This window comes from Genypterus blacodes, unplaced genomic scaffold, assembly GCF_046128005.1.
Source record: "Genypterus blacodes isolate CSIRO-AG114 ecotype Tasmania unplaced genomic scaffold, CSIRO-AGI_Gbla_v1 ptg000030l_1, whole genome shotgun sequence".
NCBI lineage: Eukaryota > Metazoa > Chordata > Actinopteri > Ophidiiformes > Ophidiidae > Genypterus > Genypterus blacodes.
In genome coordinates, this window is record NW_027466843.1 from 1434173 (window position 1) to 1495120 (window position 60948).

The 60948-nt window shown below is 44.5% G+C and overlaps 1 protein-coding gene across 1 annotated transcript; it reads right to left on the reverse strand.

The window, feature by feature from the left end:
• Positions 1-25171: 25171 nt before the first annotated feature.
• LOC142994870 (BCL11 transcription factor A-like) lies at positions 25172-59884 on the reverse strand. Its single transcript, XM_076145747.1, has 3 exons — positions 59554-59884; positions 56441-56836; positions 25172-30469 (listed from the first exon to the last, which is right to left on the reverse strand). Exons 1-3 carry the CDS (start codon positions 59606-59608, stop codon positions 28491-28493), a joined length of 2430 nt encoding a protein of 809 aa, XP_076001862.1. The 5' UTR covers positions 59609-59884; the 3' UTR covers positions 25172-28490.
• Positions 59885-60948: the final 1064 nt, after the last annotated feature.

A 60948-nucleotide genomic window follows, 5' to 3' on the forward strand; every position in this document is an offset into this window, starting at 1 on the left:
GTATTGCAGATGCGAGCAAACAGCAGATACGGATGCTGCAAGTGGATGTGCTCTCAGAGATAGAGTGTGTGTAACTGTTGGTAATGATCAGGGTGTAAATGTAAATATAAAGTGACTAATAATGAATCACCCACACCAACCTGGAGTCAATTGTTATTTCAATGATTTGCTATGAAGACAAAATTTTAAAAGAAGCTTAAGCACAATCCTCTTCAGATTTACACGTGTGAACAATACACCTCCGATAATGACAAATAATTAGTAGCCTAAGTCTAATTCACTGTTTTTCCTCTCCCACTCAGAACTGAGTTTAAGCTGGAATTAAAAGATACAGCATTAACTACATAGGTACCCTTTCCTTCTCCATCTCTAGAGGTTTACGCTTAGTCCCTAGTGTGAAAGGTAGTAATTTGTCACTTTGCGCCGGCACCAATTAGATTAATTGCATTAGACAGGCTCGTTTAGTGAAACCCCCTCCTCTGGAGCTGAGAGACATGGGTTCTCTGTCTTCTCGTTCTCTCTCTGTCCTTTACAAGCTCTTTAAATTCCCGTAGGACTCAGTCGTGATCTTGAAAGATTTTGTGATCCATTGTAGATTTATTGTTTTACAGTATAAAGGCAGCAAAGATAGTTATTTTTAGGATTTCAAAAAAAATCCTAGTTTCGCAAAATATCCTGGAAACTGATTACATACTTATTTAAAATTACTTCTCCAAATAGCAATCAAAATGCCCCAGATACTAACTCAGTGAAGCGTCTGCACCTTCATCCTAAGTCTTAATCAAGTCTGTTGGCCAAAACACATGTTGGGCAGCCAAAGTGTTGAGTTAGCACTGTTGGCCCCGGTGACTAGAGCAAGAAGATTAGGGGTCATGTCAGCTCCAGATTATTGGAGGAGTTTACATTTATAAACCTGTGCTGGCTCTAATTTAACTGCACCTCCAGGGACCTTAAAGCTCAGCTGGAACGAGAGAAACAGATGTGGGGGCATGTTAATGGGGGAATAGCAGCGCTGGGACGGCCCCACAGCCACTTGAAAAGAGCAAAAAGGTTTGGACGCAAAGGCAAGGCCAGACAGGCTCGCTCACCATCTCTCCCCCCCTCGCTCGCCCTCCCCTCTTTCTCTACCCATCATCCCATTTCTCACAAATTCTTCCTCTCTTGACACTTCTGCTCCGTCTCTCCTCCCTCTCAGGTGCAGATTGGGTTTCGTGCCATACTGTTCAGTGGGTATCATGCCAAAGGCTCTGTGTCCAGGGATGCCTGGCACACTGGCACGCTGGCAGAGGTCCAGGCATCTGTAGCTTGTGAGCTGGTCAGCTGGCACAGCAGCTGAGAGTTTAACACCGTGGACTGTGCAGTCAAAGGCACTGCGATGATTTGTTCCATCTTGACACAATATTATGCCACAGAGTTGGGGTGATATTGTGAAATGTGAGGGATCATCTGCTGCAGACAAAAGGAGAGAAGAAGAATTGCAAATCTGTCACTAAAATGCATGTAGTAAAACTGCTATGGAAAAATTCTTAATTGCAAAAAAACTGAACTGCAAAAGAAAATAAATTCTATTTAAGTAAACATACAGATGAGTTAGAAGGTAAATATTGTGCAGCATTGAAAGTACAGGGTTCACGGTGCGAGGGTTCATTTATGTATCTCATATTGTAGAAATTGATTGGAATGAAAATAAATGATTACACGGATCCACAAAAATGAACGTGTGTGGTTTCGCCACAAAATGTCCATGAGGTTGTTGTTTCTTTCTCATGATTAGAAAGATTTACATGATACAAGGTTTACATCGGTAGTTTTCCCTCTGAAAACCAGTGGCACTAATTTGCACCAAAGTTCCTCAAAACCTCACAATTTACTTAACTACATTTCTTGAGCATAACAGTACTATCCACCCCACATGAAGAGACAGTACTAGGAGGTGTGATTGTGTGTGTCGATAGGAGAGAGTTGATACCTTTGCGCTGCCTCCTAACTAATCCAAACGATATGTTAGTCTGCTAAAAGGCACAATTAATGTAATTTCAGCCCTGATGAGGACAATCAGCCTGAGCAAGCAATCCATGTGTTAAAAAACGGCTACAATGTATAAGTATAAGTGCTTTGTCTAGCTCTGGTCCGTCACACACACACACACACACACACACACACACACACACACACACACACACACACACACACACACACACACACACAGTGTACACACATATCCCATGTTTGTCACACGGTGGCAAAGTGAAGCTTTATCAGCGGCCAATCAATGGTGCTGTTCCATATGGCACAGATCGGGGGGCATCACATTCTCACCGGCCTCCCAGTCTCACTGCCAGACAGCTCTGTTAATTGGGCGACAAGATCAGAGGCAATATTACAAGCCAATTAAAACGATCGGGACAGATTGCCAAGTGATGAGCTCCACTGCGTAATTGAGAGTGTGAAGTGCTTGTCGCCTCTCTCACTTTCTCCCTCTCTCTCTCTCTCTTTCTCTCTTTCAATAAGTGATGAGCCTGCGGAGGACTGAAACTAGTTAGCGCATTAGTGATGTCACTTGGGGCCCCTCCATCATTACTCTTAGAGCAGCACGCAGTGGATTTGGGTTAGTGGATTTGCTGCACCGCCTCACTTTAGCTGTTGCTGTAGTGAGTCGGCCCGTGGCACCGATGTACCAGCGTGCGGCACACAATGAAACTAAAGCACATACATTAAAGTCGCAGAGATTTGTCGTTTCACAAATCTCTGCTTGTTTGATTTCTGCCACTCTTGATGATTTTTTGGCTTTTGGCTGTGTCATTATTTTGATTTTGTTGTTTTTGTAGTGCAGCGTGTGGATTTGGATTTGTGTGTGTGCGTGTGTGCGTGTGTGTGTGTGTGCGTGTGTGTGCGTGTGCGTGCGTGTGTGTGTGTGTGTGTGTGTGTGTGTGTGAGTGACTGTGACGAGAGAGAAAGAGGGAGAGGCGGGCAGGCAGAGAGAGAGGGAGGGAGGGAGGTGGAGAGAGAGAAAGAGACTGATCCATACGACAGCCACTTTAATTTGTTCTGGGAATATTGTTGTACTGGTGCGGTCCGCTGGGTAGCACCTGCATGCCAAGTTTGCTTAATCATGCAAAAAGAACAGAAAAATGCATTACAGATGTCAGACTGTGTCCCGATAGAGACAGAGATTTGACAAACACCTTGAACCCTGCGAGAACAGCGGTGCAAAATTCATTTTCGTAGCGTTTGGGTAGAAGATCCTTTTGTCACTAAAAAGAGAGTTTGAATACACAGCCTGGTAGTAATTAATCACACCTTTTCTATTTCACTGTTTCTTTATGCACTGCTTTAAATAGGGGAGGATATGGTTTCCTTGTATGTATTGTATAGGATCTTTGTCATTTGTTTTGTCTGCATTGCACCTTGTGTCCAATTCTCTGCATCCGTTTTCTGTATCTAGATTCGTTGGATAAAGGCAAAGCTGCTGTAGGGCACTGACATCATTTCACGACACACACCTTTAATGAGCAAACTCAGGGTATGGATGTGTAAAATGAGTGTGTAAATGCTGAGCAATTGGGATTAATTCTATGTTTCCATTTCAAGCTATTTTCATTTATGTGTGAGGCAGAGATCATCTTAGCTGGGGAGATGAGTCAATGCCCCCCCACAAAAAAGACCTAATTACCATCCCGGTCCCTGTTTTCCCACAGAATATATTTGTTTATTTGTTGCTAATGTGCAATTATCTGGAACAGACTTTTGAGCAGACAGTGGTTTGCGGCTGAGTTTGGCAGCTCTGGTGTGCGACCCTTCATTCTTCACATCTGCGGGGACACTGGAGGTTTGGTGACAAATAGACAAGGATAAGATTCGTCCCGTAACGAGCGCTCGTGCATCCTGAAGAGATTCCCGCTGAGCCCTGTACAAATTACAAACCCTCGGTCTGGATCGAAACCAAGGAGTAATGTCATAACATGAGAGCGATGGATGGAGGACGGTTGGACGGATCTCCAGGGGACGGCTCTCGTTTGAAAACAGCTGATGAAACACAGTATTTGCTGAGGCGTGTTTCCATGAAGACCCGTGTGCTCCTTGTGATGATGTTATGACAATTATGACACTGAAGACTTAGCATTGGCGATAGCTCCAGCTCACATGTGGTTTGGAGGTAGTTGGTGTTTAGCGTGGCTCCAAACCAAAAGCTCTCTCTCTCTTTCTTTCTCTCTCTCTCTCTCTCTCTCCCTCTCTCTCTCTCTTCCGCCCCATCTCTGTGTCTCTCTCTCCCTCCCCTAGTCTTTCCCTCGTCCCTCTATAATGCTATGGTTGCTCTGTATTATCTAACAGTTGTGATTATCCAGTCAAGTCAAAGTTTTTCACTGATATTTTCCATCTGATTTTTTAAAAACCTTAATGGTTGCTGCTTTGTGAATGATACACTTTTTTTCACAGTATTGCAGGAGCTCCTTCTGAGGGCTCGGAGCCATTTCAAACAGCGGCTAATGCTAGACTCAACTGGCCGTGTTTGTTTTAAAGAGGGCAGAGTGACATTTAGCGGCTAACCGAGGGGCGAGGGAGAGAACATGAAAGTGAAAGTTTCATTTTTGAAAGGAAAATGCCAGCCTAAGGTTTCTCTTACAGGCAGGTTGTCATATTCCACACCTTCCCACGTCGCCACACACACACACACACACACACACACACACACACACACACACACACACACACGCACAGGGGCACACACACACACAGGGGCCAAACAAACAGGGCTGTGAGCAGAGCTGCAAGGTGCATCCTCATCACATTTAAGCACACTTCTCTCCCCTTTAAATGGGCCATAACTTTAAAAGGAGTTGACACCAACTTCCTATTACAAAAAAGTAACAACTTTCACAACCTTTTTTATGGGCTTTATTGACAACTCTCCATACGCTGAGCAACAGCGGTTCAATAGTTGAATTGTCCCCCGTTCCCCTTTTCCCTCTGCTTGCACTGCTGATGTTGTTCTAGTGCTACTCAGGGAATAAGAGACCTCACACTGTGGGGACTAGTAAAACCACTGTCATGTTGATGGGGGGAGACTGAGGAGTGAGCGCGCCAGTGTGTTTGTGTGCATGTTTCCGTGAGCGTACGCTGAGATAGTGTGCGTGTGTGTGTGTGAGCGTACTGCAGAGACCAGTAAAATGCTGTCTGAATGAAGTCCCAGTGCAACAGTGGTAAGTAGTGTTTGATGGCCATGTGATTTGTTTGTTCAGCCCCAATGGCCTTTTCTCCTGGCAGAGAGAGGGAGAGAGAGGGAGAGAGAGAGAGAGAGAGAGAGAGAGAGAGAGAAAGAGAGAGAGAGAGAGAGAGAGAGAGAGAGAGAGAGGGTTGATCACTTCACACCTTCTCCCCTTCTAGTCCCACCAATGAGCCATTTAATCCTCCTTCCTACAGCTAAATCAACACTTTTCACACACTCCAAGCTGATTCCGACCACCACTGCTGACTCCCTGCCTGTCTCACTGCCTGTCTGTCCGCCTGTCTCGCCTTGTGGGGTTTAATGTCTCGGTGTGTTTAAATGTGCGACCATGTGTTCATACGATGCCTGTGCTGGTACTGATAGAAGTATCTGAGTAAAATACAGAGTACAAAATGTTACAAGACATTATGCAGTGCAATGCTTAGTTTTGAGGGTTAGGAACATTCATTTGCAGCACATAAGGAATTTGCGATAGTATATTCATTAAAATGATGTGACTTGTTACAGAAGAAATTAAAATGTTATCAAGCATCAAATGAAGCATATTGTTAGATTCTGTAGAAGTAAATAGATTTAACCAAAGTAAAAAACGTGAGTGGTTAAATAAAATGTCAAAGAAGTCATTCTTTCTTAAAATAAGTCCCAAAATCTTAATAAAGGAATCAATACAAGTAACTAATATTGATTCACTAAAATCAAGACACTAAAACCTCACAACCACACATTTACAGCCGGACTACCTGGAGCAGGAATGTCCGGCTTGGAGTTGCACAATAGCTGTGACGACCGCATTCTTACTTAATACTCTGAATTCCAAGTCGGAACAGTCAACATGCAGAGAATGAAGTAGAAGAAAAACAAGAAAGGATGTGATTTCTTCAAACAACGCGTAGTTCCTTGTGGAAAACCGCCAACACGATGTTGTTAAGAGCGAATGTCAGGACAGATATGTCATCGGCGCCTTTTATCTCACATGAGTCTATCTGGGAGTCCGTGTGTGAAAAGGGGCTTTTATTCTAGATAATTCTGTAACAAATTTTTTTTATGTGATCTCTTTTATGAGGTCAAACAAGCTCGAGTTGGCTTCTTTACTACTTTTAAGGTCAGCTAATACTTTGTGTGCTTTTTTAATAGTTTCTCAGAAGTCTCCTCAAGCCATTTTCCTGCGAGCTACGACAAAAACATAAATCTTGTTCATTTGTTTCATCGTTTGTATCATTTGAAGCAACAGAAACATAATGAATGAATGAACCAGAACAAGCTGTGAGAGAGAGAGCGAGAGAGATGTACAGATACTGGAGAAAGAAAGATTGAAAACTTCAGAGGAAAACAGACTTGGGGAGAGTGTGGAAGGCCTTTGATGGTTTCTGTAGCTGGTGGGCGGCACATTTAGCCCGATGTGGTAATTGTGTCTCTGGAGTGAGATCCTTGGACCGCCAAGATCAGAGAGCAGAGCAGCAGAGAGAGAGACAGAGAGAGAAAGAGAGAGAGACAGAGAGAGAAGGATGGGTACAGCTTGATATAGTCTCTCCTCGGTTGATCCCATTGTCCGAGCGAATCAATACACGCGCAACTCTTGCTTCTGTCATGATTCTGTTTTCTTCTATTCATGCTCGAGCAGTATTGAGCGGTCACATAGAGTTTGTGACTATGGATTATTTGAAGGCCAATCGGATCACAATCACTATGTTATCAATACACAGGTACAATCAGAGATGCTTATTGTGTGAGGATTTACATCTTGTGTTACATTCTTCTTCTCTGTTACAGATGAAAATATTGTACTTGACATAAATAAATTCACACAGTACATTCAAAACGAGATACACTCATAAAAAATCTTACTTTATCTGATTTGGTCTTAATAGTACAAAGGTTTATAGAGTAGAACTTAAATACAGGATTTGAAATGTATTTTTTCCCATTGAAGTATACATGAGAGCCTGACATGATTCAAAAGCACAGCATGATTAACTTATGACCTGAACATCTTTAATAAACAACATTAAATGCACTTTATTGAGCATTCACACATTTAGTTCTTCAAGCGGCTCTGTGCTAATGTGTGAAAAGCTGTTCTTGGCCATTCAGTTGTGAGCCGGTGTACAGAGGGGCCGCGACGCTGCTCCCTGCTGAAACACCAACATACACTCATGTGAAACACCTTCTTATCTCACACTCCCAGAATGACCAGGTTTGTTTCCCTGCAGGCCCACCGTCACACGCACTCACACACACACACACACACACACACACACTCACACACACCACCCACCTAGAGAGATACCAAGACTGATCATGGACTGTGTGTGCAGTCTGACACAATTCAGACACATGCAAACACACGCACCCTGTATTTCTTTCACCCTTTCATCTTTCTCTCTTCCTCTCTCTCTTCCTCTCTCCCTCAATCTCTCCATTCTGGGCACTTCGGTGATGCAAAGAGAGCGAGGGGAGGGGGGACGTGAGCGTTGGCGGTCCAAGTGCCTCGGTGTCGACTGACAGATATAATTACAGGAGCGGTCTTTAACCCCCCTCCCTCCCTCGCCCCTCATCTCTCGCTCTTTCCTTCACCCCACCACAAGCCCCCATTTCCCTCTTGCTAGCCCCCCAACGCCACTCTCTTACCCCCTCGGCCCTAACCATTATTTATTTTAGCAGCTCCAGCCTGCTTCAGAGGGCTCAGCAGCACTCACAGGGCCCCTGCCAAAAAGTGGCTTTCTGACTGAAAGCTTTCCAAACAAGCTCCACTGGTCCATTTGGCTGAGGTCCAGCACTGTGCGGTCTCCCTACTACCGCTCTCCCCTCTACGCTCTCTCTGCGAGGGAAAGAGAGAGAGAGAGAGAGAGAGAGAGAGTCTGGTTTGTATTAGGATGAATGTGTGTATGTTGCGAGGGGGGAGTGGATGTGTGTGGTGTGCAGCCACATGTGTACCCACACTTCAAGTTTGTGTCCGTGCGTGTGTGCGTGTGTGCGTGTGTGTGCGTGTGTGCGTGTGTGTGTGTGTGTGTGTGTGTTTCTGGCGATCTGACCCAGACCCAGACTGATGGTCCCTGGAACCTGAAGCCACACCGTATTATATAAACAATGAGCGCTGTATTTACACAGAGCTAAGAGAGCAGGAGACTGCTGCTCCTCCAGTGCATCACAGCAAAGCCACATTTTTGATACTACACAGACAACCTGTTTATGGCCCGGTGTGTGTGTGTGTGTGTGTGTGTGTGTGTGTGTGAACGTGTGTCTGTGTCTGTGTGTGAGAGAGAGAGAGACCCTGCATGGATCCTTCTGTGGTCCACCTCCCTCATAGGTATCTTATCACTGTGAGTGAAGATAGGAGGATGGAGAAGCTGCTATAATGCACTCTCAGATAAGTGTGTGTACAGGGGAGCGAGGGGAGGAAGATAACACACGATTAGATGTGAGAAAAGGTGGTCAAACAATAAGATTAATTCCGCCAGTCAGCACGTACAGTATGTACATACAATGAGGTGACTTTGCCCAAACATTCAGTTTGTAAAAATGTGTTACAATTGACCCCGAATCCAGGATAAAGGGATTTTTTTATTTTGATAGGTTGCAGTTCAAAGGCTATAGGCCAAAATGTAAAATTGGTTCTTACAGCGCCACCATCAGGGGGAGATCTGCTCTGGATCATGTCCAAACTGCCATTTTCCATTTTTCATATTGTTGTTACAAAGTTTTGTTGTTGGGGTGGAACACCTTGTATTTCCAATTCTGTGGATTTTTTGCTCTTATTTAAGTTTTTTGATAAGAATTCATGATAAATGTAACCTGTATCTCTCAATTATCATCCTACAGCAAAATAGTTGTTGACTAAAGTCAGATATATAAGGTGTTTTGCATCGTCGTGTGTGTAGTTTATTTATATAAGGAATTTGCGTCAGACTTGAAAGAGACATGAGTGGAGTGGAAAAGAGTGGAGAGAGTAAAACTCACACAGAGCTTAGATAGTGTACGTGTGTGCGTGTGAGCATGTCTGTGTTTGTGTGTGTACTTATGTCATGACATTTGTAGGAGATTTTGCAGCTGTCCATTCTTCCTGGAATCAGGAACCAGCCCCGATCTCACCTGACCTCCTGTGAGTGGTGGAGTGTGACCAAACACATGCATGATATATATATATACACACACACACACACACACACACACGCACACAAACAATATAGCCCCAGAGGAGCAGAGCAACAGGACACACACTCTTCAGCAGGCCAGCAGAGAGGAAGGAAACAGGGGCTGGTGGTCACACAGCACACCAACGGTAAACCAGCCTGTCAACTTCTCACCGCTGCAACATTCATACATCAACAATACAGAAATGACAGCAACAATACATTCTAGACAAGTTTCAAAACTCTATTGATTGATGTACAGCTACAGAACTTTCCTTAGAAATAAAACTCTTACAAAAAACTTAGCGGTGAGTGCTTTGAACTCTAAACTTTGAATTTTCAAATGAAATTTCTAATAACCACACAATTATGAAGGACTCCTCCAAAAGGCCTTTTATGTTATGATGAACCACATTTCTTTAGTGCTGAAGAAGCTTTTCTGAGTTTGAGAATAAAGTTGGGAGGTTTTCAGTGTAGTTCACGGATAAAATTGTAAAATTGCTCTTGTGGAGATTGCCCTCCTTTTTCTCTTTTTCTCAGAGTTGGTGTTCGACGTTTAACTTTGATGACAGACCAATTCAAAAAGAAAGTGTTCAACAATAAACTTGAGCGAAAAGCTTGTTGTTTTCATATTTGTCAGTTTTAAAAATGACCAGCTGTTAATGGGTACATGTGTACTAACACACACACACACACACACACACACACACACACACACACACACACACACACACATACACACACATACACACACACACACACACACACACACACACACACACACACACACACAATCAATTATATTAAACACTGCAAAGAATAAACACAGGAGGGATTTTAATGGAATCAGTTTAATGGAGCTGAATCAGGATATGAATACAGAAAATATACAAAATATAGAATTTTTTTTCTTTTAACAGATCAAGATAAAGCTCATTTGATCAACAATAAACATATGCAACTTCACCCAGGTCCAGGTCTGGTGTATTCCAATATATAACAGCAGTCACGTTTATGGCAGCACTTTACATGAATAATTAGGCGAGAACACATCCACCTACTGCCAATGAGCAGCTCAGATGATGCTGACACAGCAGGATAAACAGCTTTGACATATTAAACAGTCACAGATGTTGATCCAGAAGGTGATGATGTCTTTGATGCCACTGTACAAATCATTTACATGTTGAAAGTCTCTGTTCACTGCTGATATCAAAGGAATGATAGTGCACTTGTTGTTGCTCTCTGAGAAGTAGTGGTAGTAGTTTGTTTATTTGGTAAATAAGCACACAATTTTAATCTTTTATGCTTTATACCGTTGGAGCAATTCATCTTCTAATGATAAACATTGACTGTAGTTTGGTGTAATATGTTAAATGATCTAAAAATGACACTACAAAAGAAATGGTGTGTGTGTGTGTGTGTGTGTGTGTGTGTGTGTGTGTTTGTGTGTGTGTGTGTGTGTGTGTGTGTGTGTGTGTGTGTGTGTGTGAAAAGAAATATCGACTTTAATCTGTATATAGTAGAGGACTGTGTGAGGGAGCTTACAGAACAGAGAGGCGATTGTTGAGCTGGTTAGTTTGCAGTTGGTGTCAGCGTTTATCAGAGAGGTCAAGGCGAGCGGTTATTGTTTGGGTACAGCCACTGGTCCACTAGATGACTGTAATGAGCAAAGGGTTGCCCTCGCCGATAACCGTCAGCCAACCAAAGTGTCACCGCTCACATCAATCATTTCTCAGGCTGCTCAGTTTGCCCCTTCATGTCTGTTCTTTCTTCTTCTCTTCCTCATTTTCTTTCTGTCTTTTTTTTTGAAAAAAGTCCTTTTTATTACCCTGCAATTACAGCTTATCTGCGTTGGTAAACTTGGCCCCTTCACTTCCTTATCTCTGCGGCAGGGGCCGAGCAAGGGTCTCTTGAGTAACAAGACAGAGGGGACGGAAACAAGGGGAAGCGAGAGCGAGAGAGAAAGAGAGAGAGAGAGAGAGAGTGAGAGAGAGAGGGGGGGGGGGCAAATGAATGGGCATATAGCTGAAAGGAAACAGGCTTTAGTTATGACTTCCTACCCTCCCCTCTCCTTTTAACTGTTGGCACAATACATTTTCTTTTTATTTTCACTCTTTAGTACAGGCAGCATCAACCAGGAAATAGCTGGCTTATATGGATCAATTCATCTTCATAGAATAGATATAAAGGCATGAGGAACTTTTGACAATTTAAAGTAAAATTATATTTGCATACCAATTTTTACTATCAACTCATTTTCGTGCTTGTATTAAGATCGTTCTAGTTTATCTGTGAACCCTCCCCCATCAACCTCATTTCCCTCCTCTTCTCTGTGTCCCCTCTCGCTGTTGTCCTGGCTGGTCAGTTTGTGCATGTGTGTGTGTGCGTATGTGTGTATGTGTGAGTGTGGGAAGGTCCATTGGGGTTAGGGAGGTAGACCTTGGCCTTGTGGTCTGACCCCTGAGAAGAGACTAGTGTCTGGGTCTGGATGCCCTGTCTGACCTCGCTGTCACAGCCTCTGTGTGTGTGTGTGTGTGTGTGTGTGTGTGTGTGTGTGTGTGTGTGTGTGTGTGTGTGTACGTGTGTGTCACTGTGTTCATCCATCTAACACAGTATGCTTTGTGTGCAAATGTGTATGCATATTGTGTATATTTTAGCATAAACCTTCATGCACGTGCCCTTAAAGCTCTGTTGCACCTCTAAGGTTGATTCATTTGAATTTGTGCATACTCACATGCATTGTCTGTGTCTGTATGTGCGTGTGTCCCTTTACGTGCGTGTGTCCCTCTATGTGTGTGTGTGTGTGTGTGTGTGTGTGTGTGTGTGTGTGTGTGTGTGTGTGTGTGCATTATTAGGACCCTCCCTTTATGCGTGGGGGCTGGGGAGCAGAACTCTGTCCAGACGAGACAGTAGTGACAGGTATTGATCATCGTTCTTCCAGTCAAGCAAAGACCCTCCAAAGCCTGTGTGCTTTAGGGGGAGAGAGGGAGAGAGAGGGAGAGAGAGGGAGAGGGAGGGAGAAAGAGGGAAGACCACAATCAATGCCTGATTCCACTCTCAGAGCAGTGGGGTCAGCCTGGATTCACCTCCTTTATTTCTGACTGACAGAAGCAAAATAAGATATGTCAGCAAACGAACAGGCATATAACAAAACATCACATTTCATGCTGTTTTCCATACAAACTCTCTGAAAAAGCTCTTAGAGTTTCTTCAACTTTTGCGCTTAAGTCTAACAATTGTAATTGAATACTCCAATTCTGATTTTGACATTGGTGATCATGCAGTGGTACACTTTCTCAGAACCTCCTTATATTTAACAAATGATGGAGGAGGAAAGAGACAATGACATCGTGCACATGAGGGAGTGTTGCATACCTCAGGCTTTTCACCGAGTCGTCCCCCGTGCTCCGCGCCCCCCAAACCCTTCCTCCCTGCCCTCACCCTTTCCACAGACAAATTGATTTGCAAGGGTCCGGAGCTGGCGAGCCCTCCGAGCGCCCCCTCTTTTGCATACAGAGCGCTCCGGGGATCACACAATGATTCGGCCCACAAAAGACGAGAGGAGAGAGGGATGAGGAGAGAGAGAAGAGGTGGGGGGTGGGAGGGTGTCTGCAGGGGTGGTGATGTTTGCGGGTGGGGGTGGGGGTGGGGGGGGGTAGTGGGGTTGGTGGTTGGTTGCGCCAGGGCCAAACGCAGCAGGACAGAGAGAACTGGATGGCTCAAGGGTCCACAATATGAACTAAGGCAACTCACTCACGCACACAGAAATGTGCACTCACATACACCAATAGACTCACTCGCACACACACACACACACACACACACACACACACCCACAGACACACGCACACGCACACGCACACACACGTAAGCACATGCATATGCACTCGCACTCGCGCACACACACACACACGCACACACACACCCTAATGCCCTCAGCCCTCCCTCCTTGTCCCTTTATCCCTGTCTGGTTGGAAAGGTCACTACATGTCTGGGAAAAGGGGTCCCAGGATCCCCTAACCCCTCCATTGCACACACACACACACACACACACACACACACACACACACACACACACACACACACATGTCCAGTCCATTCATTTATATGTAAATTCGCCATAGTTTGACAACACTGTACACATGGGCAGTGAGAATCCACTCCCAGTGTGTGTTTGGTTGTGGGCGCAATCTGAGAGAGATTTATATGTGGTGGTCAGTATCAGCTAAGTTTGAGTGACCCCCCCACCCCCTGCCCAGACTTTGCCCCATCACCACCCCAGCACCCTGGCTGAACCCCCAACCTCAGACTTTAGTGGAAAAAGTGATCGCATTCAAATGGAAAACACAGTCCATTGTGCCGAGTGTTTTGTCCCGTCACAATGTAAATAGCTGCACTGGCCAGCAAACAGAAATGTGCAATTGTAGCCATGAGGATGACAACACCGCTGTCAGTGATGTCATCACATAAACTGTGATGTTGAATTATTGTATTGCTATAAAATACTTTAAACATCTCATGTGTAGTTTTGCTTTCTGGGTCAGTGTCCACTCTACTACAATGTTTACACTATGCTGTACTTTTTAGATATATTATATTATATTGTTTAACATAGTGTGTGTATGTGTGTGTGTGTGTGTGTGTGTGTGTGTGTGTGTGTGTGTGTGCGAGCGCGCGCGTGTGTGTGTGTGTGTGTGTGTGTGTGTGTGTGTGTGTGTGTGTGTCTGTGTCGCCTTGCGTCTTGCGTCTAGCCCTTTCTCTTTTCCCTTGATGCCCCTGGACACTGCACCATTAACACACACACATGGAAATTGAGAGAGAGAGAGAGAGAGAGAGAGAGAGAGAGAGAGAGAGAGAGAGAGAGAGAGAGAGAGGGCCTTTAGGAGGGAAACCCTCTACATGCTTTATGAACCTCCTGACCCAAAGCCCCGTACAGCCTACCAGGACAAGGAGAGAAACAGGGGAAGGTGGGAAGAGGGAGATTGCAAGGAGGGGGAGAGAGGGGGCCCAGCTGGGGTGGGGGGAGGAGAATGAAAACCTTCCCTCCTCTTCTTTCTCCCTCACCTCACCCTTTGCTCTCTGACCTGCTGGCTACTACATGGCTGCGCTCGAGTCGTCTGGGAGCAGGCAGCGGAGCGGCCATCACACTTTACAAAGCTGCTTTTGATTTGCTGCAACATCGCTTTTGCTATCTATTCAACTCTCCGTCACTACGCTCAGCTATGTTATGCTGTCTCACACTATATTTGGACTTGAGTGATAAGAACATTTGGGAGGCATGAAGATCCTCTGTGAGAATGACACGTCACATCAAAGCACAACTCCACAGCCGGCAGAGCCACTCGAAACAGCTGGAGAAATAAAGAGACATGCGTATTAACTGATTGTGCATGCAATGTAAAGCACAAGCAGGGAACAAAGTTTTTCTATTTGACCTTACTCTCACCGAGACTATGCCCTTTTGGCTGCGACTGTTTTCTCTAATAGGCATTTTGATTACATCTACTAACATCCAGTTGTCGTTTTTATGACAGGCTGTTATGAGTGTTGATTTAGCACTTGCTGATCTTGGCAAAACCTCCTGTGAAGTTTGATTTTATAATGATTTAAGCTGCCACATATAACCCTTAATATCAATCATCTCTCAACAAAGGATGCTGCATTAACTCCTGTTTGTCAATGAGCTTATTTATTAAATTTGGGTTTTATTTTATTCTCAGGAGCGACTTCAATCTCTACGCCACCCAATATCACAATTCACCCTGAACTGATTGTGTACAATATTATGAGGTCAACTTCAAGCTATTATTAGCCATTCGTAGGAAGGCATTATATAATTTTGCACATTCAATTAAGAACAGGGATGGGGTGGTGAATTGATGATTGTTATGTTATGCTACATCACACAGGTGTATCATTGTGGAGTTGATGGACTAGTTAGACAGGCATTTTAAAAATTTGATGAAGGGATTTGTGTCCAACCTCTCAGCTCTGATCCTTTTAGGCTAGTAAGTGACCTGTACAACACAACATTATGCTGCCCAACTGTCACACTGCACCGCATTGCGACCCTGTAATGATCTATAGAACATAGAAGACAAGTTCCTCAGTGTGGCAGATTGAAGTTACCATTAGCAGAACTCTGTTTAGAACTCCAGACTCCCAGGAGAGAATGTTGTGACTGTTGAGGAAACACAGTGTTTGTGCACAGCAAGCCCTCCTCCTGACAAATAAACTGATATGACTGCAGCAGTGTGTGTATACTAACAGAGGAAGCTGTTGGGTGTTGACTCCAGCTCGATATGGGTCTATTTCTTTTTGCTGTGATCGCCGCTGAGAGAGCAGCTGCCGCGAGGGAGAGAAGAACAGACAAAACACCGAAATGAGATCCATGTCGAGGACAAATAAATAGATAAGTCACAAAGAATAAGGAAGTGAGAGAACCGAGAAAGAAAGAGAAGTAGAACAAGAAGAAGAATGTGTGGACGTGTGCCATGACGGCAACACTTTTAGGTTTACTACATGATTCCTTAACACACAAACCCATGCACATGCTTACACACATTATGGGGGATTCTGCTGGTCCTACCCCTGATTTATGTCAGGAGAGACCTCATTCAGGTCCATAACATCCCCCAGAACCCCCTGCTGCGTTTGCGCTCCATCCCCATCCCAGCAGTTTCTCTGTCCTCCGTGCCAGGGATTGTTTCCAAAGATTAGACTTAATATGAATATCCATAAACAGAATGGGACTCCCAGACTGTGAAAGCTATCAAAGACATATTTGCATCTAATCCTCAAAGAACCCCCCTCCCACCCCTTATAGTGAGCTCTCTACCCCCTTTCAGCCCCCCGAAAAGATCCTACTAAACCTCCCCCGAAACCCCTCAGACCTGCCATCCCCCAACCCCTGAAACCCTCCCCTCTTGCCCCCCAGACCATCCCATCCATTCCCCAACCGTTGGGCCAGACAAGACCAGACCAATTCTGTTGGGGATTATTTGGCTTAGTGATGAATAATGGATGACCATCTCCCCTCTGGCTCTCAACCACAGCAGCACCTCTCAATTGGCCTTGGCATTGAGCCATTCATTGGCCTGTCTGGACGGCTGCTTGGCTACTGAACCCAAGAGAGATCCAGGCAAAGTTTGCAATATTTGAAAAGTATGGATGAATTATTAGTCATGACCACTGGAAGATTTGGTTCAGTCAATTTAGACTTGAAGCTACATTGTGTACTTGGAAACTCAAAGGTCAAAATGATGTGGGCTGAGGTCAAACATTGTCAATGTGAAACAGTCTTCAAAGTATGAACTTCACGTCAAGTTAAATATCTATTAGTTGCAGTTGTAATTGTCCCACTAATTGATTCCCATGAAACCCCATGTAGAGGGAAACATGCCCACTAAACATAAAATTACCGCTGAGTTCAAACCTAGAGTGATGCTCTTGGACACTGTGGACTAAGAGCTGTGTGGAGCGTGGGAGAAAGGCCTGGACATTGTCCTTGGCCTGAAAAGCAAGGAAGCCACTTTTCTTTTATTTCTCCTCTCATCCTTGCTTTGCATTTTATCTCTTTTATTTCGCTTCGCTCTTCGTCTTATTTTCAATGAAGCACTTGGGGCCAAAGAGATGTCACTGCTGTGGATACACACACAAGGACACACCTGGGTAAGAGCGCCAGCTGAAAGGAGACAAGTTCACCCAAAGGGTCTGGCTAACAGTAACACAGGAGGGGCCAAGTCCTTTTGTACCCCTGGTCTGCTCAGAAGCTTCTTACCCCTCACTCTTCTGGAGGACAGGCTCCCAAGGTGCACCTCGACAAGATGGTTTTTGTACACTCATTATTTGTGACCCTTTTTTGTCTTTCATTTTCTTGTTTTACGGCTTTGTTTGTTTGTTTCTTTCAGGGGAGGGTAGAGTAGCCTTGGGTCTTTTGACAACAGCTGTGCTGCCTAGCGCTGCATAGAAACAACACAAGTTCAACACAATGACTGACAAGCGCTTTGTAGGACATGAGGCCCACACTGAATGTGTCCTCGCTAAAGACCACCGGTTGGCCCCATAAAGGCCAGAATATTAGAGGCTGCCTGGTCAGAGAGAGTCGACTGCACTCAGGAGAACCCCTGAAGTAGTTTGGACATGTGCAAGTTTGAAGGTAAAACAAGGGCCAAGGTTCTTAAAATGTGGAAATGAAGTGTTGCCATGAGGGAGTCGACTATTATATTATGAAGATGTTTGAAAGTGAGAGTAATACATATTAACAGCAAAAATAGAAAATCTGAAGACAGGAAATAGATGTTCAGGTTTGTAATTGTTTATTAAAAAAAGGTACTGATACTGATACTGAATATGTTGTATGTTTAGGTCATACTCCTCCAATCCACAAAAGGAAGGCTACATAAGGTGTTGACTCTTTGTATAGATCTATGGCTGTAGTGACTTTACAAGTATGGATATTTGATATCCAGCCTGAGATATGAGATCTGTGTGTACATAATGTCACCCTCACAGCAACACAAAATTACATTACATTACATTACGATCATTTGGCAGACGCTTTTATCCAAAGCGACTTACATTACAGTTACCACCCTTCGCAGAGGGGGGAGCAATTGAGGGTTCGGTGCCTTGCTCAAGGGCACCTCGGCAGGGGCTTGAACCGGCAACCCTCCGGTTCCAAAGCGGAAGCTCTACCCACTGAGCCACTGCCTCCCAAAATGTCTCCCTCTGTCTCTCTCTGGGACACAGAAACACACACCTCATTTAAATCACATGCATGAAAAAAGAGCGTCACACACTCTCTGTCATACATGAAAACTGTAAATACCCCCCCCTCCAACCCCGATCCAAGACTTAACCAGGAATGGCGTAGCAATTCTCAGAAACTTTCAGAGCCCTCTCACCTCTGAACCTTGGCTGGTCTTAGCCTCAGTCACCCCTGCAGCAGCTGGAGCAGCTCAGAAGACTGTGGCGGCCACACACAGCACAGCAGAATGCGATACACACCTCAACAGAGAGAACGACACACACTTGAAGACACATACATGAAGAAAGGAGCTGATGTTAGTGTGTACAAACTCAAATTAATAACAGTGTAGCACAATAACTTGACGACACATAGAAAGAAATGGAAATTCTTATTTTATTTGAGTCATTTTGATGCACATTTCCAAGCCTAACTCTCATAATTTTCAACCTACAATTTATCTATTTGAGTTCCTGTCCAGTCATAACTGTCATGGAAATACAGTGGCATAAAGAGGCCAGTGGATGAACTTTGCCTCTTTATTCACAGGACAGTAAACAGGCGCCCTACTGTCTCCCACTGCTCACACACAGCACACAAAAGACACACACACACATGCACACACATGCATGCGTGTTCTCAAAAGTACACACAAGTCAGAGGGTACTGATAATATGACCCTGTTTTACTGGTCATATAAATTCTACCTGAGGCACTGCACCTGGAGAACACACAGCCACGCACAAACACACACACACCTGCGTATCCACACACCAGCATATGCACACACACACACACACACACACACACACACACACACACACTAACACACACACAAATATGAGCATATTCACACATTCATGCATAGGGCTGTGTACATGTACAGTAAAGCAGGTTTGCAGACACGGTGTGCTTTTAAGGACATGTACAGGTGCTTGGTGGGGGTTATTGTTCGGCTCTATTTGACATTGTAGACCGACATGAAAAATACAATAGAGACAGAGTTCAGGGAAGGCATGCAAACAGCACACACAGCCGGAGTCCATTCAGAAATGATGAGATGATATCTCACCAAAATGGTTACCAACATGCTTTCAAGTTTGGCTCTTTGATATACATTAATATTTCCTGTAAGTATTGGTCATTGCAATGTTTTATTTGTCTTTAGCTAAAGTCACATGAGAACCAATCGTTAAACAGTTAGAACATGGTGCCACGCTGAACTCCCCGCCCCATGGTTCAAGGTCAGCTCTGTTCTTCACAGGAATCTACTATCCCTACTCCACCCGACCTCCCTCGCCCCCTCCTCCTCCTCCTCCTCCTTCACCCACCCATGCTCTGGAATGAGCCACTCCTGCAGTGTGCCAAAGGAAACCCCTCCAGCAACAGACCAACCACACACACTGATATCGTATCGTGCTGATACAGTACAGCTTTCACTCACGTGCTGACCTGTCCAAGACTGGCCCTCATGTTGTCTCTTTTCTTCCCCGCTGCAGTGTAAAAGTGTAAAGTGCACGGCCACTTATACAGCAAACACGTTCACAATAATATTGTAAGATGCAATGCAGTGGTAGGAAATGCCAAATGTCCAAAAGGTCAATAACATAATGGAAATACCTCCAGGCTCATATCTGCTCATGAAAACATCACGGGACCAAAAGAGTTCATTCAATTATGGCCAGTCCACTATTCAAGACACTCCTCCTCACCCCTCTGCCCCTGTCCTTCTTTTTCACTCAGGGGTCAAAGTTTTCACTTTATCTGGAAACCATCAGCAGTACCAGTCCCACCTCTGTGAGTCATTTAGTTGTAACTGTTGCACGTCGTTAAAAATCCTTCTCTCTTAGTCCAGGAAGGAGGAAAAAATGCACATACACACACACACACACACACACACACACACACGTACGTGCACACACTCACTCAAATATATAGTGCTCTACTCTATATAGTATATGGCTTTAAGGCTGTACTTCAGAAGCGATGCAGTGTGGGTCTCTGCCAAGATTTCCACTGCTACTTACGGCACATATTGTCAGCAGTGGACTACAACTGAGATGTTGTAAAGGAGGAGAGGAGGAGGGTGGGGGGGGGCTCTGCTGTGATCCAGTTTACTATTTTGGCCAGAGCTTTCTTCTCGCTGTGTGGTCATGGGGTAGATCGGCACAGCCAGCAGGCTCTGAGGACACTGTCTGGCTAAGGCCCGACACGGAAGCCACATGGCCAGAGAGAGAAGAGAGAGAAAGCGGGAGAGTGAGAGAGAGAGAGAGAGGGGGATGGAGGGAAGAGGGAAGGGGGGGGGGGAATACGTAAGGAAAAAGACAAGTATAGGCAGTAGGGTGAGGAATGTGGGTGAGGTTATTATGGTTCCTCGTTTACAATCTCGCTCTTTCACGCTCCCGGCTCCCTCCTTCACTCTGTCTGTCCTGTGGTTCTCAAACAAGTCCTCTGCACCTCGCGCCTGCACTTCAACTTCACTCCGCCTGACCCAACTGCAGCTTGAACTGTCCCTCCATCCATCCCTCTGTCCCTCTTTCCTCCCATCCCCCTCTCTCCTCAGACAGACACAGCTACCCTCCTGGACGTTTCCTTTCTGCCGGCCTGCCCCAACAAAGGTGCTCAGTCATGTGAAACCTAATCTCTAGCCCCCCAAAACCTGACCCTTGACCCCTTCAGTCTTCACACAGCCAGAGGGGGAGGGGAGCGAGGGCAGGAAAGGGAGGCTTTTGGGAAAGGTCACATTCCCGAAGACACTTTGTGTGCACACGTGTGTGTATAAGAGCGTGCATGCACCCGATCCATTTTGTGGTTTGCGTTCCAGCATCAGCATGTGTGTTTGATTGTGTGTCTGTGCACATGTGTAAATGTGCACACGGAGGCGATTGCCAGTACTCCCGTGTGCTTAACTACCTTCTAAGTTTTGGTAATCATGGGTGCGCATTTGCACATGTGTGAATCTGTATGTGTGTACGAGTGTGTGTTTGTACTTAAGCATGTGCCTGCATATGTGCCTATGTGTGTGTTTGTCAGCCCCAAAGAGCTGCTGCCCATAGACAAAACACAGACTTTGTTTTCTAGCTGGGCCAGACCTGTAAGTCTTGTCTGGGCAGAGCTCCTCTGCTTCCACCCTCCTGGCAATCCTCAGATCTTTGTGTGTGTGTGTGAGGCACAGTGTGTATATGTGTGAGGCACTGGGTGTCAGCTGTCCTGGGTGATTAGTGCTTTTATATTGTTCCAAGGAGCCCGGACGAGGCCCCCTCTTCACTGCAACACAGCACAGCTGCAGTCTGCCTCTCCATCTCTGCTCTCCAACCTTCCTCCACTCACTGACACTCATGAGGCGGGCCTGGACCCAAGGAAAAATGAGCCCAGGACGGAGACGAAAACAAGAAGAGGAATGGACAAAGAAACAGAGTGTGACAGAGCGCATACAATATTGGGGAGAACACTGAGTGAATGAAGGAAAAAATGCAGAAAAAAGATGATAAACTGACATTTGGAGCGAATGACAGAGAAAAAGAGGAAAAAGAGGAAAGCAGAGAAAATGAGAGGGAGCAATGGCAGGCAGAAGTGGGATATTAGGAGGATTAGAGAATGGAGTCAATACGTTGACTCTCTCCTGGACAGGATTTCCTCAGCTATGCCTGAGAGGCCTCCTCTGATTTAAACATACAGGCAAGTCAGGACAGAGAGAAGTGGAATACAGGGAGGAAGAGAAAGCGAGGGAGGGAGGGAGGGAGGGAGGGAGGGGAATCTTTATCTTTTCAGGAGTGTTAGTGAACTACTTTCGATTAGCATAATGAACTAATAAATTGTTGGCCTTCAACAAGGAAACAATGTATCCCCCCAAGACTACCCAGAAATGAGAGGAGTAAAACATCACATTTTTCATTTTCTCCTCCAACGTCTAGTTTTACAAATGAACAAAACAGTTTGATGAGACTAACTATTCAAACAAGGGTTTCTTTGGCAAACTCTCTTTTTGGTCAATGACTGATGCCTTTACAAGTTAAGGACATATGCCTACATTGTGAGGAGGAGGGGTCAGGGGATGGTAGACAAGGGCCGAGAGTCTGCTGTGGGAAAACTATGTCTGCTATGCATGGGTTGTTTAGTGGCGGGATTTGTGGGCCAAAGCATTGTTGCTTTCTTGACATTGAACTTGAGAGCACGGAGACGAAGGGGGTAGGGCCACCACCACCCTCCCTTGAACATAATGTGTGTATATATGTGCAAGAACACACATGCACAAACACACACTCTCGCAACACCCACCCAACCACCCCCACTTCCTTGCGACTCTGCTTTATCTTAACTGTCAACACCTGGCCTAAGCAGGAACCTCTCTCTATCTGTGAACTTTAATCTGGCCTTGCAAGGCAAACAGCGCCAGGCTCGGACAAGGAGAGTGATTAGTCTGTCACGTTGCCCTCCAGTGCTTCAAATAGCAAGAGGAAGAAAACAGGGGGAAAGAAAAGAAAGACTGGGATTTTAAAGTATATCTGCATGAATGATGGACAAGGAGAGCAAATGATGTAAAGTAGGGGACGTAAACATAGGGTAAAGACTCCTGTTAAAAAAGAAGAAGAAGAAGAAGGGGGATGGGCAGAGAGACAGGAAGAGATGGGAGGGTTGTTGGAGATATAACACAGTCAAATAGACCTGACAAGGCCACAGACTGGAGATATGGTGGTGAACTTCCACCCCTATGCCTGGTGAGCCAAGCTGAGCCACGCAAACACACCTGGTTTCATAAGTATCCACAAACAAAGTATTCAAGTTTAAGTAGTAATTAAACTGTGTTCTCACTTAGAGCTGTGATTGCCAGTCAAGCAGGCGGTGCCATTGTCTCTCCAAGACAGTAAGTGGTGGCAAAAAATGGAAAGCTCTGCTAACTGTCAAAATGTGTAGAAAAACTAGAATAAGACAGGACAGGCTGCAATAATGCTGCCTCACATCCTTATTGATTGGTGTTAAAAACAGAATCTCTGACAGCACCTTTCATTTGCAAATCATTCAGTCATCTGTCCCAATGGACCCAGACTCCCTGAGCTCTAAATCAGTCAAATTTTCAGTCTACATTTAATTCAAATGAGGGCTAAGTGAGTGGCAGGACAAACATGTACTCTTATCTCATTCATCTAGAACTGTCCGGGTCCTTCGTCTCACATGAGTCATGTTGCTGTAAAATGTACATTGTGCTGTGTCCTGTATTCCACTTCTCCCTTACTGCTGTCCAGGACAATAGCAAGACCTTTCCTGACTGTAGAGTGACAGAGGCTACAGTTACATTTTGTAGTGATGGATGTTAGGCTGAAGAAGGCACTTGCTCTTGTTCTACTCTGGAGAAGAAGGCAACAAAGTGCATTGTTGTGTTTCCTCTGCTTATGTCACAAACAGCTATTCTCTCCCTGGTTGTGCAAAGGTCACAAACGGGGTCACAGATAGGTCAAAGTTTAACTCTGAGGGCATTGGCAGAGTAGACAATCTGAGCAGTGCATGTTGCTCATGGTGGAATGATTGATGAGCTAAATGTTCAACAATTAAGCATGAAATCATTTCAAAAGAATCATCACCATTTTGAATTTGTTATATTTAAAAAATAAAGTTGAACATTTTCAAATTTTGAACTTGTATCTTAAAGTTTGAAGTCTTGAGACCATTCAAACATTTGAATAGTTAGCACTTTGAAGAGCTTGAATAAGGATCGTCTGAAGGATGTTTGAACTGCTTGGGATTTTATCAGGTGGAAAATTGTCAAAAGTAATCAAAGATAAACTCAGAATAAACTCTTCCAGAAAGCTGACATTGGCCACTGTATCTATTTGAATCTGTGACGAAGAGAAGGTCAGTGACCAAGCTCTCTATCATAGAGTACCCAGCCCATCCCCTCCATGACACACTAGACACACATAAGAGCTTGATTTCTAACAGAATCATTCAGCTTCGCTTTCGCAAAGAACGTTTCAGGAAATTATTCCCCGCTTTCACCACAGCTGTGTGTGACAGGTGAATGCACTGTTGATCTGTATTTTTGTACTCCATTCACACTCCCTTTCAGCACACTTGTCTTGCACATCCTCTCTTAAAGGTTTAGACAAGCTTTTAAAATCTGTGCACACAATGGTTCTTATTTTCTGTCCTATGTTCTTTCATTTTAATCTATTGCTACCTTATTTATTACCTATATATAATCGACTGGCCTCACTGTATTATATGTAATATTTTCATATTGCTGGTTTTGCAGTATGCTGTTTACTTTTACACTAAATATTTTACTCTGCAGATTTGAATTCTGCTTCAATTCAGTTTATTCTGTTTTTAGATTTAGGGCTACATCGCTCGTTGACCATGCTGCAGTAACGTGACAATTTGCTTCAGCAGATAATAAAATAACAAACAACTATAAGTCAATAAAGTGTATATAAACCTGAGGTATTGACAAAATTTGGTCCTTGTTGTAGCGCCACCATCAGGTCAATTGATGTCTCATCATTTGGATATGTAGGTAGCGTAGCTGCTGTGATGTTGATTACAATACACTCATGTATTCAAGAGCTGAAGAAAGTTTTGGAGATTAGAAACTTCAACTGCTTAACTGAGCCAATGAGCTTCAACTTGCTGCCATTCTGACAAACACCACAGACACCAATGTTAAAGGCTGAAGAATCTTCATATCTTAACTATTTCAAACACAAATCTCAAACATTGTTAAAGTTTTTAAGATGATAACCAAGGCCTGAAAGTTTAAAGTCTGAAGGCCTAAAAAAAGAGTTTGACTGGTTTATGAGACAGTATGCTGGAGTTAGAAGGGCTTACATTGGGCAGGAGGTGAAGGATGTGTGTTTCCGTATCTATCTGAATGGGGATTTTCAAGGGGAAAATTTCTAAACAATTCCAAAAGTATGAAAGATATGAACACCAAAATACCCTTGGGGGCAATCAGAGCGTTTAAGACGCAGCAGAACATTGCTGTGATTGTCGGCAGCAATCAGCAAAATAACAAACAGGCACCAAATTCATGTATGTATGCAATACTTTTTATTTTTTCAAGACAAAACGGCTGAGTGAAGAGAATAATGCAGACGACAGCTGAAAATAGAGTGGCATCTCCATAATTGAAAAATAATGACAACATAACCTGTAGGTAGAGTAAGAATTCATAAATGTTGGTCAATGACCTTTGGTCATCAAACAAAGAAATGGAGCCATCAGAATCCATCAGGAGGGAGAGAATGAACTGATTTGTTTTGCAGTGACTCTGTTCTGAACAGAGTGTGTTTGTATAGAAATAATAAATAATGTCAACCAATGCCATAGGTCAACTTCAAGTTCAGTTCAGAACAAATAGCTTGAGAGCAAATACAGAACACAGGATGAAAGCAAGCTGAAAACGTAAATGTACCAAATGTAAAATGTACCAAACTTTCAATGATTTCAGTTCTGTTTAGAATAAGCCTTGCATATGAGATGTACCATATTAAATTATAACATACCATGGCTCTTTTGGCAAAGAAAAAAAAACTCAAAATAAAACAATGTATCAAAACCAGAAAGAAGGAAAATGCTTTTCAGATTGATGTTGGATTGATTGCATATGACAAAAGGTGTTTTTAAAAACTGCTGGAATGTTGTCAGGTGGTACATGTGAAAGGACAGTAAAAAGTTGGCTACCGAGAAAACCCAACAATAGCTTGTATTACTGCATATAAAATGGCAGGAGAGAACAATATAAAAACAAACTAAAAAGATATGTACAACCACCTGTTTTTTACCTCATTGTGGTTACTCCAGCGGGACTGCCTCTGGAGGCCATTACATGGCCTCTCACCCTTGGGGAACACCACAACATTTTATTTTTCAAAAACATACTTATTTTCAAGCATACAAATTATTCACACTATATTATCCTGCCAAATTAAGAAAATATACGGTGGCAGCTTGTTGGGATTTTTTTTTTCACTACAGAAAAAAAGGGTACATTGAAACCTTTAAAGAGTACAGGCAAAACAGTTAGAAATACAGGCTCCAACATAAATACTATAAGTGCCTACACTAAGTGAACATTAAATTCAAATACCATTCTAAATACAGGAAAAAAGTAGACCATAAATGTGTTTTGAACATAGGAACTTACATGTGTGTGCATTTTCCTATGTGTTTAAGTTCTCTCTATATATTTATATATCATAAATCTCTCCCCAATGCAAATTTTTGTTCAACCTGAAGACTTGTGTATAGTAAAGGCAAAAAAGATGAGAAACATTACAATTCATTACATAGTGATCAAATCCTGGACGTCACCAAGACAAAAAAGAGAAACAACAATAACCAATAAAATTCAAAATGAAATTTAAATAAAGTTCTCCCCTAATGGTATTGAAGTGTTACTTTAAAGAAAACAAAAACACAATTTTCTTATCTTTTTAAATCAAATTTGTATAATTTTTTCATTCTGTATTTAGCGGTATAGTTCTATATGGTATGAAGCAGGATATTTCTATGGCGGTTCCTGCACTGAGACTCCCAGGAACCAAACTGATGTTCAATTCTCAGGAGAAAACATGGCTGCCAACAGTTTCTAGCTCAACTATTTTTTTTTTTTTTTCTTTTTCTTTTTCTTCTTTTTTTAACGCAAAGCAATGACACCACACCAAACCCATCAGCATAAGAGCAAGTTTTCCCTTGAGTGTCCAACTGTAAACTGGGAAAATTGAACAGTGCACGTAGTTTGTCCCAGATCTGAAATCCGGTCCTTCTTTTATACTCAACCGACTGTACCTCCGATTAGAGAGACAGATACAGGATCCAAGGCAGAGTGACAAGTGCTATATCATCGACAATGACAGGGGATGAAAATTAAAAAACTACCACAAGCAGGACTAGAGCATCTCGACTCAAAATGACAAAACCGCGATTGGTCTGTTGTGTGTGAGGGGTTCAATTGTTTCTTTAAAAAAAGCAGTTTAACCAAATTTAGATTCATGCTGTTAGATTTGGACTTTCCAATTTCTGATGTAAATTGATGAAAAAGTTTCAAATTACTTAAGCATTTCTAAGATCTATCGCAGCAAAGAGAATAAACGCTATAAAGACATAAACATCTGAATTGTAGAGACACCTGGTTAACCCAAACTCCACCCGCTACCCTTATCCAACCCCCACCCAACACCCAAGCCCACCCTAAACAAGTTTGTCTGGCTTAGGACAGCTAACACCCACTGTGAGGTCTTCAAGTGACTGCTGGCTACACTGCCTGGCTGGCTGACACCAAAATAATTTTGTGCTACTTACAAAAAACTGCACACATTGAACGAAAATAAAACACTCTGGAAAAATTAAGAGCTTCACGTTGGTAAAATTAAAATGACTCATTAGAGTACCCTCTTAATATGGTACATGTGTACCGCAAAACATAAACACCTAAACCAAAACTCCACAGACCAATCTCCTACTCTTGTTTAGCATGTAACATGCCAGTAAACAGAATCATAATCTGGAGAATAACAATATACACGAGTCAGGCAGATAAATGATTTACCAGAGATACACATAATATTTTTTTTCTGTTTCAGCTGGTTCCTTATGCTCTGCTAAGTCACAAAATCAACGGGGTCGTACAGGTGCTTGATGCAAGGACCTGCTTGTTCCACACATGCACAAAATGTCCTTTAATTTTCTATATCTGAAACTCTGAGCTTATAGCAAAAAGGAGAATTAACTAATGCAGGTAAAATATCCAAGGCACTCTTTGTTGTTCTTTCACACCATATTGTTAATTTCATCGCTGTAAAAGAAATATTTATGGCGCTAGTGCCTAGCATTACATAGGCAGACCAATTTATATATATATCTTATATTTCACTCTTGCATGGAAAATCTTTCACAAAGATCAATTTTAAGTGTGACCCTGCTTTTCGTGGTGTTTTGATAATATGACACTGTCCACTATGTTTGAACACAAAACTGTACATGATATGTAAAACAGTATGAACTGTATGCAGCATGAGTTCTCGTAACTAACTTGTTCATGTCGAGGAAATTAAAAATGATCAACAGCAACACGTGTACAACCAAACCCACCAGCCGAGGACAATTTTCTCTCTAAGTAGCCAAAACACATTGAGCATGCTGTCCAGTTACAAAAAATACAAAATGTGTAAATTATTGCACAATAGAAAGGCTCAAAAAGTTTTGCGTTTGATGCAATAGTATTGCCCCGATGGATCATGCATTCAGCTTTTTCAAGTCAGGGATGATAACAGGGCTGTACTGTGTACTGTGTACTGGTGTCTCACCCTGCTGTCCTGTCCCCTCACTTATCTGCTAGTTAGCCAGGGGAGCTGAGAGCCAGAGCCGCCAGCATGCTGCTCTCTGCCTACTCAGTCTTAATGTCATTAGCCAGAGGGCGGTCACTGTGCCACTTCTTCATGTGTTTCTCCAGAGTGCTGTATACACTGAAAGGCATGTGGCAAATTTCACATTTGTATACGTCCTTGCCCATCTGCCCGTGGGTCTTCATGTGGCGGGTGAGCTTGGAGCTCTGGGCGCAGGCGTAACTGCAGAGCTCACACTTGTAGGGTCGCTCTCCTGTGTGACTGCGTCGATGCACTGTCAAATTGCTGCAGTTCTTGAACACCTTGCCACAAAACTCACAGGTGTCACTGCGGCGGCCATCCTTGGAACTTGGCCTGCCGTTCCCATGGGGGGTGCTGGCCCCGCTGCCGGTACCACTGCGTCCCGAAGTGACGCGTTCCCCGTCCAGCTCGCCAGGCGGAGTAGAGAAGCGCAAACTTCCATTCTCTGATGAGTGCTCGGACGAGGAGGCAAAGGGCGATTGTCTGGAGTCCCCGCCTGAAAAGCTGAGGAAGGGGTCCTTGAGTTGTCGTGAGGCAGCGTACCCAGCTAGCCACTGGGAGTAGACGTTCTCTGTGTTTGGGATGGTGGGTGTAGGGGGATCAAGGTCTTTCTCCACCTTGATGCGCTTGGACAAAGGACTGAGGGAGCCGGGGCTGGCCCTTCCACCTAACAGCTTCCTGGACAGGCTTTCAGTTGAGAGAGGTCCGAGGCCGTTAACAGTTGTGGTGGTTACATCATCTCCCCGGTCCGTCTCCATAGCTGAGTCCTCCTCACCGGGCTCCCTGGATGTGCTGCGGCGGTGTGGGTGCAGGGCCTCACTATTTTGGTGATGGCGTGCCCCTTCTAGCCGCAGGCTGAAACGATAGTCATTTCTTCCCTCTTCTTCTCCTCCATTCGGTTTGCCATCCATTTCCTCCTCTTCCCCTTCTTCCTCTTCTTCCTCCTCCTCTTCCTCCTCCTCCTCCTCCTCTTCTTCCTCCTCCTCCTCCTCTTCCTCCTCCTCTTCTCCATTTTCAGGCATCCGGCCGTTATTCTCAGTCTTAAACTTGGCAACCACTGACTTTAGGGCATCTGTGGCACTGCCCATCAGCTCACTGGTACCAGGCTCGGGGGAACTGGCAGTGGAGAGGCCATCATCGGATTTAGCATTTAGTGCCGAAGACTTGGTTTGACAGTGGGTCTTCATGTGGCGTTTTAGTTTGCTAGCCTGGGTGCAGGCATGGTTACATAGATGACACTTGAATGGCTTTTCACCTGTGTGGCTACGCCGGTGAACGATCAGGTTGCTCTGGAACTTGAAGGTCTTCCCGCAGAACTCACACGACTTTGCCTTGAGAGGAGTACCTGGTTGGGCCGTGCTGGATATGGGATTCGGGGTGGAGTGTGAGCCAGAAGGTGACTGAGACGAGTTTAGGGGAGGCGTAGCTGAAAACGGAGGCTTTGAACCTGGCTGGAATGGCTGCAGGAGCCGCTGCATAGGGTTGGGCCTGTTGGGAGAGAGAGGTGGGGAAGCCCCGGTGGCATTCCCAGCCAGCTCACGAAGCCGCCTGGAGAAGTCCATGCTCGAAGGGGCTTCTAGTGGCACTGAGTTGAGCCTCATTACTCTGTCAAAGGCGCTAGGATGATGAGTTGCCAGGGCCAGGTCATCAGGGCTGAGATGGTGACGTGGTGGGGGGCTAAAGAGCGGTGGTGTACGAGGGTAACGGCCCTCACGAGGAGTGGAAGCCGAGTCCCGCGCAGACCCAGATCCCGGCATCCTCAGGAGGTTGTATGGACTTCCTTCAGCCAAGTGGACAGCATGAAGGGGGGGCTGGGAGGTGGCACACTCTCCCCCCATCCCAGGGGCTGTAGCCACACGGGGGGTGAGGGGGCTGCCAGGCTCGCTCTCCAGATAGATGCGGAAGCCATGAGTGTTCTGGGCATGCTGGAGCAGGAACCAGGCACTAGTGAAGGGCTGCTTGCATGTGGTGCAGGTGTAACTGCTGGGCTCATCTTTATCTGGAGATACACAGAAAGTAACATTACATCACATGTTAAAATGATAACACGAATGAAATAGCAATTTCTCTTAATAAAATAAAGCCAAAATCATTCATAATTGCTGTACAACTCTGCATTATGAGGTTTTTGAATACAGCATACAAATACTTAACACAACCATTTTGTCCTAAATTTCTATGATATCAAAAGAATTTTTTAATGATAATTATTGACGATAACTGTATAATTAAATATAATTTGAATTTGTTAACATTTATATTCAGGAATGTTGGTCTGTTGTTATTCTGGCAGCTGGACTCCGTCATCGTTTTTTACACCCAAAATATTTGTCCATCAAGGGAACATTTTTTTGTATTCTGCACTGTGCATTTTAAAATATTTTCAACTTATATTTAACATTTGTGTTATAATCATACTGCATACTTCACAGTACTGAAAATTTCCCAAGCAGCAAAAAAATTATTCACACAGTTTAATATTAAATACTGACTGTGGAATCGCTCTTACACACTGACCTGAGATCTGCCTGACAATGCATACTTAATCTCATTAATCACACTCATCTCTCCTGCAATGCCTTGTTTACGGAATTATCAAGACCAAAGAAGGACATGTATCAATGCTGCATATTAACGCTGAATACAAGAGGTCATAAAACATACCAGTGTTTATCACAAAAAACACATTCACATCAAAAATGCAAGTGCAAATTTAAGTAAGTGCCTATGTAGGTGGGGAGGCTCCAATGAAAATGCATTTCATGCACTGCTTTTCTATTTCTGATATTTCATGCTTTATGGATTTATTTAAAATCCTCTCAGGTGAATAGAAAAGGAGAAGAAGGGGAAAGCAGAAGTGAAAGATATGCAAAATAAGAAGCATTTGCCACTTGCAAATGTGCTCGCTCTTTCATCTCTCTGCTTTCTTATCCTTTCTTCTCTTTTTTCTTTTCTACTGGAGGCCATTTTTCTAAAGTCATTTGCAGACATTGAACCCAAACCGCAGTCATCCTATGCTAGAGTGGGAGAACAAGGGGGTAGAAAGGGGGAGAGAGAAAAGAAGCCAGAGCGCGTATGTGTGATCCCTAAGATGGTGGATGGACAGGCTTGCATGTTTAAAGCCTGCTGTGGTTAGGAGACAAAGGAGTGAAGAAGGGACAGAAAGAGACAACGGAGGCTGGGAGAAAAGACGGATGTTGTGGATGAGTAATAGAGGGGAGAGATTGGTGTTTTGTGGTCCTCCGTTCTATCTCATGTGTCTGCTACCACGACGGCCCCTTCCGAACAATCTCACTTAAAGACCAGAACACAGCATAAAATGTGCACCCAATCAAACCTCCACGCAAACCTTTTCTCTGGGCTGAAAAGAGTTGGAAGGGGGTATACTGGTAAATTATGGATCATTACAATCTGCAAAAATTACAGTTAATTGCTGCCACCTGCAAGGGGCTTTGACCCACTATGGAATTTTTCCATCATAAAAAAGCCATTTGCCCATACACGTTTTTGCTCCCTCTTTCATATGCACAAATAAAACGTGCCCATTACATTGGTTGCAGTTTAGACTGAGCCTATATATGTTTCCTTATTATGTGTGTTTCATGCCTCTAAACAGAAAGCCCTTTATGGCTCATACAAAGGTTACAATAATCAGGCACCTACGATTTCCTTATCCTAGTCTTAATGTGAGAGCACACATTATGCGTGCAATTTTATCTGCCTATTGTGAAGGACAGGTGAGAGAGGCAGAGAAGTGGCACACGTGTCGTCCTCTCCTCTGAGACACAACCATGTCAGTCAGCAGGAGGGAAGCGCTGAGGGATCATGGGTGTGAGGGAAAGAGGCAGGGGGAAAAAGCAAGGGAGCGAGGGATGGCAGGAGGGAGAGAAGTGTGGCGTGAAGGGGACATTCCTATAATGACAACCCACCACATTTCTGAAGGACATAAGAGCCACACTGCACTTCAAAGCAAGTAGTCAATTCATTTTCTTATGTATCAAAAACGGCACGTCTTCTACTATGCAATCACCAGCCCATCTATAGACATTGACAGTGCACTCCTGCCACAAACAGAGATGATAATTGTTATCCCTGTACAAGCTGTGGACACATTGATTGGCATCAACAAGCCGGACCACTGCATGGCAAGATGCACTGCTATCTTTAATGGCTTTTCTCAAAGGGATGGAAGAGGCATTTTGACAAGGTGTTTGATGAAGATTTTTTTATAGTGAAAGTGTAGAGAAATATGTGACAGAGGACGGATATCTTAAAAAACACCCAGTCTCTCTCTCTCTCTCTCTCTCTCTCTCTCTCTCTCTCTCTCTCTCTCTCTCTCTCTCTCTCTCTCTCGTTTCTCTCCTGCCACTATGTCTGTGGTGAGTTAGGCTCGGGGAGAAGGAGAGCTGAGGCTAATGTTGGATCTCCAGGTCCTCTTTGAAATAGGATCAGGAGAGAGGAGAACCCACAGTGACAACCCTTTAGCTGCCGTTTCATAGCAAAGGCTGAAAGAGCTACTTTGGGAGAGAGACAGAGCCAAAGTAGTGGATAAGTAAAAGAGAGAGAGAAAGGGAGCAGGCAGAGGGGATCAGGAGGCGAAAGGTAAAAGAGTGATGACCATACAAAGAGAAATATAAAGAACTAAAGAGGCAAAGCATAGATGAGCAATACAGAACTGTCCAATATGACGAAAGGAGGGTTAACAGCTCTTTCAAAGCCATTTCACCTCATTGCAACACAAAGCAGGAGAGGCTAATATGGCGTCTAACAAGAACAGCTCACTGCAATGGGGCAGAGAACACGATCCAGGGTCTGTGCAAGAAACACCAGGCCGACTGATGCAAGGGGAGAGGAGAAACAATGGTGCAGCAGATAAAATAGCAGATATGGTGGCCTGTAGATGCTGACACCACGCTGACATCACTGTCCCAGAGTACCAGACAAAACAGCTGGCCAGACAAAGCAATATGGAGGATACGCATAAACAGTCTCTGAGGCGGAGGCATTATGTACACTTTGCTCATGCAGATTGCGCTGTTGTGAGTGACCCAACCCCCCATGCCATTCTCATCCTTCACACACACACACACACACGCACAGACTGACCCCCATCATGGGCGTGAATTCATACCACCCCTTCCCCCTTAATCGCATCCACCCAAACAAAGCCACAAACACAAACAAACAAAACAGACGCCAAGACAACCGTGACCTCGACCCACAGTTGGCAGGCTAATGATGCATTTAGAAAAAATGTCATCAACTGTCTCTTCCTCCCTTCATCTATCTATCCATCACTCTATTTACCGACCCAAACCCAGAAACTTTGGGCACACAGGTGACACAGGGACACTTTGGCTCAGCATCACAGTGAGGTTTCATCCATCCTGATAGAGGATTCCTGCATTAAATCGCTCCTATTGATCACAGGAGCTGGATCTCAGAAGCTCAGATGACCCATAACACCCTCAACTGAAGAAAAGTGTCTCGCAATGGCAACAGCATGTGTCTAGGAGGTTACATGTGTACTTTCTACAAGCCTGGCAGTGAAGGTACAGTGACAAGGACTACAACACTACAGCATTCCCGAAATTAGGAATAAAATTACATCCATATGTCCAAAAATTAGCCCACTTGGCGTGACCTCTATTTTTTTTTTGTCCTTGACCAACTCTATGAGTGGGCACAGGGTATCCAGTGTGACCACACAGCTCTCACTGAAATTGATCATTTAGCTAATGGAGGAACAGGCTAACAGGATTAGCTTACAGGCCTTCCAATAGGAGAAGCAGGAGGAGAGAGAATCAGAGGGGGGATACATGGGGCACACAATATGACACTACCATTCCCCAAAGTTATCAGTCGCTTGGCCTAAAGAGCACTGACACACACACCTGAAAAGTGGTTATGCTAATAGCAGGTCTTAGCCAATATTCATAAGTGTTTATAGGTGTTGGAGTGAGAGCATTGAAGAAGAAGTAAGGCTGTCAATACAGTGCCTCTTAAGAGCGGCTCAGTCGTAACTGCCGTTAATGTGATTACGACCCTGTTTATATCATCAGGGTATTCACAGTCAGGGTTTGGAGAGATGTGAAGGGTGAATTAAGAGAGTAGAGGCCAGAGAGGGATCCATTAAATCTCTTCCTCTGTGTCCTGAATTTTCTATGTTCACTTTGTTGTGCACAACTCTCACCTGAATAAGTCGTGACATTGATAAAGGCATTACATATCCTATCGAATATTCTATTTAAGTAGGAGCACTTTGCAGTAAGATATACACAAGTATCTGAATTAAGGGTTCCTTGTGAAGAGTCCCTATGATAACTGTTGTGCAATTGATGTATTGAAATATACCTGGTACATTTTAATGCATCAATAATTGGATATACGTGTTTTTGAATTCAATAGTGTGAATAACCTGTATCTCAAATTTTAAAGGGTTTGGAGGAGAACAGATGATGAGATGCAACCTGGGATTCCTCTCCAGTAAGTTCTTTTTTTTTTAAACACTAAAGCTAGTGCAATAAGTCTGCAATCGAACTACAACAAGGCTGTAAAGTTCTAACCGAACAACTGCAATAGTTTTTTCACATGTCCTTGTACCACCAACGATTGGATAAAAAATGGAAAGGAAAAACAAAACAAAGCACCTGAAAACTGTACTGTACTTTGATCCACATCAGGCCACATCTCTTTGTTTCTGCATCACTATTTGTTTTTCACAACAACCTGAGAGAGCAGGTGCTGCGCGGCTTTGACCTTCCTCCTTCTTTCGCTCTCTCTCTCTGTCTCTCTTGCTCCCACACAGCAACACACACTCGGGCTCATACACTCACGTCTTTGTCCCGCGCCAGACTCTTTGTGGTCTACTGAGCCACTGGCCAGAGACAAAAGGCTTGTTTGACCAACACTTGTTACTGAGACAAAGCCGGATGTAGGAAATACGGTTTACTAAACAGAAAGCAAAGCCGGGGTCTAGAACAAGCCTGAAACCTCAATTCCCAGTCTGGTGTGGACCGGGGGACTCTGGCACTGGTTGGTGATAGTAGGACTCACGCGTTACAGTGTCTGTGATAACCACTACTCACATCACACAGAGAGAACAAGAATAATAGGAAAAAGAGAGGTGTGGAAAGAGAGAGAGTGGAGACCTATGAGAGAAGTAGAGAGAAAGGTAGGCCGAGTTGGCATCAGTGAGCGAAAGAGGGGTGTATTTCCAGATCTCTAGATAAAGACACATGGTGGTCTTTGAGGGCCTGTGCCCAGGATAAAGTAATCTGCTGGCTGTGGCTTTGTCTCCAATCAGACTTTCACACTTATTACCTTTCCTTAGCCCTTCTCCTTCTCCTGAAAGATGATAAGAGCAACAGTGGAACTGAAGCGTCTCTTTGAGTCACTAAGAAACCATTTTGGACAGATGGCTCCCACACAGGGCCAATGAATGCACGCACCATACACAATAGACAACTGATGTTCGCGTGTGTGTGTGTGTGCGTGTGTTCACATACATGCAAATTTGTTGGGGAAGTGAGTTTTCATATGCATGTAATTTTGCTTGCATGAGAGGGTGTGTAATGAATATGCGTGCTTGCTGTTAGATTATGTGTCCATGTGTGCCGACACACATTTATGCCTGTGTGCTGTGTGTGTATGTCCATGTTTGTATGTAATACCCATGTCACATTAATTTTAAAATTAGCATTGCTTTGCGCTGTCTGTTTCCGTATGTGACCTCAGTGCCTTTGATCTTTTCTCGAGTGAACTGCGTTTGTACTGACCATCCACTTACCCATCCATCCGTCCATCTCTCCATTTATCCATTCCAGCTAAGCCCAGCTGGACAGCTTTTTTCTTGGGTGCGGCTGAGTCCAGCAGACCTTATAGTAGGCTGGGCCTGCCGTGTCTCTGGGTGCAGATCATTATTTGCTCTCTGCTTACTCGCATTGGTGAGAGGATGCACGCTGTTGTTTCTCATCCTCGCTCTAATGGTACAGTGAAAAGACCTCTGGGCTTCTAAGCCTAACCAGTCTAATTAAATGGATCATCGCTTATATACACTTCCACAGAGATTATTTATTGAGTTGGGCTTTGCTCCATAGGATCAAACCAGCGTCAACAAAAGCCAACACTCAATGATGGAGTCGGTGTTAAGTGAAGGGCTGGATTCAAAGAAACTGCCATGTGTCAGTTTAAGCACACATAACCAGGTACATGACAAGACTTAATCAAGTAGGAGTATTTTTGGAGTCGGGCAATATCCCAGATGGGCAGAGAGTCTCTAAGCACTTCAGAGGGGAAATGTAGAAAGTGTTCTGTCAAGGATAAGATATGTCTCAATAAACCTGCAGCTTAGGGGGATGAGACTTTACTTGACTAGACTAGCACAGACTAAACTAGACTAGACTGAACTAGAATAGGAGAGAAGAGAATAATAGGACCGTCCACTGTCTTTCCTTACATGAATCATCACTATTTGAAGTGCACGGACAAGATAGCCTCCATAAGACATGAGGCCAACAGCCGGAGCTTCCCTATCTCTGCATAGCTCAGCTTATGACAAGCTGCCGTCCCTGCAGAAAGGATGGAGCAGGACCAGGGAGGTCGACTAGCTGCACATTTCTGCATAAATCTCCAGATAGATAGCATCAGGAGAGGAGAAATAGGGGAGGGAGGCAGGCAAGCAGCGGAGGATGATAAGGCCCCAGGGCAGGGCATTCGACACTGTCAAAACTGTTTCGTCTCTGGCTATTGGATGAGTGGAGCGCGTTATGAGCCTGCATACCATTTGCCAGGACGTGATTCGGCTTCATCGGAGCATACAGGGCCCTGTATCTGACCTCCCCACTTTCTCCCTCGTCAGTCTCCTCTCACAAACAGAGAGATAGATAAACCCGGAGAGACACCACACGAAAAAAGACGTTGGAAGATTTGAACGCGTTACTTCAACACCAGTGTGTAGTGTGACTTATAATCAATATGATTATTTGGTGAATATTCAAAGGAACAAATCACAAGAGGCCAACCTCGCAGTGTTTCAAATAGCAATTACAGGGTTTTTTCCTGCATAGGGATTTCTTTGTTGGCTGCCAAAGCCCAGGGTGTTAGACTCCAAAGACTGTTTTCAGCCAGGAAAAATTACAATAAAAACAGAAACTGAATTATGGTATATTGTCAAGGTTAGAAATCTATAATAATAATAGAATCTGTCAAATACAGTCTGCCCTCTAAAGTAGGAGGAGAGGTGACAAATCAAAGCGAGACTGAAGTAAATAAAAAGTACATGTTGAGAGCTTCACTAGAGTGATTTGTATGTCAGCGCTGTCTCATTTGGAAATGACTTTTATCCAAGGTCAGTATACAAAGAATAGCAACACAAAGTAAGAAGAGTAGTTGTTTTTTTACAAGTGGGTTTGCATTTGCTGAATGCAGCACTAGAAGTTTTGATCAGAATTTAGAAACGATTTATGATTAATTTATACATCAATTAGAGTTCAATTAATTAATCACTGTCTTTTATCAACATTGGCCAAATCAGCCATTTAACTATCCTGTTACTTCAGCAGGAATCCCCTCCCACTCCTCTAGACATTACTGAACTTTAATGTATGAAAAGCTTCTCGTTTTGAAGATGAGCATAATATTCCACCATGTGAAATAACTGAGAGAAAGAAAAGTTGAAATGGAAGGGAGAGCCTGGGCACTGAGGGTTTAAGTCTTTAGGTGATCTACAGGCACAGGCCTGTCTATCTTTATGCTAATGGAGTCTCCACACATACGGACATACACGCGTACTGAATCTGTCTGGACAGCTTGTCTGGGGGATACTCGCCTTGTTGCTTTACCTCCCTCATGCTGCCTGCATGATCCTTCATCACACTATTTTCTTAACACGCTCTGATGACAAAACTGAGAGGTTAAAGTGGGTCTCTCTCTCTCTCTCTCTCTCTCTTCTCTCTCTCTCTCTGTCTCTCTCTCTCTGTCACTCCCTCTCTCTCATGCTCTCTCTCCCCATCCGAGCCCTTTTTAATCTTTAAGCTGCTCTCTACTTTAGCAGACACTGCACATGAAAAAATATATACGGTTTTTTAATATCCCATAACGCACATGACAAACGCACGTGCACACACACAAACACACACACACATATATATACTTTTCCACCCATTCATTTAGTGCAAATTTCATTTCTTCATCCATGTGTCGGACCAGTTTAAGTGCACAGGTGCATTTTTCCTGTTGCCTTTGCCTGGGGTCTTCTGTCAGTATAAATAATATCTCTAACTCTGTGGGAGGACACCAAGAGTGGACTGGTGTTAAGGTTTGTCTGGGGAGTTTGGGTTTCCATATCAGTATACAATGCTCTAGGTCTTGTGGTGAAGTACAAGTGTTGAGCTGTTACTTATAAAACACTAGGAACAAACTGCTTTGGTAATGTCAAAATCTGACCTTGGATACTTGTTATTGAACATGCAGTAGCCCCGGAAGCTTTCAAGAGTGGGGCCATCATCTAAATAGCACTGAACAAGGGCTTTTTTAAACATGGCCTTATTTTTCACCCTGTCCCACCACCTCAGGGTGAGAGGACCAGGGCATGTGAGCTCAGGGCCAACCATAGCAGCCCCTTATGCATTTGAGCCGCAAGGCACTGAGGAGGGACAAGGCACTTTAATACAAGAGGGCCAGTGTGTTGGAGTGTCCCATGGCCTGAAGCTGTGGCGTTTGAGGGTTTAACACGCATCCCATCTGGTTAATGTGACTGTGTGCACGCTGGTTGCGTGGTTAAGGAAGTATCAATAGCTGGACTCTTTATACTGAGTGTTATTGTGCGATCAGAGAAGCGCACAGTTTCATTTTCCTTCAAAATGGCCAAACAAAGTGGAAATATCCAGTTTGTACTTGCAGTGACCATACAACATATATGTTGGGTTGAAAACGTACTCCATCACAATTGCTGCGTGTTATTACTATTATTTCACTAAATATTTCATTACAAAGTGAATTATTGAAGCCTAACTTTATTCTAAAATAAGGATATGGACACTAGCACTGAGACCTCAATGCCCCAACCCGCCACCATCCATTCATCTGTTCCTCCATCCCCAGTCTTCCCCAACCCATTAGTAATTCATGAAGAAGGAAAAACAGTGCTGGGCCACTTTTCAAGCCACACACTTTCCAAATCCTGATTAAAATTGCAAAATGGCCTCCTGTTCAGGCCTTTATCAACCCCTTCAAGACATTCTGACACTGCAGGAAGACACATGGCAGAATGAGGAAGTGCTCATGTATCCAAAGTGACCTATAAAGGTTCCCTTTAGTGCTCTGCTGCTAAACAGCTACAGCTTCATAGTAATATTGCTAGAATTAGCTGAGAGGTTTGATACCTGCTACATTCACACCTACACCAAGGAAGTCCTGTTCTGGAGAGATGGTTCACAAATCAAGTGAGTCAAGGATGTGTTACATGTCACACGTCACAAATTTCTTTCTCAGTCCATTTAGAACGTCACTAGCCTGTGCCGTATGGACCAGTGGAAAGGGAAGAGTAGGGTTAGAACAGGGTGAAGGCAGCCAGTTAATACCTACATGTAACGTTTACCATCAATAACAGTCTGTAAGATGGATGAGCCATATGGTTTGCAATGGCAGGCCACGCTCCCCACAATTCTTCATCTTCTAGGCTCGCCATACCAGATTCCTGCCTGCTAATTGAAGACATGTGGCCAGATCAGTCACCACAGCACTGGGAGAGAAGCGGGTAAAATGGTGGACAGTAGGACCAAGTAGGACTACTGCTCTGTATTCCACTATAGGCACAATTTCAATTTTATGAGGGATACAAGTGTCAAATCACTGAACGTGTGTCCTTGCATATTGATTTGACATGTCAAGATTATTTAGATGTGCAACATGCCGACACTAGTCTGTAAAAATACAGCATGTGGACGTTTCCACTTATTCTCCCTGGAGGTGTATCATGAACATGAAGCAATCCAAGCAGTAGTGAGCATGATATTAATTAAGGTAGCCAACCTGTAGGTTCCTTTGTGCCCAGCTGTAGAGCATAAATCAGGCTTTTAACGAGGCTAGGGCCCTAAGATCTCAACCGATGCTGGAATGCTACCTGCACAGCCATGCCAAAAATCTGTCTGGGTCTGGAGCTCCTATAGATCACTATGCTTATAGCAGGGGGACTATAGCGACCTACCCTGGGGAGGGAGGAGGAAGGAGCAGAGGAGCAGAAAAGGAGGGTGGCAAAGGGGGGCAATAGCTATTTCTATTGGGTCATCAGGTTTAAGTAAACATGTGTGGTGTCGGTGTGTAAGTGTGAGCATGTTTGTTACACGTGTGTGCAGTGTGTGTGTGTGTGTTGCATGTGTGCATATGTGTTGAACCACCACAAATTCTTCTCCCTTTTAATTAGGAGTCTCAATAAAAGCAAATGTAACCAAGGAAAAATACAAACACAGACGGAGTTAATAAAAAAGACAGTAGGGAAGATGGCAGTAACAGGCAGAGTTAGCGCCTCCAGTAACCTCTCAGTGGGTCAGCAGAAAAGAGAAAGATCTTCCTTTAATTTACCTCAAGAAACAGCTAACTACACTTAATGTCTTACAGAGACTCTAAAGCGAGCCTTTAAATAAAGTCAGGAAAGAGTCAATGAGCAGGATATGTGAGGAAAGGTTGGGTGTCTGTGGTGACAGAAGGATTTATACGCAGACAGCTGCAGGACAGGACACATGCATGTGCAGCCTGACTGACTGGCTGGCCGACTGTTTGACTGGTTGGCTGAACGGCCAGTTGAGTCCACCTCCAAGCCATCATTTCTTCACCAAAAGGGTCAATGAGACATTCCACAACAGGCACTGGCAAGACTCGTTTACACACACAGACACGCATACACACGCATACACACGCATACACACACACACAACCTTATGCACAAAAGGGTGAGAAGTCTACTGAAGCAATATGTTTATGATATACTGTACAATAGTCTCTGCCAATGGGTGTCTTGCCTCAGTTCAGCTCAGTTCATTATCATAATAGTTTCCGCAAATGAAATGGCCTCTGCTCTAGCTACATGTCTCGTCAGCTAACCAATAATATATAAATTAGTCTGTGTGGAAGTGTGGAAATTTGGATTAATGGCTGATCAGGGAATGGGAAGAGTTATTTTCTCAGGCACCACTTGAGATTTATGGGCCAGATGTTTGTGCCATTGAATCTCTAACAGTCAATAAAACTTGATTTTAAATAACCAACGGAAGACTTTCAATGACTATGTTTACATGTACAGCAACAGTCCAGTATTAGCTTGACTAAAATCCTAGTATTGATTGGGTAAACACATGCCATGGTCTGATGAATAATTTCATCAGGCTAAGTTCAGTTAAGTTAAACGAGGTGACTGAGACTTTAATGCAATGTAACTAAAACTAAACTTTTTGGAGTGAACTCTGGAGAAAGACGCCGCCCTTGTGGAGAGTGGAGGTAACCTGCCTCGCCATACAGATCCCCATGGATATCAGGAAATATTTAGATAGCCACACACAGCAACATGTAAAGAATACAGACTGTGTGATATGAACATCCCGGGGGCTACTACATGCACGAGGAAGGGATTAGTCCAGTCAAATAAATATGCAGGAGTATTCTACACCTAAACAGGATTACTTCTTATGCTACCACGAATGAGCTCATGTAAACATCTTGGTTTCGGGTTTGTGGTTTAAGGCAAACAGAACTTAGCCAGATAACTGTGTGCATGTAAGCAAAGCTAATAACCACATTTTATTTTCAATAATCGAATTAACTCATTGTTTCCCTTTGACATGCTTTTTCACCATCCCTTCTTTATCTCTCTTGTTCTCTTTTTTTCTATCTCTCTCTCTGTCACTTGCACAATGACAACCATGACATGAATGTAACTCCACACTCCCTGCGAGCATGAACTCAGGTTCTCAAGATCTACCCTGTCGTTTGGAGAGGGGCTGACAACCCCTGACTGACACAGGGGTCGTCAGGGCATTGACCCCAAAGTACTGCTGGTGCTGCATTCCTAGAAATGAACTTTGTTTGTGCAAGGTCAACTTTTAAAGGCCCTATATGCTCATTCCATACATGTCCATGTGATATGACATAGGGCTGGAAAAAAATCCTAATGGGAGAAAGTGTTTCAGAGGCAACCCAACAGCTATCTTGAACCTTTGACTCTGCCATATAGCTATATAAAGACATAAAAAGATATGTTTGCTCTTAAAACACATGGCCTTTATTGCTCTTGTCCGGTTTTATCACCTTTGCTGTGCACACAGGGGTACCTGCTGAGAAGAGGAATTAAAAGGTGTGAAAGAACGAGGATCTTATTTTGAGAGGAAGGGGTGTAGCTGAAGGGCAGCAAGAATGGAGTAGAAAGCTGTAGAGGGAAGAAGGGAAAAACAAAAGAGTGGTGGACAGCTTTACACTACAGCATCCATTCTAGATTACATTAGTGGCAGCTGCTTCCTTTGTGTGGTTTTATGGCCAGGCCCCAAGAAAAAGCTGCTAAAATTTCATTTAATCTGCTGCAGAACTCAAGTGTCTGTCAGCCACTTAAACAAGGAGGCCTAAAAGCACCATTCTCTCAGATAACTGAGGCAAAATAACGCTAATAATATCTCACTCGGTGGCCACATATGCAGACATTTTGTGTAACCAAAGAGGGCTCGCCATGGCCGGCACTTCTTCTTCACTCATTCTCTCCCTTTTCATCTCCTCCTCCTGTTCATCCTTCCGAGTAATTAGCTTATGTTAATCACCATAATTTCATATAAGTGAGCGAGGCCTATATTTTGTGATCATTTCATTGAGATGCCCACTATCTCTTTCACATACAGGCATACAGTGAGGAAGGACAAAATATGTAAAAAACATTGCCATAGATTTTCAATTTGCGATATCCACTGTGCAACGAAAAGGCACAACGCTTGCTGGCCACATTAGCTTCACACAGGAATGGAGTTTTGACAGCAGTGGTAACTGACAGAAGGCAGCAGTACAGGCAGTGGTTAGGCCAGCTTCCTTCCTGAGCTTCGGGTTCATAAAGTGCAGGGTCCACATACGTCCAGGGCAGTTTAGTCAGATAAACTGAGGGGAAGCGGGCTGGGGGTCAGAGGAGAGGGAGCTCAATGCAAGAAGAAGAGGAAGAGTAGGAGGAGGAGGAGATGCAAAGGGGCCCCTTCCCTTCAACCTCTCAGATAATAAGATGGCAGGAGCAAGGAGAACTGGGGGGGGGGGGGAGAAGGGAACTAAGAGGAGGTGGTTAGCTAGCCAGGAAAAGGCAAATGCATGAAGCAGAGAAGGAGGGAAAGCGAGAGAGAGAAGGAGGTGTGACGGTCCATCTGGACCAGGTCTCCACTTCCTCTCTTCGTATTGAGCAGATCAGCTTGTGTCTCTATATCGCTCAGGAGCAGGTCTAACTTGAACGCTATTCTTCATTTCAAGTTTGGCTTCAACTGTGCTTAAGACACTGAGCTTTCTGTGAATATAATGACACGGAAGGATAGAAACCAAATGATAGCTGTCATTCATCCTTCCTGGTCTTGGAGGAGAGGCAAGTTTTTCATTTCACTGCCAAATTCTCAAAACCTGAATACAGAAAGCCTGACATAAATCTACCCTCTCAACTTGTTCCAGCTTGTGTTGCAGTTACAGCAAGAGCGGATTTCAATTACACACAAATATATGACTAATATTCATTGTGTTTTAGCTCTGTTTTGGTCTCTACCAACCCCTGAGAAAAGCATGAGCCTGTTTAAAAGAAAGAAGGAAAGAAAAGCAACACAGAGACACCGTTGTGTTCTCATGAAGACATAGCAAGTTGCGAAAGGGTGCAGATAGGCAAAGGCAAATTAACCTTTTTAATTGGAGAGTGACGGCCCTTTTGGACCCTGCAGTTGGATCCAGAGTGCTGACACATGATGAGAGGGAAGTGGCGGGCCTATTACAGCAATCTGGCGATGCAACTTGGCAGAAGGCACCACTACCAGAGCCTGGGGAGAACAGGGCATGTCCAGCATGGAAAGCACTCCATGCCAGACCGCTCACTGGCAACGGAGGGCTTGCCTCAATAAAGGTATAAATAGAGAATAGTTATCTTGGCACTTTGAACCGAAGGCTAAAGGGTTGTCATAAGGGAGTCTGGTTTCTTGTCTGATAACAAAATACTACCTGGTCAAGAAAAAGGAGAAGGGCTAAGCTTTAATGAAAGAGAGAGAGAACCTGTTTGACAGGTATGAGAGCAAAGAAAGGCCAGAGAGGGAGGTATCGCGGTGCAGAAATGCAAACTGCAAATTTCACATACTGTTTGCAGCCACATGACTTTGTTCTCGCGTTCAGGTGCATGTAGACCTTCAAGCTTAACACGTATTCAAAGGGTTAACAGAGGAGGCAGATGCTAGAGAAAGACGTCAGTGATGATAGCTTCCTGTCTGTCTGTCTGTCTATCTGTCTGTGTGTCTGGATGCAAGAGCCATGTTTATGTCTGCAGATGCAAGGTAAACAAACATCAAGGTCAGAAAAAAGCTGGAGTCTGTCCAAGTGATATATAGTCCCTACTTAACAGGGCTACAGGCCTGTTTTAACATACCAGCCCAGGGGGATATCAGGACTGAGCCAGAACCCTGAGGCAGGGCTTTGTTTTCAATATTGCAGCCCTGCTTCCTTACAGCTGTTTACTGTGATGAGTTGACATGAGTCTGAAATGTTTCGGTGTCATACTCAAATGGGCCATAAATGGTACAACTTTCTTATTCTGCTATGCCTCCAACAAACTATGCAACATTATAAGTGCAATGCATGTCACACTGTGGAAGTTCTGTATCTGTGTCAGTCTGACCAATATTAGGTTGGATGTATGTGCAATGAGGTAGTAATTTTCTTGTCTGGCTTTTTTGTTGTTTTTGGTCACAAGAGTACTAAATTGCCCTTTGGTGGACCGCTGCTTTAGATTGACGAACAAAGATTTCACCCTGACTCTGTCACGGTTGTTATGTTTTGTCTGTGACAGCCTGAGATTGAGAACGATTTGATCTGAAATAGGAACTCAAATCCATGTTCCTGTCATGGTCTTCACAGAGACGATGAATATCACAGTCATTATCTCACTGTCCAGTAGACGGTTGAAACACACATAAACCTGATACCTGGGCCTTCATGCTGACCCCATTCATCATGTGTCCTGGGACATTTCTAGATAATCACCATTAAAACAAACACAAATCTATCAGAAACAGCCTAGACATTACCTCTGGTCTTCTCATAACAACTCTATCATCTGTCAGTCCAAAAAACCCTGTGTCCCTCTGTTTATCCATATGTCTTACATTAAGTATTCTAAATGCATCTAGAAAGAGACAGATAACGTAGCAGACTCCACAGAGCTCTGATCTGAGCTTGCTTGTTTTTAGTCATATTTAACAACAAAAGAAGGATACCGGGTTAAATGTAACCCCATAATGCCTTTCAAACACCCACCAAGACACACACACACACACACCTCTTGTCATTTCCTCCTTCACTCTCCCTGTCTTTGTATCTGTCCCTACACATAACACATCCATACACACCAGACACATGGCCGAAGAGAGCAGACTGCCATCTGGGAGTGGTGGCCCGGTTTGTGCGGGGGGCAGGGGTAAAAGCGCCAATAGACCCCCCTTCAACACACATATACACGCACACATAAACCATCCACACGCTCCTCGCAATGGCCCCCATCGCCCTCCCTCTCCAACTGCTTAAAGTGTGAGAGCTGTTCTCATACAATCTGCACATATACATATGCAAATTTGCAGGGGGCATTATAAAAACAACTATCATCACCAAACTCACGCACGCACACACACAGAAGAGACATATTTAGATGGCCTATGCGCTAAAGTAGTCTTGCATAATTTTAGAAAAAGGCAAACATGTAAGTCGGGAGAGAAAAAAGGAAGATGAAAAGAAGAACCCCATTGATTAAAATCAATAAATGAATGTGAGCATGTGTGAAATACATGCTAATGGGATTGCATGCATTTACATAGACACGCATATAACAACATGCGTACACAGACGCGCGCATATATTATCAATACATGCCCTACAGCATGCATGTGATGAATTTATATACATAAAAACAAGTCCATTACATATCAGAACTATTGTTTTCACCATTAAACAAAAACCATAATGCACAAACAAACTAAAGGCCATCCAACCATGTCATAGGTTGTTGAGGGATATACAGTTGTGATCTACGGCTACCCTACGGCAGCCCTTTATGTTTTCACCACAAATACATTTATTAACCTACATCAAAGAAAATACCAAGAAGATGCAGAATTTATGAACTTCTACATGGCTGCGCTGATTAGTCACAATCGCCAGGCCACCAGGAGGCCTGAGCAAAGAGAACGACACAAGCAGGGGGGGCAGAAAAAGAGACACGACGAGGCAGACAGACACCCTGACACCTGCGAGACAAGTCGGAAAGGTGACACCTCATCCTCTCCCACTCACACAAAAACAGAGCTCCGTGTTGAAACAATGCAACCTGTCTAACAAAACACTTCTCCCACAAGAGCAGTTCAACATCGCCAACTAACTTTGTCTCTGAGCACAAACGGCCAAATCAGGTTATATGCAGACAATGTCCAAGTCTAAAACGGGAAAGAATAAATAAAAATCAATCACCTGCCCATGTAAGATACACAGCCAGGACCAGGACCAAATTATTTTCTGGCTGTCAGCAGGGTGTGTGTGAGGTGGAGCAAGTGTCTTAGTGAATATCCTACTCTCAAAACTCAAGGGAAACATTGTGAGACATAAACAGGACAGAAGCTGTCTTCATATTTCATGGTGTAAACAGGTATGAACTCATATGTATGCGCGCTTGCATGTACAGCTTACAGCTACAGGCTTATGAGCCCACACATTTACAGTACACTCACACACACACACACACACACACACACTCAGGCCAGCCTATTATGTACATCTTCCATATCAAATCCTGGCTCCCAGTTTTCACCACTCTCATGTTTGCTGTAATGTTTTCAGTACACAATAGCACCCGCGGTGTTAAGCTCATGTTGCCCCATCAAGAGTGGAAGACCGACAACAACCAAACACTTTTCCCTCCAATTCCCACCCTGTTTACGAGCAGACCTCACTTTGTTCCCACGCTCCCTCGCTTCTTTTTTCTCTCCTCTGCATTGTCCTGTGCCCTCAGGTTAGAGGTTCTCTCGGTTTCCTTCTGAAAAACAGAGGGACCAGAGGAGAGTTGAAGAGAGGAGAGAAGAGGGCTAGACAACAAGGCCTGTCCGTCCGCCTCCACCGGTCTGCGCTGACTAACCGGTCTGAACTGGTTGTGACATAGGTGAACCAGAGCCGTGTCCTTTTTCGCCTCTGGCCAAAAAAGAACCGTGGTGGCATTTCATCCACAGTCAGCAGGTACCATGCAAGTGAGCGTGTGTGTGTGTGTGTGTGTGTGTGTGTGTGTGTGTGTGTGTGTGTGTGTGTGTGTGTGTGCCTGTCTCCCAAGACCTTCGAGGCCTGGACCATTGCCAAGTTCATCTGTTAATGGACAGCTACTAGGAGAGTTGCCCCATCCCCCCTCTTTCCCTCCCTCCCTCACACAGCAGCCGTTCCTGTTCACGACCCCCCCTTAACCTCCCCAACCCCCAGCCAGGCCTGCCCAGATACAGACCCTCGCTCCCTCTCTCCCTCTCTCCCTCTCTCTCTCTCCCTCCTCCTCCACTCCCTTTCTCTCCATTCCTCTGAAAGCTAGATCATTCCCTTTCTCCCTCAGCTCCTCCTCCCCACTGCCCCCACACTCTGTGCTTCTCCTATTCAAGATAAACAGAGTGCTTCAAGTTCAGGGGACACCCTGGGACCCTTTAACAAAGCCATCTATCATGTTGTCTGCCCAAGACTCCTTTGGCCACTCTGCTGCTGCTGCTACATCTCTCTCCCCCTCTCTCTCCCTGTCTCTCTCTCCCTCTGTCTCTCTCTCTTTCTCTCTCTCTCTGTCTCTCCCTCTCTTTCTCTCTCTCTGTCTCTCCCTCTTTCTCTCTCTCTTTCTCTCTCTCCCTCCCTCTGTAGACCCGTATGTGAGTATGTACACGCAGACTGGACCAGCTTGGCAGCCTGCTTCCCCGACTAGCTACATTGCTCCAGTCGAGCCTGAGTCGGACAATTTCCCCTTTGTCTTTTCTGGCCCCTCTTGGCCCTGCAAGACCAGAGGAAAGACAGACAGAGCCCCCTCCCCCTTAAAAACGAGACACACTCATGACAAGAAAGCACGCAACAGATCGCGCTCGCACACAAGCGCACACACACAACCTCAGCCGCTTTCCCTCCACACCTCAGAGACTCCCGTGACCCTCTCCCATTCCCATGAAGTGAAACTGCAGGACGATTAACCAAACTGTCAACAGCTTAATATGCTGGGAATAGGAGACTGACAGTAGGCCAAGGAACTGCGTGTAAATAGTAAATAGACACTATGAATGATGCAAGAGAGAGAGAGGGAGAGAGAGGGAGAGAGAGAGATTCATGTTCCGTGTTTGATGTTTCTCCTAGGTTTTCACAGGCATTAATGGTCAGTTTGTCCCCAAGTTCCTTAAGGGAAAATATGTAAGCTTGATTTATTTTTTATGTATTTTTTAATTGTCATCCTTGCTCCTTTTTCTACTACATCTTTCTGCTATGTGTAAGGCCATTCAGGGAAAATTGGCTGACACACACACAAACACAAACACACATACACAGACCAAATTCAAGATTTGATCCTCTTTCTCATGACTTTGTCCATCTCTTAATTTTCTTTATTGTTTCTTTCTGCTCAGTCCTCATGTCTCTCTTGTATGGGGACACGGCGCGGACACACAGAGACAGCAGCTGTCCTCACCGCCCTGCTAAAGAGGGGGACCGACCCGCCTGTATGTTTTAGAGAGCTAAATTATCCATTAGATGTTATCAAGTTGTAGCAGGGCGATGCCATTCTGCTAGGAGTCATCAATCTTTGATGAGTCCCGGGCAGAGTGTGCATTGGGATGCACTAGCAGAGCATCCCCATCACTCCCATCAGCCCATCACACCACCCAGCCCATCCTGCTCACCAAAGTGCATGCACACTTGGCCATGTACACACAGCCAGGCAGACAATTTTTGTACACACAGTCAACAAATACACATGCTGACAGAAAAGCAGCTGGGTACACACTCTTGCACTCAAGGAGTAGCAGAAACAAGCTTGTTCAAGGAACATCAAGCCCTAGTTTGTTGTGTTCTGCTGTTCAGCCCTCTTACTCTTACCCACACACTCCAAACAAAACATTTTAAAATGCATTCAGATCCAAGTATCACATTATCCGCTCGCTAAAATCATGTTTTTCTTGTCCACATAGTAGCTTCTCTCTTTTCTTTCTTAGCTCATCCCTCCATCCCTCCCTCCCTCCCTCCCTCTGCCTCTCGCCGTGACCTGGCAGGCAGGCAGGGCAGACATGTTCAGAATGCGCTCTGGTAATGGGCTAATCAAAAATGCAAAACAATTGGCAATTACCGCACGGGGCCCTAATGGTCATTAGAATTTACAACAAGGTAATGAACTGAGAGTCAGCTTAGTCCATGCATATTCATAAAGCAATCAGGCCTTTGAAGATTAAAGAAGCGCTTCAAATTTAAATGAGGGCGCCAGCATGTTATCAGTGAGATTCAGCCTGGGACAGGAGTGTGCATTTAGGAGTGCATGCATGTGTATGTTTATGTGTGTGTCTGTGTGAGAGAGGAACTGTGAGTCTTGGGGTCAGTTTGGTGTGTGTGTGTGTGTGTGTGTGTGTGTGTGTGTGTGTGTGTGTGTGTGTGTGTGTGAGTGTGTGTGTGTGTGTGTGTGTGTGTGTGTGTATGTTAGGATGTGCATGTGCATGCATGCTTGCATGAGTGATCACAGCGTCTGTGTGTGTGTGTGTGTGTTTCAGTGGTGTGCCAGTTCGTTCCTGCATGCCTTTGTGTGAGCTGTAACAAACGCTCCTGTCTTTAATCAGGAAGCAAACTACACCAAAGCTTCCATAGCCTAAAGTGAAAATGACAAGCGAATTCTCTTAAAAATTGAACGAAGCCTCGACCTTCTGCTCGTCATTTAAGAGATGTGAGGAATGAATGTGAGATCAAATGTACAGTTAACTTCTGCTATTAGCAGGCAATGAGCTTTTCAACACAAAAGCCCCTGAGGAATAGAGCAACCACTTAGTAAACATTTATGAAACAGTGCAGAGGCAGACATGTTTGATACACGAGCACACACACACACACATACACACACACACACACAAACACACACACACGCACGCACGCACGCACGCACGCACACACACACACACGCACAAAGGGCTGTGAGTTTTCACACAAGTATAACGTCAGACACAGAGGCCCTCTCTACTCCGTATCTCTCTGGTGGAGATAAGGCTGGCTAGACACAGCTGTAGACGACCACACACCCACACAAAAGGTACAAACACACACACACGTACACATTCTGACAGGCCAAGCCCAGTGCTGGGACCTACAACAGGGCAGATAATGGTAGTAAGACACACTGGAGAGAGGCAGACAGTGACCAAGATCAGTGTGTTCAGACGGACATGCAAACCCTGGTCCCTGTGGCTCTCCCATGGCCTCAGCGTTATCAACACGGGTGTGAGAAAGACAAAGCAAGAGTCATGCAGCACAATCGCTACAGTCACAATAGCAACACCAGCGGTTGAGCTGACACGTAAAGGAGGAGACAGTGATAGGATGACATAGAGCTGACTAATGAAAGTAATAATAATGTTACATTAAATGAGGATTAAATGACGACGTACCATGACGGCTACATGAAACAGTCACTTTGTGAGATCACTGTTCCTGTCCTCACAGAAACCTGCTTACTTCCTAAATTGCCTCTTCTCTCCTTTTTTTGCACTCATTTTGCACTTCCTGAGCTACAGCTGTATCAAAGACGCTTCTCCTCTCTGTTTCTGTTCTTCTAAAAATAAAGTCATTAACCTTCAGGTGGTGAAGCCGGCGACTGGCGTGACAGGCCCTGACGGTCTTCAGCTGACCTCTGACCCCGTGATGTGACTGCCTGCCACACTATTGACAGGACAGCGGCAGAGCATGTTTATTTCTGGGGATGCGTTTTCACCCGGTGTGACGTGACTCCGCACAAACAGGGCTGTTTCTGTTGTGTAGGTTCATTTTTCGCATTAGGAAGAGATGGTACAGCACAGACGAGGAAGTGTAAGTTGTATGTACAGTATATGAGTGCGTGTGTGTGTTTGTGTTTGTGTTTGTGTGTGTGCTTTGTTGCTTGGCGACCAACTCTGAGGGTGAGAATGAGGTCTGAAGTGGATGTTGGAAGCCTTTAAAAGGTGCTAATGTAGCCAAAACATGGAACCCCCCCCCCCCCCCCCCCGACACAAGCTAGAGAAGCGCTGTGAGTAAGAGAGGGATGGCAAAGAGGGAAGGTGAGAGAGAGAGGCAGAGAGGGAGAGAGAGAAGAAAGGCTTAGCCAGAGATTTGGGGCTGAAATAAGGATCATATGTTTCTGACAGATCTCGTTGGCTCCAGTCACATTATGGGGTCCCTGCCACAACACATTACAGGAGGTAGTTTATGCTGTGCTTGTGTGTGTGTGTGTGTGTGTGCTGTCTGTGAAGGAGGGGGGTCATTGTTGTGTTCATAAAACAGGTGTGGGTCTGTGTGCATTTGTGGGTGAGTAAGTGAGTGTGTGTGTGTGTGTGTGTGTGTGTGTGTGTTTGTTTGGGCATACTTCAACTAGCCTCCACCTGAATGGCCTGGGGCAGTGGTGCTGGGTTGTTAAAAGACAAACAGAGACACAGGAAGCCCAAGCTAGGAGCCCTTAGGACAACACTCAAGCAGGACACACACACACACACTTACACACAGACAAGCTGTACTACATTACTAATACCTACCTATAACCACACACACACACACACACACACGCTGTTAGACACATTCTTGCCACAGCGTTCTACCCTACCCAAATAAAATTGCTTCAACTTTCTCTCTCTCTCTCTCTCTCTCTCTGTCTCTCTCTCTGTCTCACTCATTCACTCCTCACTCACTCACTCACACTCACGCACACACACACAGGCCCAGCCCATCCCTCAGGCCGAGCACTCTGTGCCAAGTCTGGCCTGGCATGGTCCACAGAGGGGTGTCCTCAGGCAAGGCTTGCCAAGTCAAAGACCCTTTCATGTTCAGCTTGCACGTCCAGGGTAGTAAAGCTTTAACAAACAGAACGGCACACTCACACACACACACACACACACACACACACACACACACACACACACAAACAAGGTGAGAGAGAGAGGAAAAGAGCGAAAGCTATTAAAGGTATAAGAGGTTGGCCCACAATCATACAAACATGTATACGCACACAAATATGCATTCATTCAACACGACAGCCACAGTCAAAGGGTCATCAGACACACATAGCGTAAACATCCACTACACTTCAGCCAGAGCCACTAACTCTCAATTCAACAACAAAAGCTGAGGGATGTCTGCTGACAGCATTTGTGGGTGTTTAGAGCTCGGGTTGAGTCTAAAAAAATGTCCTTTATGAAATATTCATGCTAAAACCATTCTGTTCACCTTCATTAAAACTTAGTGGAACCCACAGCCAAAAATAGGACACTTTTTTATTAGCGCCCAGAGCAAGTGTAGGATCAGATTAGACTCAGTTTTTACACACAATGGGTGCTTATCCAGAAAAAATTAGCCAGCACCCAATAATTACAATGGAATGCATCTGTGCCTTTTCACTATCAATTAAAATGATCACCGCAACAAAGAGACACACACACACACTCCTGTGAACTTCTGCACGCGCACACACACACACACACTTCCCGTCCACCTCCCAGCCCCCCGGTTCTGCCTGACAGATATCCAGCATGTATGTGTGCTTATAAAAGGGGTTGGGAGGGGGGGGGGGCGGTTGTGTTGAGAAAGGTGGCACAGTGCCAACACAGAGCCTGCTAAATACCTTTGTCTCTCCAACACACAGGGACAAACGGGACGAGCAAGCTGCACAGGGAAGACGCGCACTACAAACGCATTCAGTACTTAAAACACACAGAAATACAGCAATGTTGTAGGAATGTTTTACTCCTGTCAGGGGGGGCGGTCGCCATAATTAACTCAGTATTGATTCAGAGGCCCGGTTACAATAGATGCAGGGCGCTAGAGAGGGAAGACGAAGTGTGAGATGGTGGTCGCGCTGAGCAGCGACAATGGCCTCATTAACACACACGGACGGCTACACTGGTAAGAATGCAAGAGGACGCATAGACAGGGACGGATAAATAAAGGCCACCGTCATGTAGCAACACACCGCCGCAAACACGCCGACACGTAAAAGTAACAGTTGTGTTATGTAGGACATCCTGTAGCCTACATACAGGAGTGAGTATGAGCTTCCTAAATCATAACTGTGAAAACCATCTTGCGGCAATTACTCACTGAAGACCTAATAGTCGTATATAACAATAGCGTTCAGAGCATGGAATGAGAAATGTAAATAAAAACCATGAAACTACTAGATGTACAATACCCGTCTATACACTCTTATACTACAGTCGCATAGTTTGTGTGAGAAACCGTCATCTGCTCTTTTTCTGGGCCATCCATAATCTGGAGGCAAGCTATGGTGTCCCTATGCATATCTTAAATTGTTTATCATGCAAATGATGGCACGCAGGCTGGTCTGCCCTCCTCTAACGGCCCAGGGCTCCAGACTGCAGACCCCGGCCCCAGCTGCAGCCATGAGACTCCCAGACGGCCTCAGCTGTCCCGCAGACGAAGGCCACGAGATAGGGCTCCGTCTTCAGCCCTGGTGTGTGTATGAGACCCAGCCCCCACCTGCCAGTTCAGCCATCCCAGGTCTCAGCTCGCAGCAGTGACCCCTCCACTTGCAGCTTCATTACTAAAACTAGACCCAGCCTGCATGAGCTGTTGTCTCTGTCCATACAGAGATCCATCTACATCAAAGGACTGCTTTTAAATTGCAAATGGCTGCGGAAAAGGGGTGTGGGTGCATATGGTGGTTCATATTCATGCGGGGGGTGGGTGTACGACCGGAGGATACAGTAAATCTTTAAGGATGTCACATGGTCTCACGAGCCCTGGATATGAGGCCAGTGTGAGAGATATACAGGGTATGGACAGAATGTATTGAGATGCCTCATCTCAGTGTCAGAGTCTAACTGAGCAGGGTGAGAGAACATGGCAGCTAGCATATGGGGTATAGGGTGGCGTGCTGGCACTGCCAGCCTGAATCCATCAATCTCGGGTACAGAAAACAGAGGAGGGAGGGAGGCTTATTTTGTTCCATATGTGACGATATGTGATGCATCTCTCACAGCGGCAATGTCATCTGCTTGACTGAAAATCTGTCATTCTGACCGCACACACACTCCTGTTTTGTCTCACACTTTAGAAACAAAGAGACTTTAAATTTTAAGATGAAGACAAAGGCCAAACATATTCCCGTGCAGCTGCTAGAACAAAGTGAGTGGCGGTGTCACAGCAACCCAAGGTCTCACTCCACGTTCAGCCAAGTTAATCTCCTCATTGCGTAGCCAAGAAAAGCCTCTGACTATTACACAATGTGCAGAGAAAAGGGGTCTATAAATAAAGCTTCACTCTCAACACGGGTGACCCTATGATATCAAGTGAAGTCCAGTGCATGATGATCTAAATGAGCGGAGAAAAGCATGCTCTAACAGCTGACAGGCCAAGAGGCATGTCAGATGTTTCTACGTGCGTGTGCGCATGCATGGATGTGTGAGTGGGTGTGTGTGTGTGTTCAGATAGGGCAGATGTTTAACAAACTGCACACTAATGAACACTAGGTGGTCATTCCATATGACAGAGGGCTAACTAGCTAATAAGACAACAGTAGTCTATTCAAGCTGCAGCATGGAGTTCATACAGTAGGACACATTGTTGAACACGTCTCTCTACATTTACACTGAATTGACTTCAAATGAAATCAAAACCAGCCCAGACCAATCTGCCACATAATACCACATTTGTTAAAGAAAACAAATTAAGATTCAAATAGGCTATTGTGTCAAATCAAACGCAGCTCTGTAGAAGCAGTCATAAGGGACGCATGCTTGTTTGCAGAGCCAGTCATGTTTTCACTTCAGCCCCATTTAGCCCCGGCGGACAACCGACAAACCGAGCGGCCGACCAGCCACATTAAGAAGTGCTTAATTACTCAAATCAAGAAAAACACAGACAATTAGTGGCCTAGGGTTCCTCAAATAAGTGCTTCTTCCTTGACAGTTCAGCGTAATTACATTCTTTCCTATCTCTTTTTAATTTTAGCGTCACAGTGGGACTGCACAGGCGCATATTTGAGGGCAAGAGAGATATGGCAGCGTAAAAAAGCCAGGGAGGGATACAGATACATCTGTCACCACCACATGACAGAGACTGTGGAGGCCAAAGGATCCACACACACACATCTGTGATGCAGCAAACCAGAGACATTCATCTTCTTCTCTCTCTCTCTCTCTCTCTCATTATCTGTTTCTTTATCTCTCTCGCTCTGTGTTTTTCACTATATGCAAATGTTCTGTTTTCTCACGATCATTTTCAGGGTGGTTGAGCCTCATGTGACTCTATGGTTCATGGTTTTGCACCCTGATCGCACCCTGATTTTTGGATACAGGCCAGAGATACTGCCAGAGACAAATCATGGAAAACGGAGACAGGAGTTTGTTGCTTTCTTTGTGCTGCTCAAAGTGTGACTTCCTCTGCTCTTTACACCTGAAAATGACTCACTTCCTATTTTTTTTCTCTGCTCATTTGTTTAGAATTATGTGGCAGCCATTTTAAGCTCCCCTGGTGTGTTTACCTGTGATATTCTCCTGCTTGGGGATTATTCCTTGCAAGGGTGCAGATAAACAATCCTCGTCACGCGGTGACACCTGAACAGCCACCTCCACAGGGCGACAGACTCTCCGTGGGTGCTGATGGTGGGTCCGCGAGTGCGAGGACGAGGTTGTGGAGAGGGGTGATGCGAGCGGGGAGGACGGTGGCCTATCCAGCGGTTTGTCCATACAGAGGCTCCCGTGGCACTGCCTCCGTTTGTGTTCAATGAACAGCAGGATATCAGCCAGGGGGAAGCGGGAGTGGCACTGGCCGCATGTCAGCAGGTCCTGGTCCCCTTTCAGGGGCTCGCCGTGAACCACTTCCAGCCTGGGTGAGTCCTGAGAGTCCTCTTCTGGTAAAACACCTGACACTGGCTCAGCTGCATAAAGGCAGAAAAGAAGAGGAAATATGAGAGGCAGCAGATAAAGGCAGTGGCAGTGTAGAGCTTGTAAACAAAAAGAATCAGCTGGAGGTATAGTGCAATTAAAACAGTGGCATTAAGTGGCATCTCTATATGAGAACATTTGGTCTTCAGTATACAATAAGACATGAGGTCACACTGTGCAAGTTGGTCAAGTGTATAAACAATATTTTCAGAAAGGAAGATATAAGGAGCAGACTACTTCGATAAGGCCTGACACGTTCAGCTTGCAGGCAGCAGCCCAACGATTAAGTTGCATGACCCTCTTTATTGTGCTGCCAATCTCGCTTTTTTAATGAACCTAACACCTCTGAGAATCAAAAAATAGATTCTAATTTGAGTTCAAGATGATTGGACCCCATTTCGTTTAAAAGTGCTGGGATCTCGTGAACCGAGGTAAGACATTGAGGGGTTGGATGTGGAGTAGGTCCCTGAAGTACTGAGAGAGAGAGCGAGAGAGAGAGAGAGAGAGAGAGAGAGAGAAAGAGAGAGAGAGAGAGAGAGAGAGAGAGAGAGAAAGAGAGCATTTTTATAAGAAGTAATCTTGCCACACGGTAAACGACATTGGGCGCCCCAACTGGGATGTTGAGATAAGATGTGATGAATTCTTGCCGCCGGTTCAACCTTTAATTCCGTGTCGGGTCAGACGAGGAGGTGGTGAGGGACTATGCAAGATAGGCCCTGTTACCTGTATGTTCCACTGCATTAAAGATGAGGGAATTCGCTCCTATTTTACTGCAGCTTATCTTAACCAGCTTATGCCATGGACAGGAGAGATGTGCGAGGCCGCGTTAGGCGCAAAGCTTTTCTTCAAACCAAATAATCTAATTTTGATGCCAGGCAGAGTGAAGTGAATAACTTTGAAAACTCAAATATAATCTCTTTTTTTCCCTGACATCTGACAGCGGCTGAATTTAAAATAGTTATGCTACATGTTTCCCACTGGGCTACAAGCACAGCTTATTATCAAAACAGTTAGGCCTTCTTTTGTTCCTCATAATCCTGTTATGATCACAAAAACGTAGATCAATAATTTCCTTTCATCCTAGTCTTTGTTAAATTGCCTAATTTTTCAAGTTTATCAACTGCAATAAAATGTCATTTATTTTATACTGTATGAATAATATGTAAATTTGTATTATATAGATTTGTAAACACAGTCTTTAAGGACCAAGTGTCCCTTAAGGTTCAATACAAAACATTTATCAAGATCACAGAAAATGATGTGACACAGAATGATCATTTAAATATGTAGAACCGAGATGTAAAAGCAACTTTACAACTCAGAGGCCCATAAAATACTGAATACTAAAATACGAAATTTCTGAAAAGAAAAACAAACAACGGGTAACACTGTTATATTATATATAAAGTATATATATTTTCATTTTTGTCTTGCACACGAATTTATATCTGATCGTTAAAATATTTCACTTTACTTTTTATCCTTCACAAGATAAAGATTATCTTCCAATACACTTCCAAGAACATTACGGGCAATATAAAGTATACGATCATTTATTTGAAATAAAAAAGAAAACCCTCCTCTGCTGGGTCAAGCAGGATGGCGATGGAGTGGATCAAGTTCAAGTTCATAAGCGGATACGCGACTACAATCACATTGCGCCCCCCACTGGTGAACCATCGAACAATTACCCTACAAGTGAACGCATATGTTTCGTGTGTAATTGGTTTGAACAGAAATCGGAGCGGCAGACACACACACACACCACTTAACATTTACGAACAGCGGAGATGTTACATTTCCTGATATTCACCTAAAATGTTAATTTCACCCGGATGACTTTAATTGGAAACACCTCCACTGCTCCACGACGCGCTTTAATAAGAATGTATTGACGAGCGATTCCTTCTGTCACCGCGCGAAATAAATGAGAATATGAACCCGAATGTGTGTATTTATTATGAAAACCGCGATCAGGATTCTTAATCGATCCCCGGTAGTTTAATCACACACGCGCGTTAAACCGAGTTTCCCCTTTTTCTCTCGCATGGAGGACAATGTCACACACACACACACAGAGATTCCTACGGTTCTATGAAAATGGTGTGTGATAATTGAAGGAGATAAACCATCTCGCTGTGTTTGTACAGCAGCTGCGTGGGGATCCGTGGCAGGAAAACGATATTCCTTCCAGATAACACACACACATACACACACACATACACGAGGTTTGTGCGCTGTGGACAAGTCTGCATGTAAACACACACTTCCCCGCGTACGAACCAGCACAAACCCCCTCTAAATGAATGATTCGCCGCAAAAAGAGGAGTGTGAGGTGTTGTTGTTGTTGTTATGGTGGAATATGTTACCACGCTTCTCATTCTAGATAGAAAAGTTCGGACCGATCGGCAACACACAGGCAAAGGTTTGTGTCCGTAAAGCCCGTGATGCCCTTTAATGGCGAGAGGAACCTTGAAGGCTGCTGCGTTACACAACGCAACAACCCGCACAAGTTTACGCTCTCTATCAAGTCGTTCGCAAACTTTCACCAAGACATCCTACAATGATCTCAATCGGCCGAGCGCTCGTATGTTTGAAATCTCTTATATCACTTGAGAGAATCCGCGAAAGTTGCCGTTCAACGCGCAGCTCATTCGTAGGAAAGAACCCGGTAGAATTGAAATGCAAAATGTAATTGATCTCCACTTACGCGAAAACTCCCGTTTGCTCAAGTGCTGGGGTTTGCCTTGCTTGCGGCGAGACATGTTGGTTTAGTGGCGCCTCTTCAGCTGAGCTCACATTGGGAAATCCGTTCCTAAAAGGTAGATTCCAAAGGAAGTATCTTCATTGATGCATTGAGATGAGAAGATTGAGAAGGAGAGGGGGGGAAATAGCCAAGCGAGTTGCGGATCATGCAGCGGGCGGCAGCGACTGTGCGGAGCTCCTCATGACTTCTCTGCACAGAGAGAGTGATGGGGGTCCGGCGAAGCCCCCCTGAGCTGCAAGTTCAAGTGCGGACGTGACGTTCCTGCGAACTTGAACGTCAGGAGATGGATGGAGCCGAAACCTACAAAACATGGGCAGGGCGAAGCCGGCCAGTGGGAGGGGGACGAGCCATAATAAAGGCCAATGGACAGTCATTATGGGCTACCTATGGAGGGAGGAGGGGAGGGGGGGGGGGGGGGGGGACAGACCCCGAGGACACCAATGGACGGAGGGGGATCAAGGGGGCTGGGCTAAAAGAGAGAGAGAGAGAGAGAGAGAGAGAGAGAGAGAGAGAGAGAGAGAGAGAGATAGATAGAGAGAGAGGGAGAGAGAGAAAGAGAGAGAGAGAGAGAGAGAGAGAGAGAGAGAGAGAGGAGCGCTCCTGACTCACAGTGAACTAGACTGAACGTTTCATTCTTACGCTCTCACTGCTTTTGTAAATCAATAATGAGATCAGGCGAGGTAACAGATTTGAAGTGATTTTATAAGATTATGAGATATTTTTAAACATATTCTGGTCATATATGATTTCTTCCAAGCATCACATGACCCAAAGAGTTGATCTGCCTTGTTTACTATTATTATATTATTTTGCCATGTATATTGTATTTGTCTGCCTCACACCTTCAGAACCGAGAGCCACATCACCTTCAGATTCTCTGTGCGTATGCAAACAACATACTGAATACACTCTTCACATGTGTCACTATCTTATTCTATGTGTCCCTTTCATCAAATCGTTGTGCTTTACTTCCTCCCGTTCATCTTTGGTGAGCACAGACATGCTATTGCACCCTCAGCCTCTTCAAAGTCTTGACCTTTGAGGTACTAAACGTTTTTTATTATTTCAGCTCATATTATTTCATTCACTACTTGTGTTTTCTTTTTGTACTTGTCAGCCATTTACGTGCTAAATATGAAAGCATGGGATTTCCTCCAAGCATCCCTGAGGAAGGCTCTCAATGCCAAAATCGAATAAAAAAAAGGAATAAAACTCACAATCTGTGCTGTTTTTAATGAATTTAGATATCATTATCATATCATCTCTGCAGGATAAATTACTGGATGTTCTTAAATGTTTAATTGACAGCAAAGTCACATGATGGCAAGCTTGAGTGGT

Excerpts from the sequence above, each read along its gene's own strand:
- LOC142994870 (XM_076145747.1), bottom strand. The coding sequence starts at position 59,608 with ATGTCTCGCCGCAAGCAAGGCAAACCCCAGCACTTGAGCAAACGGGAG. Across the intron at positions 56,837-59,553 it reads GAGCAAACGGGAGTTTTCGC|CTGAGCCAGTGTCAGGTGTT; the intron begins GTAAGTGGAGAT and ends GCCTTTATGCAG. Across the intron at positions 30,470-56,440 it reads CAAGCAGGAGAATATCACAG|ATAAAGATGAGCCCAGCAGT; the intron begins GTAAACACACCA and ends GTGTATCTCCAG.